At 44.1% G+C, this 72089-nt stretch overlaps 1 protein-coding gene across 2 annotated transcripts; it reads right to left on the minus strand.

Moving 5' to 3' along the window:
• Positions 1 to 16070: 16070 nt before the first annotated feature.
• Positions 16071 to 44059, minus strand: LOC146784352 (uncharacterized). 2 transcript variants are annotated; one of them, XM_085636171.1, is made up of 16 exons: positions 43704 to 44059; positions 43110 to 43187; positions 42516 to 42593; positions 41922 to 41999; positions 41328 to 41405; positions 40734 to 40811; positions 40140 to 40217; positions 39330 to 39407; positions 39059 to 39136; positions 38476 to 38553; positions 37646 to 37723; positions 36673 to 37423; positions 30780 to 30839; positions 19090 to 19527; positions 17005 to 17220; positions 16071 to 16429 (listed from the first exon to the last, which is right to left on the minus strand). In XM_085636171.1, exons 1-12 carry the CDS (start codon positions 43746 to 43748, stop codon positions 37355 to 37357), a joined length of 894 nt encoding a protein of 297 aa, XP_085492297.1. In that variant the 5' UTR covers positions 43749 to 44059; the 3' UTR covers positions 16071 to 16429; positions 17005 to 17220; positions 19090 to 19527; positions 30780 to 30839; positions 36673 to 37354. The 2 variants fall into 2 exon arrangements, with proteins under 2 accessions (XP_085492297.1, XP_085492296.1); XM_085636170.1 differs by lacking the exons at positions 37646 to 37723; positions 38476 to 38553; positions 39059 to 39136; ... (6 more) ...; positions 43110 to 43187; positions 43704 to 44059 and having other exon boundaries at positions 36673 to 37542.
• Between the last annotated feature and the right edge of the window lie 28030 nt (positions 44060 to 72089).

The following is a 72089-nucleotide window of genomic DNA, read 5'->3' on the forward strand; positions in this document are numbered from 1 at the left end:
CGCCAATAGTTCAAACTCTCGTAAATGTGAGACCTATTGCATTGCAAATGCTTGTTTTTTTATCTTAACTTGTCTGCTCTGAAATACTGCAGATGTCAAGATTCGAACCGGTTCCACATTTCCAAAGTCGGCAGCTCTGAATGTTATGCCACATCTTCTCTTCAAGCAGGGCAGGACTGGAAACCCAAAGCAGCCCTGGCACTTTATCACCATAAAAGTAGAAAAAACACCCACACACAAACTGACATACTCCCAAGCACCATGGAGGCAGCCAGAGCAGGCGCAGAGGACGAGCGCAACCCCACAAGCACCCCGGACGACCAGCCCAGGACATCAGGGACAGGGAAGGGCAAGGACAAGAAGACGAGGAAGACGAAGTTCAGTCCGCAGGCGAGCAGGATCATAGTCACGGAGGTGATGGAACACCATCAACAACTCTTCGTCACCTCTAACGTGTCATTGGGCACCAAAACTGGAATATGGCGGGACATCGTCGACAAGGTGAATGCCTTGGGAGAGCACAAGCGGACAATGGATGAGGTCAAGAGGCGATGGAATCACATCAAGCGGAAGACCAAGGAGAAACTCTCCGCCAACCAGAAGGAAGCAACGCAGACCGGAGGTGGGGACCCAGCGCCACAGCTCGTGCTGGATGACATGGAGGAGCTGGTGTCGACAGTCATCAGTGTGGATACTGTGGCTGGAATCGGGGGACCGGACACTGCTCGACAGGACACAACACAACCGCAACAGGGTGAGTGACCACCAGGTACTGGAGGGATGGGTGGAGATGGCCACAATGGCACACATGCACAATCAAGCAGAGCACAGTGCACACCCACAATGACTCTGGGTCATGACCCTGATCTACAGACTGTAACAATGTACAATGCCATGCTGTCTGAATGTCAACATGTACCATGTGGCTACATACATGTGGACACATAGTAATACACCATCTCCCTTTCACATTGCAGGGGCACCGTCAACACCTCCTGCAGAGCAGTCCCAGTCACTCATCACTGATGACGAGGAGGACACCCCCAGCATCGACACCCAAGCCCTCCAAGACATCATTGACCTCATGAGCCACTCACCTCCAGGATCAGGGCAGCCCACCTACATCGATGAGACCCCACCCACCACCCAATACACCCAGCAGGAGGCACCCACAGCCCCGGCACCCTCCCAAGTCCCCCAGGAACAACAAATGGCCTTCCAACGCCATGTGCTGGAGGGCCAGAGGGAGACAGCTGAGCAGGTGCGGATGGGGTTCAAACTCATGGCTGCCAAACTGGATGCCATCCTTGGGTGTCTCTGTCCACCCCATGGTCTCCAACGAGCCCTGACTGACATCGCTGGAGTCATGACGCGGAGAGAAGAACAGCTGTCCGCTCAGAGTGGCTCAAGTGATGCCAGCCGTTTTCTGGCACACATGCGAAAGCTCATGGAGGACATGGTGTGGATGGAGGCGGAAAGGATGGCAGCCACCGCTGCACATCATTGAAATGTAGCTGGGATCTATCATGCCCTGGAGACCTCCATCATGGCCTTGCCGCCACAAGGCGTGGCGCTGATGAATGCTGCTGCCCCCGCACAAGCCACATCCCCTGGTGTGTCAGTGCCTCCCAGTGCTGCAGGCGTATCCACTCAGGCACCAGATGAGTCAGTGGCACACAGTGCCACAGCCGGTACTGCAACACCCACAGGTGGGGCAGAGCACACATCCGGGGACGAGGACGTGAATGGGTTTGTGATCAGGAGGCACTAGCCTTTATTTCCGCCACTTGGCCTGTTTCTGCTTGGTGCCGCACATGACCTCATGACCTTCCACTGACTCCCGATACACTCCGATGCACTCACCTTGGACAGCGACATGGATTGCCACATCCTGTTCGATGACCAATGCCACGGCAGACTGCGGAGTGTACCCTTCCTCTTCTGCTGTACATGCCATTCCCGGATGGACTCTGGCTAGCCATCCACGGGCCCATATTGTGTAGTGTGCTCGGCATTGCCCTGTACTGCTCCAGCTGCATGACTGCACTGGATGTGCAAATAAACATCCAGTGACACACTGCTGTGTCATGTCTTACATCATACAGGTATGGATGTGTGGATGAATGTGGGGACAGTGCCTTTCCTTGCGTCAATGATGTTCATCCTGTGGGATGCGAACCAGAGGGTGCGACATTGCATTTTGTGTACCTTGTCCCGTGAACACTACAACAGGGACACGCACATCAGTCACTTCCTTGTCCGGACATGGACTGGACCACGCCCCGATCCCAGGAGTCATTGTGGCAAGCCCTGCGCTGGTCCGGCGTACGGCAGGCCAGACCACTCCGATGACTCCATGGCCATGTGACTCCACCAACATAAGGGGCTGATGACGTCACATTCCCCTCTTCTGGTGGTGACTGGATGACGGCCGCTCCACTCTTCTCATTCAGAAAGGGCCCATGAGTTGTTGCGCGCAGGGTTGGTGGCATCCAAGGCCTGGTGGCCGACACAGGCCTACCACCACATGGCGCAGTCTAGGGTTGCACAGGGTTAGTGGTATCCAAGGCCTGGTGGCCGACACGGGCCTACCGCCACGTGGCGCAGTCTGGGGTTGCACAGGGTTAGTGGTATCCAAGGCCTGGTGGATGGCACGGGCCTACCGCCACGTGGCGCAGACTGGGGTTGCACAGGGTTAGTGGCATCCGAGGCCTTGCGGACGGCACAGACACCCCGCCACGGGATGGTGACTTTGGGTGCACTGAGTCAGTGGCACCTTAAGCTGCTGAGTGGGTGTGCAGCCTGGGATGATGCCCCGTCCCAGCGGTCGGGACAGCTCAGGTTTAGTGTGCCCTGCTGGACCGCAGTGAAGGCCAGAACCAGTGGGCAGCGCGGGCCTGCAGCGCGGGCCTACCGTCATGTGGCATCGCTTTCGGGATCCCAGAGTTAGTGGCACCCATTGGGATGAGCGGGTGTGCAGCCTGCGATAGTGCCGGGTGCACTGGTATGTCCTCCGCCATGGAGTAATCAAGACCCAGCACCAAACGTGAGACCTGTTGGCCTGCGGAGCGTGGCTGTATGGTGTTGAGGGTGCCATGTCCGTGGACCCCGGGCTTGTGGCTTGCAGCGGCACGTAGTGGGACCTTCTGTCTACACATCGGTGGTGGAAGGTGAGCAGTGAGGCCTGGGTGTGCATGGGCAGGCATGCTCCGATGGGCGCTGGGAGGGGTTGGTGTGCCTCTGCCTGGGTGTGCATGGGCGGGCAGGTAATGTTGTCTTGTGCAGGTGTGTGTACTGTACCAGTCATGTATCTGGACTCTGTTTCAGCTGACAGCTCTGACTCAGATGTGTGACCTGGTGAACTGCGATACATACCGGCACGTAATTGGAGACACACCGGTGGCAGCAGGTGAGCAGTGTGGCCTGGGTGCGCAGGGGCGGCACTCTCTCTCTCCCTCTCTTCTTCTCTCTCTCTCTTGCTCTCCCTCTCTTCTCTCTCTCTCTCCCCTCTCTTCTCTCTCTCTTGCTCTCCCTCTCTTCTCTCTCTCTCTCTCTCTCTCTCTCTCTTCTTCTCTCTCCCTCTCTCTCTCCTCTCTCTCCCCCTCTTCTTCCCTCTCTCTCTCCCTCTCCTTCCCTCTCTCTCTCCCTCTCTTCTTCTCTCTCTCCTTCGCTCTCTCTGTCCTTTGATGTGCGCAGGACACACTTTCTCATCATCTTTTTTGTCTTGAAGGCTGGGACCTACGGATTGTCCCGAGGGGAGCGGCCATGTGTCTTCATTTCATTTCAGTGTTATTTTAAATAAAGTTTAATTTGTTGCATCAAAAGTGAATGTGTGCTGCTCATTTCTGTGTCGACACATGCATGTCACCAGTTGTGATTGTGCGATGTCAGGCGGATTACTTTGTACATGTTTAGGTGTAGCTGATGTGGCATGTCTTTGGTCGGGGGACTCCATGGCATCTGTTGCCCTTCCGATGTGGTCCTTTTGTAGTGCAGGCTGCCATCCGACTTTACACCACATCAGAGCAGGTGTAGATTTCCTGGTGCTAACGCGCCTTATCGCCTGTTTTGTGTTTTTGTCGCAGGTCTGGCTGGTCGTTGAGAGTGTTGAGGTGTGATGTTGTCGCGGCTTTTGGCGCGGGAACGCCCACTCTGCATCTCATTAGCGTTAGTTGCGGGGTGCCTCTGTGGCGATGTTTTCTGCGGCTGCTATCGCGGGTAAACTGGTGCTGGGGGCTGTTAGCACCAGCTTGTGAATGGGGAGGTAAATGTATCACGACTTTGGCTTCGATAAAGTGCTGTTAATTCGGCGATAGCTCCTTGTGAATATTCCCCAATGAGCGGGGTCAGAGCTTGTTATTTAAACCATTGTGGAGATGCAACATTACTTTTGATCAGTTTACCTTTAACTTTATTGTAGGAAGTGTGTGTTATTTGATTGCTTGTTGTAGTAGTGGCAGTTGTAGGGACCGGCTGGTCACGTTCTAGTGGTTATAAGTGATTTGTTTCCACCAGCCACTCCCAGAGGGCTGATTTCTACAGACACCCTACACCCATCCATCACAGGTGTCACAGGTCATGTGACCTGTCAATAAAAGGGACAGGGCACAAGTGCCCTGGGCCAGTTTCTAATAGTGTACCAGTGCTTTAAATGGGCCGGTACTCACCGGTACTAAGTACCGGCACTTCTAAATTTTCGGCACTTGAGTACCGGAACTTTTCCTTGTACAAAGAGAGTACCAGTAGTCATGGGGCATCCAGCCAAGCTCAGGGAAATTTAACATATACAAAAAAGAAGCGCGACACAGCTGACAAGTTGGTCCGTTTTCCTGAAGCACTCTGATGGAGTGCTAATCTCCCCTCCTGCTGGCATGGCAGAATACGGCAACGTTTGTTTGGAGTCCGATAAAGGAGGAAGGTGGTGATAGTGATGCTGTAGGGGGGGGCGGGATCAAGGCTTAGTAATGTCCGCAGACTCCCTTTATCGGACTCCAAACAAACGTTGCCGTATTCTGCCATGCCAGCAGGAGGGGAGATTAGCACTCCATCAGAGTGCTTCAGGAAAACGGACCAACTCGTCAGCTGTGTCACGTTTCTTTTTTGAATTAGGTTTTTTTAACACAACTTATAGACCCTGGCACAGAAAGAAACATGATTAAATTTCCCTTTGATTCATACCATTACCAACTGAAGACAAATTAATCTTTGCGTAGCTTTCAATCTGTATGATATGGATGTCCAAGAATGTCCACAGAATCTGTTTTTGATAATTGAGCGTGGAATGTGATTGGCTGGTAGGTTCTGCTCATTTCACTCCCTCTTCCATTTTCTGAAGACAACAGACAGCAAAACTTATGCAGACCTTATTGTGTAAAAAAAATAAAAGGGGCACCATTTGTTGGGCCAGAGTTTAAAGAACTGTCGAGGTGATGAATATACTAAAGGAAAATTCTCCCTCTTAGCCCCCAAAGAAAATAAATGGGTATATTTTTATAGTGAAATTGCATTAATGAGCCTGCATCCCATACATCTAATCCTAAATCCAACTCTGTGCAGTGGTCTGTGCACTGTTGCTGTTATCAGTTGGTACCATTATTTACTGGTACTGAATGCTGCTGTAGAAATAGCATGTATCTGTTGTCTGTAAATTGTGGCCTTTATATTGCAGCACAAAAAATTCAAAACATGCTTGCAGTTGTTTGCGTGTAGGTTGCTCAATTGGAAGTTAAGTGTTCCAAAAGTTGCATTTTTTATTGAAATTCCTGTAACAAAATCTCGATAAGCAATGATGCAAAAGCCCTGCCACTAGACCGACCCATTAGGTACTAATGCCAGAAGTAGTGGCCACAAGACACAGCTGAAAGCCACGCCTTCCGTCCGTTCCTCCTAGCTGGCCTGCAGGCCCTTCTATAAGATGCATAAGATAATTACTCCGATTTAATCTGCTTTCCTCATGTTTTGCTGGGTTTTGTGAGTAGACTTAGCTGCTGTGAAGATTGTTGGCCTATTTAGTGAAGCGTAATCAAATTGTTCTCAGGCTAGATTAGAAGCAAATTTGCATTGAGTGGCTCAGGTGAATGTATGTTTTGCATCTCAGTATCATTCTGCACATCTGCGCATCAATTGAATCTCAGTCAAATTAAATGTGTGTCTCTGGCCAGGTCCCTTAGCATTGTCAGTAGCCCCGCCCCCATAACACCGCCCCCTAGTCCACATTTCAATTTGGTGAGTACCTGCACTTATTTTTTCCCATTTAAAGCACTGTAAGTGTACCACTCTTTATGTGTGGTCATTTATGTGTGCATGGGGGCCTAGGGCCCCGACTCATTACAGCAGTGTAGGACACCCTTCTATGAGTGGAAGAGTCAGCAGCGCGACAGCAGCTTTCAAGCTTTTTAGGTCGAGGACTACCGGTCTGCCGAAAGGCAGAACCGGAAGTCGGAGATTTTATGACTTGGAGAAGAGGGGCTTTAACCCGCCCCTCTTCTCCCCTGTTCTCCATTGGCTGGCCTCGTAAATACTGGCCAGCCACTGGAGAAGAGGTCAGTCATTCCAAACAGGCCCCGTCCTTTTCGGATCGGGGGGCGTGTTTTTTGCGAGAAGTCTCAAGGAGGAGACAACAGCAAAACACGCCCCCGAATCCGAAAAGGACGCTGCCTTTCTCCGAGGTGTGGCACCGTGTGGCCTCGCGCAGCCTCCTCTCCTTCGCGGTGCTGTGAGCTCTGCCGCTCTTCTCTCCCTGTAGCCAGCCCAGCTGTGCGGACGACATCTGATCGGTGCAGTCGTGCCCACCCCAGCTGTGCTGACGAGCGTCATTGGTCCGTCTAAACTCCCTCCACCCCTTGCTGTTCTGTGCTGATGTGGTGCATTCACCCCCCCCTTATCCCCCCATTGAGCCCCTCTCCCCAGGTGTGCGGTGGGAGCCGCTGCTCTGCACAGCCCAGCCAGTCCCTCTCCTGCACTGAGACGATGAGGCCGGCGCGTCTCCTCCTTTCTCCCTAGCGCAGCCGATGAGTCCTGTTTGCTTTAAGCCCCCCTGCCTGCGCTCTCAGGCGATGCCAGCTCTGATGCTATCGAAGTCCGCGTTTCCTCTTCTCAGCAGACCTGAAGCCTTCAGCTGGTCTTTGTACCCCCCCCCCCCCCCCCCCCCCTTAGTTGAACTTGCTCGGTTTAAGTAATTTCCTTCTCTCAAGTGGAGCTGATGGGTTCTCTTCGGAGAATTCCTCCTTTCTTGTCTTGCGCTGATGAGTTCTGTTACGTCCCACCTGAGCTGCTTAGTGCTGTTGCTCTATAAGTCCTAAATTCCCTCTCTTCCCTCTCCTGCAGATGGCGCTGTTGACCACTCTATACGACTCATAGAAGCCGATGATTCTTGGTGGTCTGTAAATACTAATTTCCTCGGCTGATGAGTTCTATTTGTTTGTAAGACCTCCTTCCCTCTCCTAAGCAGACGAGGTCTGTAAGTCTGTAAGTTCTTCTTCACTGTCTACAGCTGATAAATTCTCTTGGTCTGTAAGCCCCCGCCCCTCACTTGCATTGATAAGTTATGTTGGTCTCTAAGTTCCCCGTCCATCTACTGACATGATGAGTTCTGTTGGTCTGTAAATCCTCCGTCCATCTCTGAGCTGATGAGTTCCTGTGATTTATCCTGCGCAGCGAAGTACAACCCCTCCAGGCACCCTTATCTGAGACCTCAAATGGTCCAGGAGCTCTAGAGATAGCTCAGCAGGTCAATGCAGCTGCTAAAGAGATGTTTGTGCAAACCTGAAATTCGAGTCAGTGAAGGCGCCTGCTCAGCCTTTCAGCCTCCCAGCACGGAAAAGGGTACCACCGAGTCCAGCAATTGGGAGAGTTCTTGTTTACACTATATGAGGCCAGATGCCCTGGAAGCACATTTAAACGCGAAAAAGTAATTAGTTACATTGCCCCCCCCCCCCCAATTAAATGTATTTGCTTTCCTTCACTGGGAGAGTTACTCCCTTTATGTGACATTGGTGCTCTTTACATAGAAGGCTTTTTTGGGTCTTTCGAAGACGACCGTATCTCTATGATGTTTACAAACCTTGCGTTAATGTAATAATAAAAACAGTCCACTGACTGTTTCAGCTGGATGTCCTCTGAATTGTGTTTGCATTGGATGTTCGCTGCTTGATGTATTGAGATATCTACAATGGATCCGACGCATAGTTTGGTAAATATAGCTGCTACTAAGCACTATAAACAACAGCTTTTATCTAAGGTAGAAAGGCTGAGTCATTCATGCCGGGATTCAAATAGTGATCCGCAGATCACCGCACGTGTGAGCGGCGAGCGTTTAAGTCACCCAGCCAGCTTGCCGCATGCAGTAGCTGCCCTGGCCCTTGTGCCATGCCAGAGTTTGTACTCTGCGTTCAAGCGTTGCACCGCATGTACAAGTGAGTGCTATTGGCTTTGACAGGACTCCCTTTCCAAGCCTGCCTGAAAGCCGCTGCAGCCCGGGACCCATGAAATCCCAGCCGGCCCTCACCTCTGCTGTAACTCGCTCTGGTTTGCGGGGAGCCACGCTGTCTGCACCTTTGCCATTTTTTTAGGTCGAGGACTACCGGTCTGCCGAAAGGCAGAACCGGAAGTCGGAGATTTTATGACTTGGAGAAGAGGGGCTTTAACCCGCCCCTCTTCTCCCCTGTTCTCCATTGGCTGGCCTCGTAAATACTGGCCAGCCACTGGAGAAGAGGTCAGTCATTCCAAACAGGCCCCGTCCTTTTCGGATCGGGGGGGCGTGTTTTTTGCGAGAAGTCTCAAGGAGGAGACAACAGCAAAACACGCCCCCGAATCCGAAAAGGACGCTGCCTTTCTCCGAGGCATTTTTGCTCTGCCTCGGAGAAAGGCAGTGGTGTGCCTTTTGCTCTGCCTTGTTATTGTTCACGTTGCGCTTCACGGAGAAGATAGAGATGTTGTAGGCCCTGCCCGATGCCAACGCCCGCTCTGATCAGTGTGTAAAGACTCTAGCCACCCTCTTCAAAGGCATTCCTTGTATGTGAAGAGAAATTCACAGGTCTGTCCTTCGACAAACGCTGTCCTCGAGTATAACACTTGCCATTTCATTTTACGAGACCTAACAAAACGAAAGTGATTTCAAATCAGATTTTAATTGATTAAACCTAGTCCCTGGTCAAGGTTTAGCAAGACACACGCGTGCCCCAGAGGAGCACTGCACACCTTAGCTGACGACAACATGTGAGCATTTCAAAGTACGGCAACGTCCAGGGCACGGTGGGCGTCACAGACCTCACCCTGAGTGGAGTCCGCCATCCGTGGCCCCTGCTCAAAGGGACAGCATCTGAGCAACGCCTGCATGTTTTGACGAAAGTGACATTATCAATCCCCGGGCCCAAGAAGACAAGACATTCATTTAACATAAGCCCCTCCCCCAAACACACACAACACCAACAAATGTTTACAGCTAAGCACAATAAAAAAAGCCAATGCCACTTGTTATTTTTTTTCTTTCTTTAAAGACGGATGTAAGGTTTAGTTGTTCAAAACCTGCAGTTCAAATAAATGCATGTTTAATCAATGTTATGTTGCTGTATATGCGTAACCACGCGCTGGGGGCGTGGCCATTAACCATCTATACAGAAACCGAGCATCTTGTAGTTATGGCCAGCATATATGACGTTGCAGCTCAGTGGCAAGTGAAGTTTAAGTTTAGCTCACTTATTCGGGGCCCTTCTGGGGAGGGGGGTAATCACGTGCCAGTGCGCATGGGCCACCAGCCGCCAATAAACAAACAGTGCTGTGCATTGTGAAGGAGATGCAGCAGCGCGGAGTGCAGCGGCCCTAGACAGCTGCACGCTGCAGTCCGAGGCTCGGTCACTCCCCCTGGCTCGGGTTTGGAAGGATGGGGACGGCAGCTCTGCCTCCAACTTTACACTCTGCGCTTCTGAAAACAATACCGGAGCCTGCGAGTTCCCTCCAGCTCCCCCTAGTCCCACCTACCACTTCCTGTCAGGACCTTGGGGAGGGGGCAGACGGCCAGCCTTCCTGCCTCACTCACCATCAATAAAAGTAATATCAGAGGGTTTGGGAAATGTACCAAAGCGGACGAAAACAAGCATTTACAATGCAATGGTCTCGGCATTGGTAAAGTTAGAGCTATTGGCATTGCTCATGACATTATTTTTGTTTATGTTTTTGTTTTTAAACATTTAAAGAAACGGCATTGTCATGAGCAATGCCAATAGCTCTAACTTTAACAATGCCGAGACCGTTGCATTGTAAATGCTTGTTCATGTAGGCGGACGTGGACTGGTTCTTTTACTTCATAGAAAATAACCAATATGTACCGCAAGAGGGCAGTGCGCTACCAGATATCGTGCCCATTGACACGAATGCTACTTAACAGAAAGATTTCCTTTCTGGGATTTATAAGTACCTTTTAGTAGCTGTGAATTTTCAATGTATTTGTAACGTTTGGCTCACTTAATTATTTTGTACCTTTGAATAGAGTGTTAATGGCCTCAGTGAATTGTTATATCAATTTAACAGTGGCATGCAGCCCCCTGCTCTCCCAGGGTATGTTCATACAAATATTTAACTGTATTCTCAATCTGCATATGTCCTGCGAGGTTGAAATGAAGATATGTGCATGCACAACCCTTAATATACTTGTGTTTTTTTTTATTGAAAGTTGTTAGCGAGGATGAATTGAACAATAACAAAAAACCTCAAATATGGTTTTCTTTTACACAGATGGGGCCTTTTTTCAGCTAATTCGCTGCGTATGGCCCAAAGAACGTTCGTTTTTGCCTTGTGATTAAAGGGGGTCATTAAGAATTGTGCGGAATCGGGACACCTGTCAAAAATAACAAATTCTCCTTTTCCAATCTTCCCTGATCTTCCCCTGTAGTTAGAATTGGGGGGAAATGTGGTTTTCCTGAGGGAAGCTGTGCCACCGGCTCCCTTGTGACTAACACGTTTCCCACTGGCCCCCCCACTGCTGTCTAGGAATGGCCCACACACAGTAGGGGACAGCACCACGGACATTAGTTATGCCATTTCCAGAGGCAGATCCGTGATCTGGTGACCAGTGTTCAGAAGGGCCATAAGTGACAGAATTGACAGCAGGTTTGCGGTGTCTTCTGTCGCAGGCTTGGGAGAGTGACAGTGAGCGGAAGCCACGTTAATCTCTAGCCTGTGTGCTTTGCTTCACATGTCATCATGTGTCTGCAATTTGGCAAACACTTACTATTTTGTGTGCATTTTTTTTTAATAAGTGGATACAATTTGGGTTTTTATAGCCTTACACATATTCAGGAATTAAGCTATAATTGAGCTACCCAGGATAATGTGCTGCATGGCTGAACACTTATACGGTCCCAAGGGTGAGAACTATTGGCTATACATTCTATTTATGTTTTAAAACCCAAAACATAAATGAAAGGCATCGTCATTTACTCTGCCCATAGCTCAAAGTTGCGTAAATGCGAAACCTATTGCATTGCAAATGCTTGTTTACTAATGGCACAGGGAATCTTTGAATATTTGCTTTCTAGCTTTAAATAGTAAGGCTGGAGTCAGATATCGTCACAGTTTCAAAAGAATGAAACTAACATTTTTCGCATTTTGATTTTAGACATTACTGGTGTGGTGTGGAACCCTCCCAGAATTTTGGAAATTGAATGTTCTTTTCACAAAAATAGTTTACGTGTTCTGAAAATATACAATTTTTCATCTCAAATACAGACTCTCAATGTTGGTAGGCATTACTTGAACCAATCAAGATCTCAAAACTTAGTAGGCTGGGTTGCACAAGAGAGCTACTTGCAAGTAGCTGGAGAGCTCCAAGTATCTCACAAGCTAATTGTTGGAGAAGCCTGGGATAGATTCAGGGTTTTTAAAACGTGTTACTTACTCCTTTCTTTACCAATTTGTAGGCAAACAGTGACACGTTCACTGACCGGATACCATATGATCTACCATCCTGATAAGATCCGCCCGCAAAAAAGTATAGCAATATGGACTGGCAGGATTGGGATCACAGTACACAATATGACTGAAAATCAAACTTCTGGAGTGTGGTCCCATCAGTTCACCAGACTGCAATTAGGGGGTGACCACCCGGGCAAGTGTGTGAGTTTACCGTACAGTCATGCTTTCGATGGAAGACACAACTCAAAAATACACACACAGCTCAGCACTATGGTTGATTAAAGTTGAGGTTTACGCTAAGGGAAGAGCACTGGATTTGCAGCATCACTCTGTGTACAACCTCCTGGTCACAAGTATGCATCCCAAGAATGACAACCTCTCAAGTCAATAGCACACAACATTGAGAAAGCTTGCAAAAACAACCTGTTCCGTAAACATCAACAGACAATTCAGTTTTGTGGTGTAAGCTACTAACACAGCCAAGCCAGTTCAGTTGACTAATGCATGCAAGCAGCGATCTGTGTTTGAACTCATGTCCCCAGGTTCAAATCCTGGCAGATTCACGCAGTCTTTCATGCATCCAAGGTTGATAAAAATGGGTACCACTTCACCGAGTAGTAATAATACATTATCTGTCAATGGCACCAAGAGACTACTCAGAGGCGAACATGAGCTCTAGAAATACACCTTATATAAAAATAATTGGATTTCCAAAGCATGCAAGCTGTAACAAAATACGTCAACTGAACCCACAAAAGCCTCCAAGCCATTTGCCAATTTCTCCCCTACAAGTAACACAAAGTTTTTGCAGAGTGGCCATACTACAAATATACAGAATACACTGCATGAGAGACCACCTTTGCTTAATTTAAGGCTGTTGTTTCCAGTCCGGAGCACCGGTACTCAATTGTCAGAAACATCACTCATGACCGTGCACTGCATGGTGATGCTGTCGGTCTAGTTTAGAGCTCAGCACAACAGTTGTTTATTGATTCAATACACATTAAAAAGGACTAATACCTCCCACCTGAGGGATTCTCCTAGCTTTGGAGGCGTGGAACGATCCGAATTGTTGCAATTGTAGGAGTGTGATGGTTAGTTGTCGTGTTGGTACGGTCACTGGAAATGCTAGCTGGGGCAGTCGGTGCTGCAAGCTGCAGTGGCCTCCTGACAAGAGCCCTAAAACTTATTTCACAAATTAAGCACTGGGGACAGCGCCTGACTCGGTAACTGTTCTGGATCACCTCTGGCTTGCTACCGATGACAAAAGTCACTAGCTTAAAATATCTTGACCCGCCAGTGCCATTTGACACTGTGAACCTTAACAAGCCAGCTAAAAAAAAAAAAGGCATAAGGGCTATGTGCTGTCTTACCAATTTGGTTTGGTTGTCCTATATCTTAAACTGCAAGGTGTTAAAGGGTCAGTAGAGCAGGAGGCGGGCAAGTGGTTATAGACACAACAATACAAGGGAAGTACGGCCCTGGCGTTGTTGTTCATTGCAGATGCCACAGTACAGGAAGGGCTTGGGGAAAAATAGTGCCAGAGAAGAGAATGAGTAGAGGAAGGTTGGAGAGTACTAGGGCACAAACCACTGGAACCCCAGCTTTGCGAGGCAGCGAGTTTACTCATTTTGCGCTGGCAGGTGGGAGTGGGCACAATGTAGGTCGGTCTATTGGTATAAATGGGCTCTTTAAGTTGAAAGGAAGAGTACATATTTCTGCTGCAATACATTTAACGGGAGAGTCCTAGCACTTAAAAGGAGCAAACAAGCATTTACAATGCAATGGTCTCGGCAATATTATAGGTAGAGCTATTGGTATTGCTCATTATTTTTTTAATCATTTTTGTATCCCTAAATAAATGGCATTGTCATTTCTATTGGCATTAGCTTTTTTTTTGCATATGTGATACCTATTGCATTAGCAGAGAGACAGTGAGGTATTGAAATAGAGAGTGAGGTAGTGAGAGAGAGTGAGGTAGATAGAGAGTGAGGTAGTGAGATAGAGAGTGAGGTAGTGAAAGAGTGAGGTAGTGAGGGAGAGGGATGTTGTGAGGTAGTGATATATAAGCATAGAGTGATGTTGTGATGTAGTGAGATAGAGAGAGAGGTAGTGAAAGAGAGAGTGAAAGTGAGTTAGTGAGATAGAAAGAGTGAGGTAGTGAGATAGAGTGATTGAGGTAGTGAGTGAGAGAGAGTGAAGTTGTGAGGTTGTGAGGTAGTGATGTTTTGAGAGAGAGAAGTTGTGAGAGAGAGAAGTTGTGAGATAGTGAGGTAGTGAGATAGAGTGGAGTAGTGAGGTAGAGAGAGTTATGTAGTGAGAGAGAGTGAGGTAGTGAAACAGTGATGTAGTGAGGGAGAGGGATGTTGTGAGGTAGTCAGATGTAAGCAGAGTGGTGTTGTGATGTAGTGAGATAGAGAGAGGTAGTGAAAGAGACAGTGAAAGTGAGTTAGAGAGATAGAAAGAGTGAGGTAGAGAGATAGAGAGAGAGTGATGTAGTGAGTTAGAGAGAGACTGAAGTTGTGATATAGAGAGTGAGGTAGCGAGAGAGTGAGGTAGTGATCTTTTTAGAGAGAGAAGTAGTGAGATAGTGAGGTAGTGATATAGATAGAGGGAAGTAGTGATGTATAGAGTTATGTAGTGAGAGAGAGTGAGGTAGATAGAGAGTGAGGTAGTGAAAGAGTGAGTTAGTGAGTGAGGTATTTTCTGACGGCAGAACTCTCACTCACTACCTCAATCACTCTCTATCTCACTACCTCACTCTTTATCTACCTCACTCTCTCACTACCTCACTCTCTATTTCAATACCTCACTCTATCTCACTATCTCACTCTCTCTCTGCTAATGCAATAGGTATCACATATGCAAAAAAAAGCCAATAGAAATGACAATGCCATTTATTTAGGGATACAAAAATGATTTTAAAAAAAATGAGCAATACCAATAGCTCTACCTATAATATTGCCGAGACTATTGCATTGTATATGTGATATATATTGCATTAGCAGAGAGAGATTGAGGTATTGAAAGTGATTGAGGTAGTGAGAGAGAGTGAGGTAGATAGAGTGAGGTAGTGATAGAGAGCGAGGTAGATAGACTGAGGGAGTGAAATACATAGTGAGGTAGTAGAGTGAGGTAGTGAGAGAGTGAGTTAGTGAAAGAGTGAGGTAGAGGGAGAGAGACATTGTGTGGTAGTGATATATAAGCATGCAGTGATGTTGTGATGTAGTGAGATAGTGATTGAGGTAGTGATATAAATAGGTAAAGTGACTTAGTGAGATCGAAAGAGTGATGTAGTGACTGAGAGAGATTGAACTTGTGATATAGAGATTGAGAGAGTGATGGTTTTTTTTTGGGAGAGCAAAGTACTAAGATAGTGATGTAGTTAAATCGAGGGGAGTAGTGAAGTATAGAGTTATGTAGTGTGAGAGAGTGAGGTTGTGATAGAGTGATTTAGTAATAGTGAGATTGAAACAGTGAGTGTTGTTGTGAGCTTGAGAAAGTTTGAGGTAGTGAAAGATTTAGAGGTAGTGATGAATGTTGTGACGTATTAATATAGAAAATGAGTGTGATGTAGTGAAGCAGTGAGATAGTGATGTATTAAAAGAGTCAGTGTAATGTAGTTGGTGTATTTGAGAGAGAGAGAGTGAGGTAGTGAGATAGAGTGTGAAATATGAAATTATAGAGAGAAGTATGTGAGGTAGTGAGAGAGTGATGTAATGAATTTGAGAGTGTGTTTTTATATAGTGAGGTAGTGAGATATAAATAGATAGTGATGTAGTGATAGAGTGATTTAGTGAGCTACAGAGAGTGATTTGTTTAAGTACTGTTTCCCAATTAAGCACTATACTTGTACACTAAGATGTATATACATTAACATAGCGCAATATAGTGACAAATCTATAGCTTAAATTGTACACACACACAGAGCTATCGACTCACATACTGATGTATTCATACATCCATAGCTTAGAAGTAGATACTTAGCAGTAGTGTGTGTAATATTTATTTGAGTGTTGCGAAGGTCAGTTTATTGCACGTAATACATACATATTTGGTAATATGTACGTCTACATCTTCAATGTATGCATATTTATGTATATACGCGTGTATAGTTTACCCCAAAATTATTTGTTTCTTGTAATCAATGAGTAACGAAGCCTGTTTATCTGCTTTTATTATAGAAATTTTTGTATATACATTGTTAACAAATTATTCAAATTTTACATTAGTGTTATGTTAAAAAGATTCGTTAGCAAGATTATTCGACAATTTCTAGAATGCATCCATTTCTAAATATAACATTTAAAGTTGTTGGTAAGTGATGCATGAGAGTTTCTGAAAAATCTTCTACATCTGTTGGAATATTGAGGTAGTCCATTAAAATAGTATTTTCGATGTCCATGGATTTGAAAAGTTCATTGTCTTGTATTTGTACCGTTATGGTACTTTTTTCTTGTGTAGTATTTTCAATTCCATATATAGTAATGGTAATTTTTTCCAAAGGTGGTTCTATTATCTGCAAAGTAAAACAGAATTATTAATAGAGGCATATAGTGTGCAGTAAGTTTATATTTATTTTTTGGAGTAGTATAGATGTTAAGTGATATAGAAAGCGATAGATATAAAGAGAGAGAGTGAGGTAGTGAGTTTGAGAGTGAGTGAGTTAATTTTTTGGATGGATATAGAGAATTTGTGATGAATTGAGATAGAGAGTGATTTAGTAATAGAGTGATTTGTGATGTTTGGAGAGAGAAAGCTTGTAAGATAGTGAGGTAGTGAGTTAGAGTGCAGTATTGAGATAGCACTAGATATTGAGTGAGAGAGTGAGTTATAGAGAGTGAGTAGTGTATATTTTGAGTGAGGCATTGAAAGTGAGAGTGTGAAGGAGTGAGATAGAAAGTAATGGAGCGATGTAGTGATATAGAGTGAGCGTGAAGTTATGATGTAGTGACCTGGAGGCATTGATATATACATAGATAGTTATCCATACATATAGACAGACACCTAAAAACATACACTGATGCACATACACTGAGCTACACACATAACGACCCACACAGGTATATAATGTAAAAAAGATTTTGCACTTACTTCTATATGTGTATTGTGAGTAGTATTTAACATTTTTTCATTATTAAATTCATGGACGGTCAAGTGTGTCATTTTCACATAATTTCCAAGTGTAATTGGGAATTCCGTTGCATTTCTCCACAATGTTATTTTAACAGAGTCTGTCGTGTCAATAAGTGTAATGGATTTTAATTTTGTTTCTTGTCCTGCGATAAAAATGTTTTTAGTTTCTTCTTCCTGTGAAATAAAGCAAATTTAATTATTACTTTTTGTATATGTAGTTTTAGTATAACAGAGTGCGGTGCAGACAGAGTGCGGTGCAGACAGAGTGCGGTGCAGACAGAGTGCGGTGCAGACAGAGTGCGGTGCAGACAGAGTGCGGTGCAGATAGAGTGCGGTGCAGATAGAGTGCGGTGCAGATAGAGTGCGGTGCAGATAGAGTGCGTGTAAAGAGAATGTGTTGAAGACAGTGTGGTGTATAGAGAGTGTGTGGAAGATAGATTTGTGCCGAAAGAGGGTGGTGCAGTTAGTGTATGAAGAGAGTGTGTTTACGAGAGTTTTGTGATGCGAGTGTGGTTAATAGAGTGTGTTTGTAAGATTGTTTTGGAGAGCGGGTGTGGGGAAGAGAGCGTGTGTGGGGAAGAGAGCGTGTGTGGGGAAGAGAGCGTGTGTGGGGAAGAGAGCGGGTGTGGGGAAGAGAGCGGGTGTGGGGAAGAGAGCGGGTGTGGGGAAGAGAGCGGGTGTGTGGAAGAGAGCGGGTGTGGGGAAGAGAGCGGGTGTGGGGAAGAGAGCGGGTGTGGGGAAGAGAGCGGGTGTGGGGAAGAGAGCGGGTGTGGGGAAGAGAGCGGGTGTGGGGAAGCGAGCGGGTGTGGTGAAGCGAGCGGGTGTGGGAAAGAGCGGGGAGCGGTTGTGGGGAAGAGAGCGGGTGTGGGGAAGAGAGCGGGTGTGGGGAAGAGAGCGGCTGTGGGGAATAGAGGGGGTGTGGGGAAGAGAGGGGGTGTGGGGAAGAGTGCAGGTGTGGGGAAGAGTGCAGGTGTGGGGAAGAGTGCTGGTGTGGGCAAGAGAGCGTTTGTGGAGAAGAGAGCGTGTGTGGTGAAGAGAGCAGGTATGGGGAAGAGAGCGGGTATGGGGAAGAGAGCGGGTATGGGGAAGAGAGCAGGTATGTGGAACTGCGCCTTTTTGGGGAAGAGTGGTTGTGGGGTATAGTTTTGGAAGAGAGTGTTGTGCATGAGAGATTTGTGATGCTAGTGTGGTTAACCGAGTCTGTTTGTAAGATTGTTTTGGAGAGCGGGTGTGGGGAAGAGAGGGGGTGTGTGGAAGAGAGCGGGTGTGGGGAAGAGAGTGGGTGTGGGGAATAGAGGAGGTGTGGGGAAGAGAGGGGGTGTGGGGAAGAGTGCAGGTGTGGGGAAGAGTGCAGGTGTGGGGAACAGTGCAGGTGTGGGGAAGAGAGCGTTTGTGGTGAAGAGAGCAGGTATGGGGAAGAGAGCGGGTATGGGGAAGAGAGCGGGTATGGGGAAGAGAGCGGGTATGGGGAAGAGAGCAGGTATGTGGAACAGCGCCTTTTTGGGGAAGAGTGGTTGTGGGGTATAGTTTTGGAAGAGAGTGTTGTGCATGAGAGATTTGTGATGCTAGTGTGGTTAACCGAGTCTGTTTGTAAGATTGTTTTGGAGAGCGGGTGTGGGGAAGAGAGTGGGTGTGTGGAAGAGATCGTATGTGGGGAAGAGAGCGTGTGTGGGGAAGAGAGCGTGTGTGGGCAAGAGAGCGTGTGTGGGGAAGAGAGCGTGTGTGGGGAAGAGAGCGTGTGTGGGGAAGAGAGCGTGTGTGAGGGAAGAGAGCGGGTGTGAGGGAAGAGAGCGGGTGTGGGGAAGAGAGCGGGTATGGGGAAGCGAGCGGGTACGTGGAAGAGAGCGGGTATGGGGAAGAGAGCAGGTGTGTGGAAGAGAGCAGAACTGGGGAAGCGAGCATTTTTGGTGAAGAGTGGGTGTTGTGCATAGAGAGGTTTTTTTTTTTTGGGCTGAGTGTGTGTTCTGTTGACTGTGCGAGACTAGAATATTGTAACAACAAGTTTACTGTTTTTCTAAATTTTTATTTTACTTATAAACTTACCTCTGATATAGTCCCCGATATGGTCATTAATGTCCGTAACTTTGCTTCTCGGATTGTTTTAATAGGTGATATTGGTGGAGCTGGTGGCTCTAGTATGTTTTGCGCTTCGTGTAGTATTTCACTTGGAAGCGTTAAAGGCAGCATCCTCGATATTTTGGTATGTTTCGTTAATAGAATAACATTGTTTTTGGCTAGGAAATTCCTTATAATAATTCCATTCCCTTTTTTTGTTTGATTGAAAAAATTGTCGTTATAGCATGTGGCTTTAATAGAACCACTTTCATCTGCTAGTGCTAGGTGGTACAAGATTTTGTTTTCTTGCTTTGCATTGCGGTAGTGTGTTTTCTGCGAACATGTGACAATATTTGCTCTTATAGCCTTTTGAAAAGGTTTGCTCTCTTGTTGTTTCCCCATCTTAATTTCTTGGATCGAAATCATCTGAAAGGAGAATAAATTGTGAGTATATATTTCCGAATTAACTGTTTAAATTGTTACGGTATTACAAACTAAGTAATTCAATTTTAAAGCCTGCTTACTAAATAGAGAGAGTTATTTAATAACAAAGAGTGAAGTAGATACGAGAGTGAGGTATTAATAGAAATCGAGATTGATGTATTGAAAGCCTGATGTCGTGAGGGTGAGTAATGTTGTGAGGTTGTGAAATAGAAACCGAGAGTGATGTTGTGAGGTAGTAAGAGAGTGAGTTATTGAAAGTGAGATTGTAATTTTTTCAATGCGCTAGAAATATTGAGATGGTGAGATACTGAGATATTGAGAGAGTGATGTAGTGTGTTAGAGAGAGTGAAGTTGTAAGGTAGCGAGATAGATAGTGTATTCGAGAGTAAGTGATGTAGTGTATGTTTGCGAGAGTGACTTTTGATATAGTGAGGTAGTGAGAGGGAAATTGTGAAATATAAATGGCTATAGTGATGTTGTGAGATAGTGACTTATTGAGTGAGAACGTTAAGTTGTGAGATATTATGTTAGAGAGTGTCGTAGTGAGAGAGTGATGTATTGTGATATATTGAGGTATTGAGTGATATAGTTAGTGTATGTAGAGTTATTGTGATGCTGTGCTATATAGAGAGTTGAGCAGTGAGGTAGAGAGTGGAGGTAGAGAGAGTGATTTAGCTCGTGAAAGAGAGTGAAGTAGTGTGAGAGAGAGAGTGAGGTGGTGAGGGAGTCAGGTACGGAGATTTTTTGGGCGAGAGAGTGAAGTAGTGATAGAGAGAGAGCCAATTACACATATATATATATAGACCCATAGAGACAGAGCCACACACAGACACAAAGTCTATCATTCAGACACACATACAGAGCAGGCCATAATGACACAGCTATATTCACAGAGAGCTACCAATACATATACAGATCTACAGACATACACATACAGAGCCACAGACTTACACACATACAAACTCACGTAACACACATAGTAAGCCAGCCACATAAAGATACTGAGCCGATAAAACACACATATATACACAACATGCTTTTTAAATTGCTACCCATAAGGCTTTGTGATCACTATAATATGATTCTAATATGCCATAGTTTCTTATGTGTACATTAGTATAGATATGATCTAATGTTGATTTGTAGTCAGTTGTATATTGTGTGATTATTTGCTGACATTGAAATTCGTCTAGCATATATTGTAATAGTAGTGCTGTGTTTTGTGTTTCTTGTGTTACATCTATGTTGAAGTCACCCATTATTATGTAGTTATATTCAGGGTAAAAGTTTAATATGCTACTTACAACTTTTAAAAGTGTTTGTATATGTACATGTGGAGGCTTGTATAGTATTACAAATAAGTAGTTGCAATTGTTAAGATGTTGAGTAAAATGTAGAATATCAATTTCGTGTTGTGTTTCATATATTGGCAGCAAGTTAATATTTTTTCGGTAGTAAATTGCTATTCCATGCTTAGTTTGGTGATGGTGGAATTTATCAAATATTAAAAGATGGTACTGTTCTATCAAGAAAGTATTGCTATCCGATGTCCTAGTTGTGTTTATTTCAGTAAAGCATAGAATATCAGCATTCATTATATTGGTGTCTGATTTTAGTGCTGTGTAATTTTTTTGCAGTGATCGTATATTATGTACAATGATATTACACATTCCGTTATAGGTAATTAATTGAGGAACAGACATTTGCAATTGCATATTTGTCCTTAATCTGCCCATTTCTTCATGCACTTTAGAATGGACAACAATTTTCTCCTGCTGAAAGTTTTTAATATAGATGTTACCTAAGGATCTGGCTCTGCTTAAAGCTACATAATGCATATGATGGATTTTGCTATTGTTAAAATGTATGTAAAGTGGTTCGATTGTTTCTCCTTGTGTTCTGTGTATAGTACGTGCAGAGGATTGGCGTAGGGGAAATTGTTTGCGTATAATTGTGATAAATTTGTGTGTGAATTGAAAGTGCCGTGTTATAGCATGTATTGGTGTCCAATGAGGCGCAATGTTAGTTGTATACATGTGTTTATTGTCTAGCCTTGTACTTTTACCAACATTTTGTTTATCAAAATTAATCCATACTACAGTAGGGCTGTTATTTAGTGCTTCTACAAATTCAACTATACCTGTCGCACCATTTGTCAAACCATCATTAACATTAATATTGGAAGTTATATCATATCGTAATTTTAAGGCAATGTGTACTATAAATGGCAGTCCCATGGTTTTAGTTGCATTTGTAGGTAACTGAGCTAATATTTTCTTTTTCACAATTTCACTTAAGTCTGCTGCTACTGTATCTATGGCTGTTGCCGTGTAGACAGGATAGTTTAATATGTGTTGTAATAAAACTTCACTATTAATGTTATCAACCTCTTTGTTTGTTGGCATAATATAAGGAATCGTTTTGCTAATGGTTATTGGTGGTTCTAATTCTCGTGTTTGTATCTGTATTATATCTGCCTCATTGTGTTTCCCTTCTCTTAATCTGTTTAGTAGTTCTGCAAATGGCAAGTCATTTAGCTGCCGCATAATTTTTGTTAATTCAAATAACTTAAAATGTTCTTGCCATAGATTAGTACTTACTGGTCTGTATGAATGCCTGGGGTTTTCAAAAATGTACGTGTCAAAAACTGGTTTCAATTGATAAAAATCTCCAATTGCTAATATAGATATCCCACCAAAAGGGAGATTGGACATTTTTATTTCTTGTAATCTATTATGTATGAAATTAAATAAATTAGCCCCTACCATTGATATCTCATCAATTATTAGCAATTTAAGATGCATTAACTCGTTTTGTAGTGTACTCCTGCTCTCATGAGTTAGTGGTTTATGAGTTAGCGTTTGTGAAACTGGTATTTTAAACGTACTATGTAGTGTTTTTCCATGAATATTATGTGCTGCTTTGCCTGTAGGAGCTGTAAGCAGTACATATATGTTGTCTGGATTTTCCCCTGCTCTAGTATTGTAGTAGCGTAGTAATGTTTGGTAAAGCGCTGTAATAAGGAAACTTTTACCTACTCCTGCACCACCGGTACAAAATGTGTAGCAGGGTTCTTCTTTTGTTTTTATCCAATTTAAGTGATGGTATATAAAGTTCAGTTGCTCATTTGTCAGATTTTGCATTATGTTGTTATACTGTTCATTTGGCATTAAATTATTGGTTATTGCTTCTTCAATACTTGTACTTCTAATGCCTAAATCGAATGATAAGTCATATAGTAATTGTTCATTAACTGGAATTTGAGGATATATGGTGTCATCTGTATTCATATTTGTTTGGGGTAGAATCAATGGTTCTACTGTAATGTTTTCAGTCTCAATGTTTTTTAGTGTTTTATTATATCTATTATGGTGAAAGTCAACAGTGCTTTTAATTTCTAAATAGCGTTCATAATATGTTTTTTTGTGGCCAATTATTAGATGTTCTACTCTCCATGGATAATAAAGCATTATCAATTCGCGATAGTAATTTTCAGAGTCATTTTTTTTGTTAAATCTACAATAGCGAATTATTTTAGGGTTTTTCCGTTTTATATATTCATTTTCTATTATTTCTTCTTGTATATTAATTGTAAGTTCTTCCTCATCTGAGCTATAAAAGTTATTTTCTGCTAGAAAATTGTCATGGTCTGTTTCTTGTTTCCCTTTTTTTTTTTTTTTCTTCTCATCATACCTAGATGCATAGTCAGCTAATGCACAGGTTTCTAAATTTTCTGGCCGTTTGCTGTACTTTACTATAATATTTTCAAATTGTATTTTATGAGAAGTATCTGGCAATAAATTAATAGTCTCCATATCTTTTAATAAGTATGTACGCTTTTCTGGTGGGCTTGTATTAATGAATACAAAAGAGCGCGAACTTTTCCGTAATGGAATTTGAAGTATAAGATAAGCTGCCTCTTGTGCACTTATTTCAGTACAGTTTAAGAATTTGTTACCTATATGCTTAAGCTGATCTTTTATGCTAGGATTGTGATATACTTCTTTTGCAGCTTGTGCAATTATTCTGCTCATCCCACGTTGAGATTTACTAATATATGAAACAATATATACAGCACATGCATATGCATCTAAGATGTATTGGATATCAATATTTGCTTTCCATGCTTGTAAAATGGTAGTATTGTAGTTATTTATAAAGCATTCAGATGGTGCTCTTTTTAGAAAAATTGTTTTTTTCCCTATTATTGACTGTATACACAATAGATACTGTTTTAAATTTAGTTGCATTTTACTTAAGAACTCATCAAAAGTATAACTTTGGAAGTCTTGTGTGTTCATAGTTAGATGTATTAGATCAATTTGTTGAAGGAGTTCTTGATTAGTTTTGTCTAGTTCTAATTGCTCTAATATATAAGTTTCAGGCATGGGATATTTTGGGTATTGATATTTGCATGTTCTTTTATGCTTGATCCTGCAATTTTTTGTATGCCCATGCCTTTGGAGGGGTATTAAAGGCTCTATGTTTGGATCTTGTGTCTTTGCACATGTTATATACTTATTTATAAAAGTAATAACTTCATTGAGCTCAGAATTTTCATATTGTGGTGCATTTTCTATCCATATTATAGCATGTATATGTGGTGATCCCCGCTGTTGGAATTCTACTCTATAAAAGAAATCTAAAATTTTGCCAATTGGGTTACTTTCATGTAATAAAATACAATTAAATAGCTTTCTAACCTGAAAATCAAAATGCCTTGCACATGTAATGGGATTTTGTTGGATTAATGTGCATTTTGTTTCCCATGACATACTTGCAAATTCTTCTTGTGTACATTCTTTTTTTTTCTCTGTGCGTAATAAGATATTGATTAAATGATACCATTTTGTTTCTGCAGCTGACAAAGTTAAAAAAAAAGTTGGTATTCCCAATTGTCTTATCATAGCAAATAGGTCTTTTTTGCATTGCTCCCAATATGGTGGTGAACTACGTATAGTCTTTAGTATTTTGTACCCCTCATTATATTGGAGAATGCAGTTTAATTTTTCTTTTATGTCTTTTGCAGTTATCACTTTACCATTATTAAAGTATTTCCTAAGTGAGATGTATATTTTGCTATGTATTTGTTTTATACGTAATTTAGCCAATTTAAAGAAAACATTTGTTATACACTTTGCTACTCTTTGATCATGACTTCTTAATTCCCATTGACATATAGTGCTATAATGTATTGGTACATGCCTTTCTTTATTAGTTGGTCTTCGCTTTCCGCAAAATATTGTAGGGAAAGCTAAATATTTGGAATCTATATCTTCATATAGACCTCTTGGTGTGTTATGTTCTGCAGGTGCTAAATTTAAAATATTTATGTTTTCTGTAGTTATTGTTTCATTAGTTAGCATAGTATCTAAATTTCCTGTGCCAATGTTGTCTTCAGAATCTGATGTATTATGTGTATCTGAAGTGTCATTACAAGGTGGTATATTTGGCGCAGTATATTCCCAATCAGGATTAAGGGTAACTCCATATTCTTTGAACATACTGCTATTAGTTGCTAGATATAGAGCTGCATGTTTTACTTTATTTGGGCGAACATTTTCAAAATGGGTAAAAGATTTATAACTTAATTTTCTTTTCAATTTAATGGGAATGGTCATGTTATCATTGATTTGCCTTGGTAAAACAGTAACAGTTCTCATAACATCTGCAGGTACATTAACTACTGCACCTGAGAGACATTTTTGGAATCCGCGTGGTAGTGTTCTAATTTGTACAAAAGGGATTCTGGGTGCTACTAATCTTTCTTCTAAATTATGCAAGTGTAAGGCTGCTGGGATATCCGGAAATGACATTTTATTATAAATAGAACAAGGCGGTATTTTTTTTTTAGTAATATAGCTATAACATGTTTTACATATCTCATCTGTTTGTAGTTCACTAATGTTACATGTTATGAATTTTTCGTTAGTTCTAATATTGTTTGTTTTTTGCAAGTTTTGCTTATGCCACAATTGATTGCAAATAGTGCAAGCATACTCTGGACCATAGGTTATTTGGGCATGAAAGTTATTAATTATGCTGTTTGTTCTTTGTAACCTTTGATTAATATCTGTGCTAGGTGTATTATCTGTTTGTGGCGTACGTTTTCTTTTTCTTGTATTTAGCTGAACTTCTATTGTACTACTTTGTACAGCATCACTATGTGTAAATGTGTCTGTTCCCACATTAGCATTGCGATTTTGCACATTAGAATGTACAATTTTTTGGTGGGGGGTGTTAACTGTGTTCAAATTCGCACCTTCTACTTGTATGTTTGTTGTTGGCATATGTGTTAATGCATTAGAAGCTATCTTTGTTTTATGAACATATAATTTTTTTTGAAACGTCATTTTACCTTTCCTGTGGTTTTTTTGCGTTGCCTTAAGTGAAGCTTGCATAATTGTGTTTATTTTCACTGGTGTTAGTTTTAAAGTAACAGATTGTGAATGGGTTAGTATTTCTTTATCAACTACCTTTCTAATGTAATCTATCAGTCCATCAATAGTTTCAATTCGTATAGCAAAACATGTTCCATTTGGATGTGGTATAGCATTTTTATCTTGGCTATGCGAATGAAATGTAAAATATGCATCAAGAGTTTTAAATACAGAAATTGCATAGTTTCCTATACCTATTAATCCACCAGTGTCATCATTAATAGTTGAAGCTATTGTAGTTAAAAATTTGTCATTCCTAAGTAGTTCTTTTTCAGGGATTTTGCTTTGAAATTCTTTTTTAAGCTTTATAGAATATATTATGCTATTGTGGCATATGTAATTTGGTAAATTATGTTGCTCACAATCTTCTGTATTTAGTGCGTGCATTTCTGTATTTAAAGCATCTGCAAGAGCAATAATGTTACGCAAATCTAAAGTATTCCAAGTAGATGCTGGTTTACAGTGGTTATAGATAATAGCAAATACTGTATTTGTTAGATTTTTCGAATTTGGTGATATCTTATTAATATTGATCTCTTCTGGCTTTTTTTCTGTTATATTGAAAGAATGTGTTTGTTGTGTTGCTTGTGTTAAAATAGTAGCATCGATGTTGATATTGCCAGTGTTTTGTACTGTTTTTGGCAATATGCTATTGGGTATACTTTCTGAGACTAATAATGTATTACTTTCAGTAATACAGATATCTGTACGATGGCTATTATCTTCATATGTGTTTCTATGTAAATTAGTATCTGATGTATGTTGTTTGGGATGTATGTTTATAGGTGTGAGTGTTTTCTTAACGATATCTGCATATGTGTTTGCAGTAGTACTCTTCTGTGGTATACTATTACATTGTGGTATACTTATGTTACTGCTATTAGTTGTAGACAGTGTTTTAGGTGTTTCAGTAAGAGTACTTGGATATGTTGTCGTACTAATCTTATTTAATGATGTGGATGGCTGTTCGATATTTTGCAAATGGCTATTAAGTATTTTAATGTTGTTTTTGGCTGCTTGTATACGTGTTTGAAATGCGTGTGTAAAAAAATTACTACATGCCTCAGTCGAATGCACATAAATATTTTTAACTGGGACTGTAGTCATATTTCTTTCATTCGTGAGTATGTGTTTTTGTAGCGATTCTTTTTTAATTGTACTTATATGTATAGGAGTTAATTCATATGCTACACAATTACAATTGGGGGACTTAAGACTTTGTGCAAGTTTTGTAATGTAGTCTATAAGTTCATAAAATGCCATTTGTATAGTAATACATGTGCCATTTGGGTGAGGCATCCCTGTGTTGTCACGGCTATGTGAGTCAAATACATAATATGTATTGTTATTATTTACAATGGATATAACATAAATATCCATGCAAAGTAAAACACCAGAATGCAAATCTAGTGCTGCTTTTAAAACTGTTTGCATATTTGGGGAAGATGGCTCAAAATGGGTCAATATGTCTCCATAAGAAAGTTCTTTAAGTTTAAGTGCATATATTAATGTATTGTGTTGTATAAAATTAGGTAAATCGTCAGGGTGCATAAGCTGTTGTTTATTAATGGAATGCATATCTTTATATAAAGCATCACCTAAGTCCATAATGTAATGTAAATCTTCTATGGTCCATGTATTTGCATTTTTGCAATAGTTGTGTATAATTGCAATTGTGCTATTTGGCAAACATTGTTTGCCTCTTGAATTACCAGAAAATCGAACATTACCCTGATGATAATCAGCCTGCAGTACCCTTTTCATATTTATTATTACACTAAGTTTCCTATAATATGGTTGGACAAAAACGATAGTGTGCAGGTTAGAATTGTACACTATGTATTCTCTCAGTGTGTAGAGAAACCAAATATTAAGTAACTGGTTTTAATATGGTACCTTGAATAGGAATTAACGATCTATGCTGTGATGCTAAAATATGAGCCTGTGTTACGCTACAGTTTTGGAAAGCGAATAAATGTATATTACATGTATGTATTTTGTCTTTGTTTATCTCTACTTCGATCTTAGATATCTCTATATATATATGTATATATATAGATATATCGACCTATCTGTATAAATATATATCTCTATACCTATATATATATATCTATATATATTAATATATAGATAGATAGATAGGGATAGATATAGATTGAGACCGACTAAGATATTGTAGATAAAGTTTTAACCAAATTCAATTCTTACGTAAATCAACTTTTTTTACACAGTCTACATAAAATTTACTTAGCTAGTCCAACACTTTTCCTATTGTGTTTAATTGTGTATGTTTTGAGCGTAATTATGAAAAAGTTTTCACTTTATAAGATTATTATATATATATATATATATATATATATATATATATATATATATATATACGCTATCTAGAATTATGTATGTGGTTTTTTTTCTGTGTCAGACTGATTAAGAAACTACTTCCTATATGTATACTAGACGGTGAAAACAAATGTTTAGTATTGTTAGTGATAAGCTATTGGTAAAATTGTCTTTTGGTTTTTAGTAACTGTTTTAGCAGACGGCTTGTTTATGAATTGTAAACAAATATGGTTTAGTGTTAAAAGATGTATTTTTCCTATTACCCCATATTTTTTGTTTGTTGCTATAGTTTTTGAGATATATAGCTATATGTTTCTTGATATAGATCTATCTATGTATATGTATATGTATATATATATATATATATATATATATATATATATATATATATATATATCAAAACAGTTCTCCAAGTGCACGGAGCCCCCAACTCTTCAGGGCGGCCTCTGTTAAACAATGGGCATGGAGCAGCCCATCAAGTGCCAGCAGCAAAACAAAACTCAGAGGCCCATTTCCAGAGTAAAGCGTTTAATCCACAGGTGACCGCACAGGTTTCCATTTCCTTACATGTTTCGGCGTGAGCCTTGTTCACAGGAGGAAACATTGTAACAGCAAAGTGCGTCGTGCGTGCAAATTTAAATTAAAAGTCACATGACCACAAGTAAAACTTCATTTCCCATAGTGCAAGATAATATCCAGTCAGTTATTATATCGGGATTTTCAATAAATTTTTGTACTCCGCTTAGTGCTCTATTTACAAGTTAGTCCAATTAACTGCACAGTTCGTAAAGGGTTTGATCATTCGGCCTGTGGCTTTGCTTACTTGCATAGTGCTTGTTGATTTAGCAGCCTCTGGAAAACGCTCGTCACCCAGAACGGTCAGAAAGAGAGGTCATCTCTCCCGACTCCCTTCCAAACAACGGACACCCTTTCACCACATTTGGCAATCCTTGGTAGGCGGGTGGCCGCGAGTGAGTCATGCTCCGAGAATTAAACATCAAAACAGTTCTCCAAGTGCACGGAGCCCCCAACTCTTCAGGGCGGCCTCTGTTAAACAATGGGCATGGAGCAGCCCATCAAGTGCCAGCAGCAAAACAAAACTCAGAGGCCCATTTCCAGAGTAAAGCGTTTAATCCACAGGTGACCGCACAGGTTTCCATTTCCTTACATGTTTCGGCGTGAGCCTTGTTCACAGGAGGAAACATTGTAACAGCAAAGTGCGTCGTGCGTGCAAATTTAAATTAAAAGTCACATGACCACAAGTAAAACTTCATTTCCCATAGTGCAAGATAATATCCAGTCAGTTATTATATCGGGATTTTCAATAAATTTTTGTACTCCGCTTAGTGCTCTATTTACAAGTTAGTCCAATTAACTGCACAGTTCGTAAAGGGTTTGATCATTCGGCCTGTGGCTTTGCTTACTTGCATAGTGCTTGTTGATTTAGCAGCCTCTGGAAAACGCTCGTCACCCAGAACGGTCAGAAAGAGAGGTCATCTCTCCCGACTCCCTTCCAAACAACGGACACCCTTTCACCACATTTGGCAATCCTTGGTAGGCGGGTGGCCGCGAGTGAGTCATGCTCCGAGAATTAAACATCAAAACAGTTCTCCAAGTGCACGGAGCCCCCAACTCTTCAGGGCGGCCTCTGTTAAACAATGGGCATGGAGCAGCCCATCAAGTGCCAGCAGCAAAACAAAACTCAGAGGCCCATTTCCAGAGTAAAGCGTTTAATCCACAGGTGACCGCACAGGTTTCCATTTCCTTACATGTTTCGGCGTGAGCCTTGTTCACAGGAGGAAACATTGTAACAGCAAAGTGCGTCGTGCGTGCAAATTTAAATTAAAAGTCACATGACCACAAGTAAAACTTCATTTCCCATAGTGCAAGATAATATCCAGTCAGTTATTATATCGGGATTTTCAATAAATTTTTGTACTCCGCTTAGTGCTCTATTTACAAGTTAGTCCAATTAACTGCACAGTTCGTAAAGGGTTTGATCATTCGGCCTGTGGCTTTGCTTACTTGCATAGTGCTTGTTGATTTAGCAGCCTCTGGAAAACGCTCGTCACCCAGAACGGTCAGAAAGAGAGGTCATCTCTCCCGACTCCCTTCCAAACAACGGACACCCTTTCACCACATTTGGCAATCCTTGGTAGGCGGGTGGCCGCGAGTGAGTCATGCTCCGAGAATTAAACATCAAAACAGTTCTCCAAGTGCACGGAGCCCCCAACTCTTCAGGGCGGCCTCTGTTAAACAATGGGCATGGAGCAGCCCATCTAGTGCCAGCAGCAAAACAAAACTCAATATATCTATATATATATAGATATATAAAACAATATCTAGAGAGTGGAAGTGAGTCCAAACGTGTATTTCCTATATATCCTATACAGATCTTTTGCAACAACTGTTATTACAAGTACTTAGCTAAACATAATAGTTATGTACTTTTACCTCGATGTTGTTAAGTCAAGGAGTTAGCAGCGTGCGAGTTTGAGGGCAAGAATAGAAAATCTAGGAAAAAAGAAAACAAACATTAATAATAGCGTTAAGTAATTGCACAATTTAAAATTTAGTCTTATTCAAAACATTAAAAGTATTGAATTCTAGTGTTTAATAGAGAAGGTGTATTGTTGAGCAAGTAGTAATACTGTACTACAGTATTAATATAGAATGTAGATAAGCTTCTATTAAAGATTGTGTATTACGGAGTATTAAAGTGTTGTGTGCATTAATTTATAAGGACAGTTTTTGTGAATACAGAGTGCACTATGCTCTCTGCACAATGCGCTCTGCACCACGCTCTCTGCACTATGCTCTGTGCACCATGCTCATAAGTGTGGTAGAGGGAGTGTGGTACAGAGCGTCATACAGAGAGCGTCATACAGAGAGCGTCATACAGAGAGCGTCATACAGAGAGCGTCATACAGAGAGCGTCATAAAGAGAGCATCCTAAAGAGAGCGTCATACAGAGAGCGTCATACAGAGAGCGTCATACAGAGAGCGTCATACAGAGAGCGCCATACAAAGAGCGCCATACAGAATAGAGAGTAATTGAGAGAGTAATAGAGAGCATAATCCAGCGAAGTTATTAGAGAAATACCGAGAGGGTAATACAGAGAGGGTAATACAGAGAGGGCAATACGGAGAGGGCAATACAGAGAGGGCAATACAGAGAGGGCAATACAGAGAGGGCAAAGCGGAGAGGGCTAGGCGTAAAGGGCTACGTGGAGAGGGCTACGTGGAGAGGGCTACGTGGAGAGGGCTACGTGGAGAGGGCTACGTGGAGAGGGCTACGTGGAGAGGGCTACGTGGAGAGGGCTACGTGGAGAGGGCTACGTGGAGAGGGCTACGTGGAGAGGGCTACGTGGAGAGGGCTACGTGGAGAAGGCTACGTGGAGAAGGCTACGTGGAGAGGGCTAGGTGGAGAAGGCTAGGTGTAGATGGCTATCAAACATAGTTAAGTCTGAACGTAGTGTGTTTTATTAACAACGTGTAAGATGTATAGTCCATGTTGTGGTTGTAGCACATGGTGGTAATTCTTGTCCCTGTGTGCAAGAAATTTGTACTGTTATTAAAAGAGTAACAAAAAGCAATGGCAATGTACTAAAATGTAAAAATGTCTTTCCCTTGCTATGTATTAGCGTTAATTTTGTTAAAATGCATTGTATATGTGTAAGCGAAATTATGAACTGCTCAGCTTGCTATAACCCTCTATTGTATCACAAATTTCCCCAGATTATTTTGAAAATCATTCTTACATTTAAAGTGAACGTGAACAAAGCATTTTTAAACGGATTTTATCTGATTGCACCATATACTGAGATATACTTTGCTTCGGCTGTGGATTTGGTAAAGCACTTTAAATTATTACGTTATTTCAATCCCAAAAAAACCCAGCATTGGCTGCCATTAAACTGCATTATGTGTCAGTTATGTGAAAATTTCTAGCGGACATTATTGCAGTGGATTGAGGGGGGAGGTGTGCTGTGCAATGAAATGGCACTAACATTAATGGCTGCTGCACAATTGATAATTGATTTAAATTCTTCGTACTGTTCATGTTTTTGTCTGTGCGAATGACATGGCACTAACATTATTGGCGGGAAGTAATTCCACAGTAATGTGTAAAGAGAGTTTGTGTGAAGACAGCGTGTAGTGTGTGTGTGTATATACTGTGTGTGTAGACGTTGTGTCTAAGCAGACTATGTATCTTAAACAGTATGGGAAAGTGTATGTAACCCAATATGTTTAGCAATGTGCACAAAATAGTTATTTGTTAAGACTATTATAGTATTACCAGTAGAGTTATGCTCACAAGTGTGGTACAGAGAGCGTCATCCAGAGAGCGTCATCCAGAGAGCGTCATCCAGAGAGCGTCATCCAGAGAGCGTCATCCAGAGAGCGTCATCCAGAGAGCGTCATCCAGAGAACGTTATCCAGAGAACGTTATCCAGAGAGCGTCATACAGAGAGTGTAATACAGAGAAAGTAATAAAAAGAGAGTTATAGAGATAGAGTAATATAGAGAGCCTAATCCAGAGAGCTTATTAGAGTAATACAGAAAGAGTAATACAGAGAGGGTAATATCAACAGCGCAATACAAAGAGGGCAATCCAGAGAGGGCAATACAAAGGAAACAAATGTGTGTGAAAAGTGTACGCAAATAACCAACATATTAGAAATACAGCCTAGCCTGCTATTACTTAGCATTATGGCAGTGGGTAGAGGGGGGAGCTGTGTTGTGCAATGATATGGTGCAAACCGAAATGGAGGTAAGTAATTTAAAAAGTCCGACTTTAATTTACTGTTGTGCATGATGTGCGTATACAGCAGGCGTATAATACCTTTTTCGATATTGTAAGTGTCCTATAATATCCAAAAAGTATTTGCACTGAATGAATACTTTGCAAGCCTGCTATTATCCACCAATAACTATACAGCGTGTACAAAAACTAATTACAAACTGCCAATAAGTTAATAGAAGCAATTCCCGAAGGCCTGATTATCATTTTGCGGATATAACGCCTAGGTACTGTCCGTTGTTAAAAATCTAAAATTTCCTGCGAGTAGTGCACGCCAATAAACCAAAGATGTACAAAATGATTTGTAAATTAAACTTCTAGAAAAAAATGTGTGCAATGACGCCTTGTGAACGCACCACAAATTGCAAAAGTACAGTGATATAGCTCGATTTACGCTGGTAACAATAGGCATACATCCTTCAAATTCAATTAGAGTGCTATTACTGCTTATCACGTTAGAATGTATTTTCGCGGTAATAGCAACGGATACAATACCACTAAAATCTTTAAGGCTGCATGCCTTGGAATCGATAATTGTAACATGCAGCACAATAAAAGTGATGCCAACGTAGTGTCCCTGTCTAATTGTAACGTTTAAATGCCTCGAAAGCCGTGAACATAAGAAGTGCTGTGGCCCAACCCCCCAAAACCTGATTTATCCGCGAAAGCTCCTATGCAGCCCAATTAAAATCTAAACTGTTTGTACTGCTAAATATGTGTGTAAAGCGTACGTAAACAACTAATTAAAACTACAGACTAGGCTGCCATGACTCCGCATTATGGCAGTGGGTGGAGGGGGGAGGTGTGCTCTCAAATGATTTGGTGCTAACATTCTTCCCGGCAGCATAATTAAAATATAAACGCAACGTAAGGTGCTCTAAATGTTAAGCAGCAAACAGTACACGTGAAAGTTTTCGTACTGTTTCTATCTGGTATGTGCGTATAGTAACCTATAAATCTGTGCTGGTTAAAAGAGGTTCTCAAATTATTTGTGACTGTATGGCAGCAATAGAACACTAATAAGGCATATTTTAACTGGCGAAAACGTACATGCGACACTATATCTAAAAATTGTTCATACTGTTCGATATGTGCATATCTAAAGATAATAAATGGGACCGTAAGAATTGCTACCAAAAAAAACTAATTCTGTGTTTCAAATGGGAATAAAGTTACAACCTATATACACAATGGACTGCAAAGTAGTACAGCATGCGACGAATACATTAGCTCCTTCTTCTAATTGGCATACAATATCTCCAAATTATTTCGACACAATTAAAAGTATGCAAGGCTGCTCGTAAATAGCAATAACAGTACAGCGTGTCATGGCGCAAACTTGAATGGCGGTAAGTAATTTGAAAAGTAAGACTCTAACTTAGCGTTGTGCATGATGTGGCATATGTAATAATACAGCCGGCGTATAATACATTTTCTACTACTTGTAAGTGTCCTATAATATCCCAAAAGTATTTCCCTGCAATGAAAAATTTTAAAGCATACTTATGATTCACTGTAAACTATACAGCGTGTCCCCAAACGAATTCCAAAGTGACAATAAGTTAAAAGAAGCAATTCCCCAAGGCCTGATTATTAATTACCGAATAGAAAAGATGACACATTTTCTGTGAGTAGTGCACGCCAACAAACCCAATGTGTACTGAATTATCTGCAAATTAAACTCCTATAAAAAAGGTGTGAAATAACGCGTTGTGAACGGACCAAAAAGTGCAAAAGTAGACTGCTATAGCTCTATTTGCGCAGGAAACAATAGGCATACATGCTTTTCATTCAATTAGAATGCTATTCCTGTGAATCATGGTAGAACGTATTTGCGCGGTAATAGCAACGGAGACAATAGCACTAAAAACTTGAAGGCGGCATGCCTTTGAATCGATAATTCTGACATGCAGCACAATAAAAGTTATGTCAACGTAGTGGTCCTGTTTATTAGTTACGTTTAAATGCCTCGAAAGCCGTGAACATAAGCAGGGCTGCGGCCCAACGTAAAAAAAAAATGATGTATCCGCTAAATTTCATATGCAGCCTAATTAAAATTTACACTGTTTGCAATGTTCAATGTGTGTGTGAAGCGTTCCGAAACAACGAATTAAAAATACAGGCTAGGCTGCCATTACTCCGCATTATGGCAGTGGGTGGAGGGGGGAGGTGTGCTCTCAAATGAATTGGTGCTAACATTTTTGGCGGCAGCACAATCAAAATATAAACGCCACGTAAGGTGCTCTAAATGTTAAGCAGCAAACAGTACACGTGAAAGTCTTCGTACTGTTTCTATCTGGTATGTGCGTATACTAACCTAGAAATCAGTGCACGTTAACAGAGCTTCTCAAATGAAATTAAACTCTGAGAATAGTACACACTAATCGATATATCACAAATCCCGCCTAGCCTGCCATTACTCTGCATTATGGAAGTGGGTAAAAGAAGGAAGTGTTCTTTACATAGACATGTCGCTAAGATCAATGGCGGCAAGTAAGTTGAAATTTAAGACTGTAAATTGTTGAGGTACTTTACAAAAACTATTCACTGTATGGAAGCGAAACACCACTAAGGCACATTGTAACTTGCGAAAACGTTCATGCAACTCGATATCTCAAATCTTTTATCATACTGTTCGATATGTGCTAATTCAAAATATGATAAATGGGCCCGTAAGAATTGCTACTAACAATAACCAATTCTCTGTTGTAAATAGAAAATTGCCACAGCATTTATACTCAATGGGCTGCAAAGTACTACAGTATGCGATTAATACATTAGCTCATTCTTGTAATTGACATACAATATCTCCCAAATATTTTTACCAATTAAAAGTATGCAAGGCTGCTAGTAATTAGCAATAACAGTACAGCGTGTCCCCAAAGTAATGGCAACCAATTTTCAGTAAGGTAAGAGAAGCAATTTCAGAAGGCATTATTATTATTTGCAAAATATAACGTCTACGTACTGTTTGTGTGTCCCCCCCAAAAAATCCCCTGTGAAAAGTGCATGGCAATAAACCAAATATGTACTGAATGATCTGTATTTTAAACTTAATAAACCAAGTGCTGAAATGAAGCTTTGTAAATGTTTCAACTCACTATGTTGCGTTGTAGCAAGGTACTAAACGTCAAAGAATCACCGTACAAAAGGCATAAAAGCACTATGAAATCATATTTTTACGCGTGAAAATTGGCATGTAACACTTATAAAAAAGTTTTCACCATACTGTTAGACCTATGCATATAAAATAGATGAAAAAAGGGCCCGTTAAAAAGCGCTACAAAAAAAAAAGAATTTAGCGTTGCAAATGGAAAGTACAACATATATACACAATGGGCTGGAAGTTAAGCATGATCGATAAATGTGTAGAAGGAATGAAAGTAAATGTGCAAACTTCCCCACTACAGTCTTTTACTTCGAAATAATTACCCAAGTTTACAAAAACAATGTAAGTACAGAAAGCACATAAAATTCTCAAAATCGAGGAAAGCCTGATAATGCAAGTGGCTCTTTAATTCCACTCGGGATTAAGTGACTTACTTGTTTTCCAACGATCGTATCGGTCCGCTCTCTCGAAGTGTACCTGCTGGTTTGTCTTCAAGAAATGTTTCTAACTGTTGCTTGACTCCTTTAAATACTGTAAATGAAAAAAAACGCTGGTTACTTAATTAAATCACAAAAGAGAGACCGCTTTGTAGTTTAAAAGAGCATGTAGGTGAGATGTTGTTAAGGATGTTGATGTCTGGCAGTATGTAAATTGTAGATAGGAGTCTGTCCCTACGAATGAAAGGATAGTGGAGGTTGTGACGTGTTATAATCGTTAGTGCTGATGTGCGAGTTGGGCCTATTTAGAATAACAAAGCATGGTGTTCGTCGTCTGCGAGCGAGATGGCTCCAAGTGGTCTGGCTGTAAAGAAAAAAAAAAGAATCTTAGGGTTAGTTAAACAGAATCTTAGAAACGTCAAAATAATACCCAATTTTACTTACCTTGAAACTTTCGCCTATTTGTACAAATAAAAAAAAAATTGTATTTACAGCATGAATATACACAAGATGTTTAACTGACTTTAGCAAACAGCAGCCGTTGAACACAGGAAACACGAGATGGGCACGAGGCTGTAAGAGGTGACTAACGCAACACTATCTGATCACGAGCATGCGAAGTGCGGCCAAAGTTAGACAATGTTCACAATAAGACTAAGACACGACCCCGAGTCAAATGTCAAACAACCAAATATAATAAATTGGGTTTACCTGTAATCACAAACCCGTCCCTCGTCGACGGCCAAAGCTGATCATTGAGGAACGAAGACGCCAAAGCACGGGGCACACATTGAAAGTAAAGAAAAAGACAGATTAGTCCAAAAATTGCAAATAAGTTAACTCCAAAGGCAAAGCTGTCGATTCACGGCTGGCAAAGCACTCCATGCAAGAAAGAAGACGCCAAGACACGGAGCACAGGACGGGACCAGCAAAGAAATAGGCAACAGAAATCAAAGCCAAAATGGGTTACCTTGAAACGCATAGTTGACCATTGGCGCCTTGCAAAGGTGTGCATGCCGGAACAGAAACGTGAAAATACGGGCAACAGCTAAAAATATAAAAAACAGACAATGTAGTAAAACCCTCCAAAAACCCATACCAATTAAAATAAAGAAATGCAGCACTTACTTCTATACCTTCCGTGAAGATAACCCCCTAACGCCCGCATACTTTAATTTAAATACGTGCCACACCCTGAGGTATCAAAGGCAGCGAAAAGCACATGCGACAAAATTATTAAAAAATTTGCCAACTTTAACGGATATTTGTCTTGCAACCTCTAAATCAATTGTATGAGCCTCAAAAAAGTAAGAAACGCAATGACACCACAAACATGGTTTAGAAAAAAGAATGTAAAATCGTTTTCGCATAAGAGCCAGACAATCCTTACAATAATATGTCACTGCTCTGTTTTCGGTAACTGCATAATATTCCCAACGAGCATAAAAAACATAGAAAAATGTAACCAACCCCAAACTATATTTAGTAATATATTTCGAAAAATCGAACTTACCTGAATGTCGCAGTAAACATTGTAAATGGCACTCAAAAATGGGACATCCCAACGATAGTAATAGATTTTTACGCACGCACAACAGCAAGAGAATGCTGACCATCAAAGGCGACCCCAAAACAAATGGCGGTCACCAATAAAATTACAAATGGGCAAACTGTAATCGCAAAGTGATCCATCCAAGACGGGGAAAGCTGGCCATGCAGAAAGGAAGACGCTAAGACACGGGCCACAAGAGGGGAACACCAATTAAATGGCGGACACAAATGAAAGGCAAAATGGCTTACCTTGAAACGCACAGCTGTCCATTGCCGCCTGGCCAAGGTGTCCATGCCGTAACGAAATCCGAAAAATACGGGCCGCAGCTACAAAGATAACAAGCACAAGTTACTAAAACACTCCAAAACGCATGTAAAATAAAATAAGGAAATGCAGCACTTACGTTTATACCTTCCGTGAAGATCTCCCCAACAGCCGTATACTTTAATTTAAGTACGTGCCACACCCTGCTTGAAAAAAAAAGCAGCGAAAAGCACATCCTACAATTCTCAAAAGAAATAGTCTATTTTCAAATGTTAATTGTCTTGCAACCTCCAAGTTAATTGTATCAGCCTCAAAAACCTATAAAACGCAATCAAACCAAAAACACGAAAAGAATAATCCTAGCAAATCGCTTACACCTAAGATCCATACCATCCTCTCAATAATATATGTAACAGCTATGTTTTCGGTATCTGCTAAAGATTGCCTCGTAGCATAAAAAACATAGAAAAAGATAACAAACCGCAAACTTTATTTGGTCTTTTTTTTCGTTAAAAAATGTACTTACCTGAATGTCGCAGGACACAAATACAAGGCAAAATGGCTTACGTGGAAACGCACAGCTGTCCATTGACGCCTGGCAAAGGTGTCCATGCCGGAACTAAATCCCAAAAATCTGGGCCACAGCTACAAAGATAAACAAAATACAATTTAGTAAAACAAAACAAAACTCATTGCAAAACTGCAAAACTGTAATCGCAAAGCGATCCATCCAAGACGGGGAAAGCTGGCCATGCAGAAAGGAAGACGCTAAGACACGGCCCACTAGAGGGGAACACCCAAAAAATGGCGGACACAAATGAAAGGCAAAATGGCTTACCTGGAAACACACAGCTGTCCATTGCCGCCTGGCCAAGGTGTCCATGCCGTAAAGAAATCCTAAAGATACGGCCCACAGCTACAAAAATACCAAACACAAGTTAGTAAAACACTCCAAAACGCATTGAGAATAAAATACGGAAATGCATCACGTACTCCTATAGCTTTTGTAAAGATCTCCCCAACGGCCGTGTACTTAAATTCCCTGACGTTTAAAAGGCAGCGAAATGCACATTTGACAAAATGTTAAAGGAATTAGCCGACTTTTACGTATATTTGTCTTGCAACCTTAAAATCGATTGTATGAGCCTCAGAAAAGTAATAAACGCAAGTACACCACAAACATGGAAAAAAAAGAATTTAAAAACGCTTTCGCATAAGAGCCAGACAATCCTTACAATAATATGTGTCACTGCTCTGTTATCGGTAACTGCATAATATTTCCAACCAGCATCAAAAACATAGAAAAATCTAACCAACCCCAAACTATATTTAGTAGTATTTTTCGAAACAAACGAACTTACCTGAATGTCGCAGGAAACATTGTAAATGGCACTCAAAAATGGAACATCCCAACGAGAGCAATAGAATTTTACGCACGCACAACAGCAAGAGAAAGCTGACCATCAAAGGCGACCCCAAAACAAATGGCGGTCACCAATAAAATGACAAATGGGCAAACTGTAAGCGCAAAGCGATCCATCCAAGACGGGGAAAGCTGGCCATGCAGAAAGGAAGACGTTAAGACACGGGCCACTACAGGGGAACACCAAATAAATGGCGGACAAAAATGAAAGGCAAAATGGCTTACCTGAAAACGCACAGCTGTCGATTGCCGACTGGCCAAGGTGTCCATGCCGTAAAGAAATCCTAAAGATACGGGCCACAGCTTCAAAAATAACAAACACAAATTAGTAAAACACTCCAAAACGCATTGAAAATAAAATAAGGAAATGCAGCACTTACGTTTATACCTTCCGTGAAGATCTCCCCAACGGCCGTATACTTTGATTCCCTGACGTTTAAAAGGCAGCGAAAAGCACAATCGACCAAATTATAAAGGATTTTGCCAACTTTTACGTATATTTGTCTTGCAAGCTCTAAAACAATTCGTCAACACACGGGGCAACGCAACACCATTCTCAATGACAAGTCAGAGCAACATCCCAACGAGAGTAAGCGAATTTTACGCACGCACAACAGCAAGAGAAAGCTGACCATCAAAGGCGACCCCAAAACAAATGGCGGTCACCAATAAAATGACAAATGGGCAAACTGTAAGCGCAAAGCGATCCATCCAAGACGGGGAAAGCTGGCCATGCAGAAAGGAAGACGTTAAGACACGGGTCACTACAGGGGAACACCAAATAAATGGCGGACAAAAATGAAAGGCAAAATGGCTTACCTGAAAACGCACAGCTGTCGATTGCCGACTGGCCAAGGTGTCCATGCCGTAAAGAAATCCTAAAGATACGGGCCACAGCTTCAAAAATAACAAACACAAATTAGTAAAACACTCCAAAACGCATTGAAAATAAAATAAGGAAATGCAGCACTTACGTTTATACCTTCCGTGAAGATCTCCCCAACGGCCGTATACTTTGATTCCCTGACGTTTAAAAGGCAGCGAAAAGCACAATCGACCAAATTATAAAGGATTTTGCCAACTTTTACGTATATTTGTCTTGCAAGCTCTAAAACAATTCGTCAACACACGGGGCAACGCAACACCATTCTCAATGACAAGTCAGAGCAACATCCCAACGAGAGTAAGCGAATTTTACGCACGCACAACAGCAAGAGAAAGCTGACCATCAAAGGCGACCCCAAAACAAATGGCGGTCACCAATAAAATGACAAATGGGCAAACTGTAAGCGCAAAGCGATCCATCCAAGACGGGGAAAGCTGGCCATGCAGAAAGGAAGACGTTAAGACACGGGCCACTACAGGGGAACACCAAATAAATGGCGGACAAAAATGAAAGGCAAAATGGCTTACCTGAAAACGCACAGCTGTCGATTGCCGACTGGCCAAGGTGTCCATGCCGTAAAGAAATCCTAAAGATACGGGCCACAGCTTCAAAAATAACAAACACAAATTAGTAAAACACTCCAAAACGCATTGAAAATAAAATAAGGAAATGCAGCACTTACGTTTATACCTTCCGTGAAGATCTCCCCAACGGCCGTATACTTTGATTCCCTGACGTTTAAAAGGCAGCGAAAAGCACAATCGACCAAATTATAAAGGATTTTGCCAACTTTTACGTATATTTGTCTTGCAAGCTCTAAAACAATTCGTCAACACACGGGGCAACGCAACACCATTCTCAATGACAAGTCAGAGCAACATCCCAACGAGAGTAAGCGAATTTTACGCACACACAACAGCAAGAGAAAGCTGACCATCAAAGGCGACCCCAAAACAAATGGCGGTCACCAATAAAATGACAAATGGGCAAACTGTAAGCGCAAAGCGATCCATCCAAGACGGGGAAAGCTGGCCATGCAGAAAGGAAGACGTTAAGACACGGGCCACTACAGGGGAACACCAAATAAATGGCGGACAAAAATGAAAGGCAAAATGGCTTACCTGAAAACGCACAGCTGTCGATTGCCGACTGGCCAAGGTGTCCATGCCGTAAAGAAATCCTAAAGATACGGGCCACAGCTTCAAAAATAACAAACACAAATTAGTAAAACACTCCAAAACGCATTGAAAATAAAATAAGGAAATGCAGCACTTACGTTTATACCTTCCGTGAAGATCTCCCCAACGGCCGTATACTTTGATTCCCTGACGTTTAAAAGGCAGCGAAAAGCACAATCGACCAAATTATAAAGGATTTTGCCAACTTTTACGTATATTTGTCTTGCAAGCTCTAAAACAATTCGTCAACACACGGGGCAACGCAACACCATTCTCAATGACAAGTCAGAGCAACATCCCAACGAGAGTAAGCGAATTTTACGCACGCACAACAGCAAGAGAAAGCTGACCATCAAAGGCGACCCCAAAACAAATGGCGGTCACCAATAAAATGACAAATGGGCAAACTGTAAGCGCAAAGCGATCCATCCAAGACGGGGAAAGCTGGCCATGCAGAAAGGAAGACGTTAAGACACGGGCCACTACAGGGGAACACCAAATAAATGGCGGACAAAAATGAAAGGCAATATGGCTTACCTGAAAACGCACAGCTGTCGATTGCCGACTGGCCAAGGTGTCCATGCCGTAAAGAAATCCTAAAGATACGGGCCACAGCTTCAAAAATAACAAACACAAATTAGTAAAACACTCCAAAACGCATTGAAAATAAAATAAGGAAATGCAGCACTTACGTTTATACCTTCCGTGAAGATCTCCCCAACGGCCGTATACTTTGATTCCCTGACGTTTAAAAGGCAGCGAAAAGCACAATAGACCAAATTATAAAGGATTTTGCCAACTTTTACGTATATTTGTCTTGCAAGCTCTAAAACAATTCGTCAACACACGGGGCAACGCAACACCATTCTCAATGACAAGTCAGAGCAACATCCCAACGAGAGTAAGCGAATTTTACGCACGCACAACAGCAAGAGAAAGCTGACCATCAAAGGCGACCCCAAAACAAATGGCGGTCACCAATAAAATGACAAATGGGCAAACTGTAAGCGCAAAGCGATCCATCCAAGACGGGGAAAGCTGGCCATGCAGAAAGGAAGACGTTAAGACACGGGCCACTACAGGGGAACACCAAATAAATGGCGGACAAAAATGAAAGGCAAAATGGCTTACCTGAAAACGCACAGCTGTCGATTGCCGACTGGCCAAGGTGTCCATGCCGTAAAGAAATCCTAAAGATACGGGCCACAGCTTCAAAAATAACAAACACAAATTAGTAAAACACTCCAAAACGCATTGAAAATAAAATAAGGAAATGCAGCACTTACGTTTATACCTTCCGTGAAGATCTCCCCAACGGCCGTATACTTTGATTCCCTGACGTTTAAAAGGCAGCGAAAAGCACAATCGACCAAATTATAAAGGATTTTGCCAACTTTTACGTATATTTGTCTTGCAAGCTCTAAAACAATTCGTCAACACACGGGGCAACGCAACACCATTCTCAATGACAAGTCAGAGCAACATCCCAACGAGAGTAAGCGAATTTTACGCACGCACAACAGCAAGAGAAAGCTGACCATCAAAGGCGACCCCAAAACAAATGGCGGTCACCAATAAAATGACAAATGGGCAAACTGTAAGCGCAAAGCGATCCATCCAAGACGGGGAAAGCTGGCCATGCAGAAAGGAAGACGTTAAGACACGGGCCACTACAGGGGAACACCAAATAAATGGCGGACAAAAATGAAAGGCAAAATGGCTTACCTGAAAACGCACAGCTGTCGATTGCCGACTGGCCAAGGTGTCCATGCCGTAAAGAAATCCTAAAGATACGGGCCACAGCTTCAAAAATAACAAACACAAATTAGTAAAACACTCCAAAACGCATTGAAAATAAAATAAGGAAATGCAGCACTTACGTTTATACCTTCCGTGAAGATCTCCCCAACGGCCGTATATTTTGATTCCCTGACGTTTAAAAGGCAGCGAAAAGCACAATCGACCAAATTATAAAGGATTTTGCCAACTTTTACGTATATTTGTCTTGCAAGCTCTAAAACAATTCGTCAACACACGGGGCAACGCAACACCATTCTCAATGACAAGTCAGAGCAACACGCATCGCGCAAAAGTGAAAGCGAAATGCAAAAGTATACAGACGGCTCACTTTGCTAAAGCCGAATGGAAAGAGAAAAGGAAATCAATGACCGGTGGCAGACGAGACAAACAAACAAGGAAAATACCTTAGAAATAACGCACAAATGCAAAACAAGATCCTCACAGCCAGAGATCAATCGTCACAGCTAGAGAACAGCAAAACAATGGCGGATGGAAGCTCCGAAACTTTTTCGGATTCGGGGGCGTGTTCCTGCTGTTCTAAAAGGGCGTGGCTAAAAAGTGGAAAGAACAGCAAGGAACACGCCCCCGAATCTGAAAAAGACGGAGCCTATTTGGAGGGACGGCTCTCTCCTCCAATGGCGGGCCTCCGTTTAGGAAGCCAGCCAATGGAAGAGAGGCAAAAAAAGAGGCGGGCTAAGGAGCCACTCTAGGAAACATTAAATCTCGACTTCCGGTTCTGCCTTCGGCAGACCGGTAGTCCTCGACCTAAAAAGCACTCTAAATAGCAAGAACCTGCACTTCTATAATTCTATTTAAAGCACTGAGTAGGTCATCTCAGGACTCATGCTTCCAGGATCCCCTCCTCCATGTACTATGATGAAGAGATTTCCCCCTTACATCTCTACTGTGTAGTAATAACACACAGTACTGCGGGAACTTTAAAGATGAACTACAGACACGGCCAGCTTCGGGACTTGACGCTGACGCTTGCAAGTTACACAAACAGGTCCCTGCAGAGGCGCTCGACCCGCGGAGCTATCTACGAAGGCAAACCAAGCGGAGTGTAGCCTTAATGGTGCTTAGTTTCTCAACCCCTATGGGTGAAAGCCTGACTCACCCAGCGTGGGCACACTCTTAAAGAGGGGACAAGAACCCCTTGGCCAGGAAGAGGCGCCTCTCCTGTGCCTCGATGTCGGATGACAGATGTGCATTACCAGTTGCCTCCTGTTCCTGCCAAGCACATGGGGGGCAGTGACTGTAATCCGATCTGCAGTGCCCCCCCTGTTTCCACAGCTGTCAAACCACGGCACTGAATCCAATAAAGACGGCAATGCGCGCAGCGCATGCTCCCCTGGCGGGTCATTTACAGATACCTGGTTGTACCCTTTTAATGAGTGAGACACAGCGCGCCAGGCCCCCTCCAACCCATGGGGGGCTGGAGCAGCAAGGGGCACGCCTGTCCGGGCAGGTAATGCAGCCTGGCACCTACCGGCAGCTGTTAATAGAGCAAGAGGGACTTGGTAAAGACAGGGACGGAGCGAGCGCCCAGGAGTTGGGCTAACAATGCAAGCAGAAAACGTGCATATCTCTTGACCTGCGTGCGTGCAGACAGGGAGGGAGAGAAGGAGCGACCGAGCAGAGCTGTACGCGTGCACATCTCCTGTCCCCCGTACGCGCACATCTGCTGTCTCTTCTGCTAAGCCGTCAGACGTACGCGTGCACATGTCCTGTCTTCCACACGCGTGCACATGTCCTGTCCCCCTTCAGCCAAGAAACAGACTACAATGGATCTCGCCTAGGCGAGACCTAAAAATGAAGGCCCTGATTCACAGAATTAACTTAAGACAAAATCCTAAACTTACTACCATTTTGGTATTCACAGAATGCACTTACTACTTCTGGTATTCACAGAATGCACTTACTACTTTTGTCATTCACAGAATGCACTTACTACTTTTGGTATTCACAGAATGGACTTACGACTACTAACTTTACGTCCGCACTTGGGCCTGAATTTCCGCACCCAGAGCGGGAGTTCCGCACCCGGAGCGAGTCGGCCCGGAATCGGAGATTCCGGGCCGGAATATACGAACTGTGGCCGTTGATCATTTTAGCCAAGGGTAAACACCTGTCCAAGTGCCTACCATCCCCCGCCATGCATCAGCTGACACACTGCAGCCAATCCTAGCCCTGCAGCATGTATAAATGCAGAGCAGACACACACAAACCCTTTCAACATGTCACTGAATGTGTTGCACTGCCCCTTGCCATGTGGCAAAACTACTTGAGGAGGAGGAGGAGAGCAGAGAGGATCTTCAGACAGAGGATCAACCTATTTGGAATGTCCAGCCAAGATGTAAGGGCCAGGTACCGTTTCCCTCCAGAAGTCATCTTGGATATGGTATGTGAGTGGGAGCAGGAACTTGACTCTGTGACCTGCTGCTCACATGCAATACCAGCATATCTCAAGATCCTTTCTGCTCTCTATTTCTTTGCCACTGGGTCTTTCCAAAGGGTCTCCAGTGACCATGTGGGCATATCCTAGGCAAGCCAGTCGTGGTGCCTGCATCAGGCACTGAGATGAATCACTGCTAGAGCCCACAACCACATACAAATGCCACATACACTGGCCATGAGACAAAGGGCAGCACGAGATTTCTATCTCATTGCACAATTCCCACGTGTGCTGGGTGCAATTGATTGTACTCATGTGGCCCTTCAGCCACCCCGCCGCATTGCACACATCATCTGCAACAGATACCGATGGTATTCCATCAACGTGCAAGCTGTCTGTGATGCCAGTGGGAGGTTCATTAATGTGCATGCGGTGTTCCCAGGCAGTACCCATGACAGCTTCATATTCCGCATGTCACCTCTTGCCCGGCAGATGGCTGCGGGAGAATTTGACAACATGTTGCTACTGGGTAAGTACCAAGCATTAAAAATGAGGGAAATGTGTTACTGAAATGTCTGAATGCCCCCCAACATTAAGCATTGTACAATAAGAATCATAAAACTACATACATGGCCCAACAGATACTGCATGTACTAAAGTATAGATCATGTCCTGTGCAAATCAAAGAGGGAAATGTAACCCACTGCCCTTTCTTCACTCCTCAGGCGAGCTGGGTATGCACTCTCCCCACATCTCCTCACCCCTTAAAGGCGTGCAAACACTGTACCACAGCGTAGGTACAATAGGGCACACATACGGACTTGAGCCATCATAGAGTGCACATTTGGTCTGTTGAAGTCACGATTCAGATGTCTCGACCCTACAGGGGGTGTGCTGCTGTACTCCCCAGAAGTCGTGTGCAAGATCATATTAGCCTGTTGTGTTTTGCACATCATTGCTTTAACGCATGGCTTACACATACCGCTGGAACCTCGGCTAGCTCTGAATCTGTGAAACCGGGCCATTGCACATAACCGAGGTCAGGGCATGCAAGTCCGTGATCAGCTCGTTGCCACGTTTTTCACATGAGCAACCTGTAGTGTCATGGACAAAATGTGGTTTGCTGTCTGTTGTCAATGATGAAACTTGAATATACACGACTGTATCAATAAATTCCTTCCTGAGTCGACTTTGCAAGCCACACTAACTGCATGTAAATCACAGCTGTTGACAGTAGTCAAAGGGTTGAGCGTGCTTCAGCTCATGTGCCCATGTCAGCGATCAGTGTAGTGGATGTCCCTAAAGAATCTATTGACGCAGATGAAAAACGATACATGTTCTGAGAGACCTACCCGGACCTTATGAGGATGGGTCACTTCATCACAAAAGGCCATAACCATTGCATTCTCAGGCCTGTGCCCTCAACAGATTTGACTCCCCCACAAATGATGGGCCCACAACGTGAGTGATGATGTCATGGGTGAATCAGGCACCATGTGTCTGTGATATATCCACACTGCTCTACCCCAATGTTACGTAACACATCACACAACTCTGGTAATGAGCACTCAATACGGACTACATGTACCATAATGCAAAGTAGGAAAAAATGAAACTCGGGTTTGATGTTGTGTCAGCACCCCCCCCCGTCCGTGCAGAAATGTCATTAAATGGTCTGTTCCCCCTCTTGTTACATAATCATAATTCTCACCTGCACTGACTGTCATTTCATTTTTTTCCACAACAGAACAGCAGGATGGCAGTGGAGGGGGTGCTGTCCAAATATCCTCAGCTATATGGGAACCCAGAACACCAGCTGGGCAATGCAGCCCGGGCCAGGCTATGGGCCAACATCGGGGAGCGCTGCAGTGCAGTGGGAGTCCACACCAGGAGTGCTAGGGCATGCCGCAAGCACTGGGAGGACCTAAAACGCTGGTCCCGGCACAAGGCTGAGGAGCTGGTGGGCCTGTCTTCCCAGCACCATGTGCATCGTCCTCGCCTCTCCCCACTGTACAGGAGGGTTTTGCGAGCAGCTTGGCCGACCCTCCATGCTCAGCTGGAGGAGCATGAGCAGCAGGGACCTGGTAAGTGCATCATATGCAATATGTGTCTAGGAGTATGATGTGAGTGAAACAGTGCTGTTCCATTGTGTGTCCCATGCCTCCATTCACTGATTTTGTGTCCATGCAGCAGTCACCAAGATTAAAAAGGCACACTGTGGCATATGGACTGTACAGGGCAGAGTGCATTTTGGGAGTTGTAGTTTCTTCATGACAACTGGGTGAATGAGCCACACTTGTGCATTCATATTGAAATCTTCTCTGCCAGTACCACTACAATTGAAACAAGGAAATCATAACTGATGTGTGCATTGGATGAGCAATGATACAGACACTGTCCAGTGTGCGCATGGCATGCCAAAGGGTATTGGATGCTGTGACTTGCATTGCATTTGTAGAGTTTGGGTTCCAATTGAGACAGATCATCATGTGCCATGGAGTCAAGACAGACTTTGAGATCCTTGCATCACTTTTAAGTGCTTCTAAATTTGCAAGGTGTGTCCACTGACAGACATCTCAGCTTCAGTGGCCTGTATGACATTTCACATGTACAGGTAGCTGTCACAATGAACCCCCACTGTTCACCGGTGTACTGCACTACCTTATCAGTCACCAAAGCCAATATGTGGCACTGGATTGTCAGATTATGTGTGGGGACAGCAAAAGGCTAGACTCACAATGTAGCTAAAGAAATAGCCCAGACCCTATGTGGATGTGTGACCCACATTCGGCACTTGTCTTGTCCCATACAATGCTACAAAGCAGATGACACTTGTCCAGATGTTAAATAGCTGCGACTCCATATCAATGGCCAAATTCAAATTAATCTGGACTCTTCATGTTCTCCTTTGGTGGACTGGTTTTGGAACCTACACATGTAGCAGTGACAGGACACACAGATAACAAGAATACCAAGGTTGAGGGTTGGCCAATACAGTTGTGTAAGCCACAAACATTCACGTGAGATGTCCATGTCAGACTCAATTCAGTAAATGACAGTGAACATATACGTAATGTAAGTTCATAAACACTGACAACTGTAGAGTGTGATCAGAGGAAAACAAAGTCTGACCTTGGCTCATCTATGTATGTGTCTCATCCTGCATGAAACAACCACCACATTAGGATTTTGCTTACATTTCAGCAGGCACATCTGGCAAAATGTAAGGACAGCAGGACCAGGTCCGGAGCGCGAGGCCATAGGTGCGCCAGCGGCTTCACCCTCTTTCTACCAGCGAGGAAGAAAAGGATGAGGAGGGACCCTCAACATCAGGAGGCAAGGGGATTGCACTCACCCGGACACCCTGATACTGGTGCTACCTCCCGGGTGGAGGCTGTGGACATTGAAGGTGGGGGAAGAACCCGACACCTCTGCCCATGATGTGGTGGAGAGCTACTCTCCCCCAGACTCTTCACCTGTGGGTCCTGAAGAGGTGTCCCCGGGGCAGGCCAATACCCAATCTGGGCCTGCCATCAGCCCCTCCCTACCTCTAGAATCCCCCATTCCATCGGGGGCTCCAGCTGCATCCCCTGCAACCAGTCCCCCTCCTCGTAGCTGCCAGCTCGACCACAACATTGGCTCCGGACCTGAGGCACCACATCCCTCCTGTCCCCCAGGCCCCTCCCGGTGTTGCTCCTCCTGTGGCTGTGCCAGGGGACTTGAGGTGGATGTGTGAGGGTCAGTCAGGCATGTCCGCTCGCATCATGCTACACGTGTGTCTGGAGATACACATGATGCGAGAGGACATTGTCCGATCTCTGGCCACCCTCACCACCAGCATCAATTCCATGGTCACAGCCATGTCGTCTGTTGTCTCCCAAATCCCTTCCCATACCACCGTCAATGTCTCCCCCTGTCCGTTGCCCCACACTGTTTCCCCCCGTACTCCTCGTGTGTCACGAACCCATGTGGTGCCTGTTCCTGCACCCGCCAGCCGTGTGCCTGCATCAGACTCTGAGGGTCTGGACATTGTGGTAGTAGAGGATGACCAGAAGGACACTTGACTTTTGACTGAGACGTCGTCCTGAACAATTATTTCATTTTCCCCTTGTAAATAGACTGGTTTCCCTGACGTTCCCTGACGTGTTATATTTTTGTTGCCCCACCCCAATCCAAGTTCCCTTCTCCATCTGCATTAAGATCATCATTTGTTTTCCTTTCTCCCTTCCAAACGGACGGTTGTTCTTCTGTTCATACATAAATATCTTTGAGGAATTCTACTTACTTTAACTTGTTTGACTTCATTTTGAATGTCTGGTTCAGAATATGGACACATATTTGGTGAGTCATCTGCTATGCACATTATGGCTTGTTGCAATGATGGGTTACACTTGTAACTGTGTCACACACACACACCTATCTCCTCACATCTCTAGGCCACCTACATCGTTATACAGGACATGATACACAACAGAATCTTAGTCTTGTAGATCTTTATTTTTTGTATACACATATTCACGTGGTCAATTTTCTTGGGGTTCTTGTCACTGGTGATCGTGCTTGCGACATCGCAATTTTGGAGGTGATGATCGCTGTGAGGGGTCAGGTCGGGCTCATCGCCTACGTGTAGGTGGGTATTGTCCATGTGCCTGTACAGGGTGATCTACATGTGCAGGGGCAGATGGTGTATGCACATTTAGTGTTTGTGCCTGGGCAAGGTCTGGTTGTGCATGTGGTGGGAGTGCCTGTCCAGGGATTGGTGGTGGTTGGTGGCAGTGCCTGTACAGGGGTTGGTGGTGGTTGTGCAGGTGGTGGCAGTACCTGTACAGGGGTTGGTGGTGGTTGTGTCGGTGGCGGCAGTGCCTGTACAGGGGTTGGTGGTGGTTGTGCAGGTGGCAGGAGTGCCTGTACAGGGGTTGGTGGTGGTTGTGCAGGTGGTGGTAGTGCCTGTGCAGGTGTTGGTGGTGGTTGTGCTGGTGGTGGGAGTGCCTGTTCAGGCTGCCGGTGTGGATGTGTACCTTTGCTGTGGTGCTGTGCAGTTGGTGGTACAGGTATGTGGATGTGCTGTCCTGCAGGCAGATATGATGGCTCCCCTCCCTGCGTTGACCGTGAAGGGAGACTTTGGATCACTTTCAGCATGTCCTCCATCATCTTCATGGCCAAGGCATGGTGTCTTGCACTCTCTTCCCTTTGGATGGATATCATGTCTCTCATATTCCTGGACATGTCCTGCCAAGTTCTATCCATCCTATCCAAAACATGGCTCAGCCTGTCCACCATCTGAGGGAATTGGACCATGTCCTGCAGGAAATGTCTGACAGGGTAGCCCCTATGGCATGAATGTCCTGCCTCACATCTGTCTGCTGTTGGAAGAAGTCCTGCTCCCACTGGCCATCATAGCCAGGTGCAGGCCCTCTCTGCAGGTGTCTGCCATGGATGGGACGAGCAGGTCCAACAGCAGGGGAGGGGGTGGCAGGTGGGAGCCTGTGGGCAGGAGAATGGTGCCCAGGGGATACCTGCACCACAACAGGGCTGGTACTTCCCCCAGATGGTGGAGAGGATGGCAGGGATACACTGTATAGGGAAGAGCAGGTAGGGGAACCACCATGTCGGTCCTGGACGTGAGGGCTGTGAGGGAGTGATGTCTGTGTTGGGATGCGTGGGAGCGGTGGCTGGTTTGCTCTATGCTGGGGACAGGCAATTGTTTGCTTGGGAGGAGGCTGATGAACGTTGCTTGGCGTAGGATGTGATGCCCTGACTGATTTTGGCACTCTGGCACGATAGCTCTCAATGGCATCAGAATCATCATCCCCGGAGTGGATGGACATGTAGTCATCATCATCCACCAAGTTGACGTCCTCAGGAACTTCCTCCTCCTCTTGAGCAGTACTTGCTGCCGACATAACTGCTTGGAGGATCAGGGGATTCTCCCGTCTGATTCCCCGTCGGCCCGCACTGGTCATAGGTCTGTCATCCTCAGCATCCCCTGGAACACAGAGGTTGCAACCGTATTAGTGATTGACCTGGTATTACATGTGGTGCAACACAAGGGTTGTATTAACTGCACTTTGCATCAACAGCTGAGGATCATGTGACCTGGTTAGGGTACCACCACAAATGACAGCTCACACCATAGCACTGAGGTGTTACACGGAGATGTACATGATGCAAGCAAACTCACCAGCTCCAGCCACAACTTTCTGTCCCTTCGCGTTCCCCCCTTGTGGCACCTGCTGAACCTGTCTCCTCATAGCTGTTGTAGACATAGCTGTCCCTGATCCAGCAGCTGTAGAGGGAAGTGACAACATTCTCAATGATCTGCATCACTAATTGACAGACAGGCACATGACACTCCTGATTTATATTTCACTTCGTAAACAACAACTGCTGATTCCATGCATTAGGGGATCTTGATCTGTCATGGTTTAGTAATCTAAGCTAGTGACACAGCTCATGCCAGAATTACCTGAAGGACAGGTGTGCGAGAGTTTCACTGCTGCAGCCAAGATGTCATGCATTCCCGGGGATGGTGTCCGCTGCAGTGGTGTCATCCTGGCAGCAGCTGTGATGAGACATACATGTCCATATTTTAGTACAACAGATGGTAGCTATGAGCCAACATGTCATTCTCAATAACCATTTGCAGATAATCCAGGACAATGTGCAGCATGTTTACCTCATGGACTTTACATGTGGGCACCTGCTCACATGCAGCCTTTGCCAGCTGTTACCTCCACGCAGCACTGACATCAATAAGATGACACATCAACAGACACACCTCATGCCAGAATTACCTGAAGGACAGGTGCGCAAGGGTTTCACCTCTGCAGCCAGGATGTCATGCATTACCCGGGATGGTGTCCGCTGTAGTGGTGTCATCCTGTCAGCAGCTGTGATGACACATACATGTCCATATTTTAGTACAGCAGATGGTAGCTATGAGCCAACATGTCATTCTCAATAATCCAGGACAATGTGAAGCATGTTTACCTCATGGACTTTACATGTGGGCACCTGCTCACATGCAGCATTTGCCAGCTGTTACCTCCACGCAGCACTGACATCAATGAGATGACACATAAACAGACAAACTTGTATGAGAAGGTCACTGATATTTCAAGGAAAGGGATAAATGACCCGGACTCCGCATTACACTGATTTAACCTTTGCCATTAAGACTTACATTTTTCATGAGTTTAATGTTGTCTGTTGACAAATCAGAAAGGAGTTCATGTGTGAGATGTGCAGTAGTCAGAGACATGATGTTGCTCATTTGTGCTTCCCTACCCATGAAGTCACATAGCTAATTTTTGAATGAGAGAACACAGATTTCTTATGTCCATCCTTTGAGTGTCCTCTCTTTGCATACTCTATTTCCAACATCATGGTACTACTTAGCTGACAATGGATGGCGTCTTGTACAGCAGACATCCAAACCTCATATGTCAAACACTCACCTATACATGTGAATACGGTAGGAGAGGAGGCAAGCAGAATGCAACATTTGGTTATGATCACACATTGCGGATAGGCTGAGAAGCTTTGATGCTTTCCGCCTGCACTGGATTAGCGTGTTGCTCTTCAGCCAAGTTATTTTGCAGGTGTAACTGCATGAAGATTCACCTTAGCAACCCCTACACCCATCTCAAAGGTACACAACTGGCATCAGTGTGGGCCTCAGCCATACCAATTTCATTATGATTTAACCATATATATTTTGCTAGGGATTTTTCCTATCATTGAATTGCAAGCCTGTTGTGTTTTGGTCACTTCATATGACACATTGTACTATTGTATGTCCATTCTGCACTCACTTGGCATACATTTTGTGTGTTCATTAGCCACCAGGGTCTGATTTTGCATGTGTACAGATGCCATATGTGAGCATATTGTGATGCAGGACAACAGTGTTGTACAACACATACAACATACGGTGGAGGTGGAAGGCACATTTAATGAGCATTCAGCCTGATTTATTCTTGGGTTTACTTACCTTGGCCCAGCACCGGAACAGTGTGTGGTCCCTGAACAGATGTCACAACCAACCTTGTAGCAGAAGTCAGTGTGTGTCTTTGATTCTAGGAGGACCTCATTGTACCTACAATGATAAGTGTGTTTTGCAACTTTACATTTCTGCAGCCACATGTGATGCACTCAATTTCTGGCAGAAAGGATGAGCACAAGCAGTTGTGGGCTCCACCGTTGCAGAAGTGTGTTATACTTAATATCATGAGTGATCCCACATATAACTTAGAATGGGCCCACTACCTAGATGCAACCTATATCACAATGACATGACTACGAATCCTGAGCTAAGGTCCACTATCATTGTTTTGTTGATGGCCAACAAAAAAGCCAGCCAATGTAAGAAGTACATGACCAGCTGTGTGGACTGAGCAATGTAATGTATATTGGAAACATTTGAAGTTGGACAGTGGAGGCATTGTCAATACTACTGACATTGGTATCTCACTTCTTGTTCATCATTACCATATTTGTGCAAATTGGATTTCTTGATTAGGTCTACAGACACTATTACAATATAGTGGGGACACCCTTTTGACTAGTTGTGGCACTCGATTACAGGATTGGATTCCCAGGTCTGGGACTGTTGGTGAAATACATGTTATGTTCCACAATTACAAAGGTATGATGAGCCAAGACATGTTATATTTTGCCTTTCGCTGTTCACAAATATCATTTGCTAAAGGTGAATGTCCATTGACAACTCCAATAGTAATGCAGCTATTTTTTCATCTCTGGTTGACTATCATATGTGGACACTATATGTCCCTCTGTCGTCTCCTGACAATGTATGCATTTTGACCATCTCCTGGCCAGTTTGACTTACCAGTTGGTGAGGGTGGTATGCCTTTCTCTGTATGATGTCGATTCCTCCCAGTAGATGCAGGGACCTCTGCTACTGCAGTTGTCTGTGCTCTGGCTGTATGTGTCAATGGGTGAGAAGAGAGAAAAGTAACTTAATGGGAAATGTGCTTGTGGAACTTTTCAGGGATTTCCCCATTTTTTCTGCATGCTAACAGTGTTGTGAAGTACTGCCGCAGACTGGGCAGGTAGGAGCAGTGGTGCGTTGGGGATGTAATGGCGTGGCAGGGTGGGAAATGAACAACAGAATATGTGTATGACTATTTTGATCTGATGATTCTCTCACCTTCTGCTTTGTGATTTAGGCTGGCACAGGGTGATTTACTTCTTGGATAATTTGTGGCAGGTTTACAAGCCCCTTGAAAAACATTTACACCGCTGTTGCATCACTTCTGTGACACAGCGGTGGTGTAATACAGGTGACACATTTCGACTTATTCACAACGTGATGCATCTATGGGGATGCGTCACGTTGTGAAGCCCTACGCAACATTAAAACTGCGTCAGCTTTGATGTAGGCAGGGTGGGCGTTCCTTTGGGATATGCCTCGTAAAAGTGATGCAGTGTAATCGACGAGATTTCACAGAGTCACTTTTCATAGGCTGCTGCTACGCAACCTTACGCCTACTTTAAGCACACGTAAGAAGTGGCACAGAACGTTAGGTATGGGCGGTCCATGGACATTGTTGGAGTTGCGTCATACTTGCGATACTACTCCAGCAAAGCACCCCCCTAATGCCATCAGATGCAACACACATCTGTCTATCCCTGCGCCACAGTGCACCACATTGTAAATGCGACGCATCCGTGGTGGCGCAAGAGTTGAATTGCGTGTCGCATTGTTACTGGTGCATCCCTGCTAATATTTGTCAATTGCTACTTAGCAGGGTTGTGTATATACGGCAGCAGTACTGTGCCCATGTTTTCAAAAGTGGGGAAGGGATTTGCCATTGCTAATGCAAAGGATTCTGGGACTTGTGGTGCTACATACAGAGGGTGACACATGAGTCTCTGACTGACTATATTTTTAAATACACACTTTGGACAACTTCCTTACTCACAATGACAGTGCAACACAGACAATCATTTCATGCACTTTTTCTTTTCATCCCATTTACCTGGTACCACGTAGCGGACGTCACTAACAGGCAGCCCATGGACCAAGTGGGGGTGTATTGTGGTAAGGATATCCTCCTCCAGTGGGGTGAGACGGATGCGGGATCCAGAGTATGCAGCAGGGAGAATCCTGTTTAATTAGATCCTGGAGTACTTCTCCTTCACCCTCTGCCTTTCATCCTGCCACTTCTTCTTGATGTCCTGGACTGTGCGCCTCTCCTCCCCCAATGCTGTCACAGCAGTGGCTAATTGCTGCCATAGGGCTGCCTTCTGTGTGCCACTGGTGCAGTAGGCTGGGAGTCTCCTCTGCAGTGAAGTTCTTCTTCCTCCTTATTAGTTACATTTTTCTCTGGTGATGTCAGTGTTGTGCAAAAACAACAATGGATGGACAGAATGCAGAACAATGTCATACATTCACCCCAGTACAGAGATCTGGGCCTAAATCCATCGTTTTTTTACTCACCATGCCATTCCAGTTTGAACTCAGCCATATGCAAATCAGTCTTGACCCTGTGCCTCATGGGAACAGTCCAGCCCGAACTGCCAAGCCAGGTCCTCCCTGGACTGGAAACAAGCATCCTAGGACCGGTTTCGGGGTATCACCCCTCTTCAGCCAGGATAGCTTCATTCCAGTGGCATGAGAGCACAGGACTCACGTCTGAGCATACCCGTCCCACTCGGGGTGACAAATGCAAAAACAACAATTGATGGACAGAATGCAGAACAATGTCATACATTCACCCCACTACAGAGATCTGGGCCTAAATCCATCGTTTTTTTGCTCACCATGCCATTCCAGTTTGAACCCAGCCATGTGCAAATCTGTCTTGACCCTGTGCCTCATGGGAACAGTCCAGCCTGAACTGCAAAGCCAGGTCCTCCCTGGACTGGAAACAAGCATCCTAGGACCGGTATAGGGGTTTCACCCCTCTTCAGCCAGGATAGCTTTATTCCAGTGGCATGGAGAGCACGGGACTCACGTCTGAGCATACCCGTCCCACTCGGGGTGACAAATGCAAAAACAACAATTGATGGACAGAATGCAGAACAATGTCATACATTCACCCCATTACAGAGATCTGGGCCTAAATCCATCGTTTTTTTGCTCATCATGCCATTCCAGTTTGAACCCAGCCATATGCAAATCAGTCTTGACCCTGTGCCTCATGGGAACAGTCCAGCCCGAACTGACACGCCAGGTCCTTCCTGGACTGGAACCAAGCATCCTAGGACCGGTTTCGGGGTTTCACCCCTCTTCAGCCAGGATAGCTTGATTCCAGTGGCATGGAGAGCATGGTCAGCGTTGTGAACACAAACTCTCTGTGGCCAAACCTGTTCCTTCAATGTGTGCTGCTTTTATATGCTTTTTGGTGCTGGTCAATTAGTGTTAATTGGCTTCAGCTGGAGCGTGGTGGGGGATGGTAGGCACTTGCAACATCATGGCAAAATGGAGCTATTGGCTGGGATTGGCTGCAGTGTGTCAGCTGATGCATGGTGGGGGATGGTAGGCACTTGGACAGGTGTTTACCCTTGGCTAAAATGATCAACGGCCACAGTTCGTGTATTCCGGACAGGAATCGGAGATTCCGGGCTGTAGGCGGAGATTCCGGCCCGGAAGCGGAATTCCCGCTCCGGGTGCGGAATTCCCGCTCCGGGAGCGGAAATTCCGGCCCGAGTGCGGACGTAAAGTTAGTAGTCGTAAATCCATTCTCTGAATGCCAAAAGTAGTAAGTGCATTCTGTGAATACCAGAAGTAGTAAGTGCATTCTGTGAATACCAAAATGGTAGTAAGTTTAGGATTTTGTCTTAAGTAAGTTCTGTGAATCGGGCCGAAGTAACAGAGCTCATGGGTGTGTGTGTATGGGAAAAAATGAGCATTGGCAAAGCCAATAGGTCTCGCCTATGCAAGAGCTATCAGCTTTGGCAATGTGTTTTAGCCATGTTGTACACCACCATGGCTGCTGTTCCCCGTGGCTAAAAGTTAGTGGCATGGAGTGTTGTATAGTGGAGTAGAGTGCTGTAGAGTGGAGCAGTGTGTTGTAGAGTGGTGTAGGGGGAGTCGAGTGGAGTAGGAGAAGTGGATAAGGGGTTTGGTGGTGGAGGGTATCATAGAGTGCAGTGGTGTAGAGTTAAGTGGATTGGATTGAGGGATTGATTGAATTGGATTGGATTGGAGTGGGGTGAATTGGATTTGTTTGGAATTGATTGGATTGGGGTGGATTGGATGGGATTGGTGTGGGGTGGATGGGAGAGGTGTGGATTGGTCTGGTGTGGGGTGGGGCATCAGACTGTGATGGATTGCACTGGAGTGGGGTTGACTGGATTGCGGTGGATTAGATTGGAGTGGGGTAGGTTGGATTGGATTGGGGTGGATTAGGTGGATTGGAGTGTTCTGCATGATTATGTGCTGAGGCATAATTTCAGAAATTACACATAAGAAAGAAAATTTTGCTTTACGATATTTAGATCAAGATCATTGTTGTCATCTTGCCCATGAGCAAAAATAAAACAACGAGTCTGCAAAATGAGAATAGAAGATTTAGCAAAATGAAAGAAAGTTAACTATAGAAATAAAACTTTGCTATTTTGTTTGTCCTTCTGGGCATTTTTTTGCCAATCACACTGATCTTCAAAAATAATTTGAGGGCCAACCTCTAAAATGTCGATTCAGCTTTGTGCCTTACCAATAATCCTTGCATGCAGCTAAAAGCGAGCTCAGATTTTCTGAAGCCTGAGTTAAGTACACCCCTGTTCCCATTATGCTGGGCTGTGATGGGAGCAACCGTCTGCGTATATAGACACAAATGGTATGCAAAATTTCTGAAATCACACCATTTTGCCATACATTCCTGAAATTGCACAATAATGTTGCGTAATTATAGCTCAGGAGTGCGCGAATGACACAAACAACCAGAACGTGAGCGACTGTTGTTCATGGCAATTTTTTTTTTGCAATATTTTCTTTTAAAGTGAAATATGTCTTTGCATTGAAAATTGACAAGAGGACGCATTTTGTGCTAAAATATAGAACTAAATGATGGATTTGAATTTCACATTTCACATAATTTACCCAATGGTTCACACAATTACGTGAATTTCGCATAACCATAGACAAAAGCTAAAACTCATCCTTGTTTATATCACCATGTCAAACTGATTCCTCAGGCTTGCCATGTTGCCTCTTTAGCGGTTCATATTTCTTCTCAGTGTGTACCCTGCCAAGAAGCAAGCTCATCATGTTCTGATGTGCAATTGCCATAAAAACTCCTCTCTAACTCCCCTTCACCCTGCACACATGCACAATAGGCCTACAACTGCCTCTTACCCCAACTTAGAGTGCACCTGTTGCTCAGCATTATGAAACAATTTAACAAGCAATATTCACCACTAGAAGAAGCAATCATGCCTAAGGGGGTAGGACTGGCAGCTCAATATGCCCCCTGCCCTGGTACAGCTCATGTAAAAGACTCACCCAAGAGAATGGAGGTGTTAATTTTTCATGATTCAATCTCAAGTTTCACCACTTAGACTTGATACATCAACACTATTTGGAATGAAATAGAAACTAATTAAATTCAGCAATTATTAGCTCATTTATCAACAGTTGTTCATCTGTTCCAGCAGCCAACAACAGCGTACATCCTGACGAGGAGTCCCTTGTAGTAGTTAGGTCTCTTCTTTTCTTTCTTCATCTGCCATTCAGTTCAGTCTAACGGCCTCATCTACAAGAAAATGATGCAGCGTGGTGGCGCAAACCATTTAGCTGCGTCATTTTGAAAGCACAGGGATGAGTCGTATTAACAACACTACGACACATCCCTGTGCTTTCCCCTGCGCTGGCACTCAATTGTCTGCTATGCGCCAGTACAGGCACCCTTGCGTCATTTTGCAAGGGTGCCTGCGCTGCGGGGATGATTTTTTGTGCAGGGAGGTATGCCTTCCCGCACAAAAGCAATCCTTAATGGCATTTTCCTCATTCTTTGCATGCTGCAGAATGCAGCATTCATAGAAAGATGAAAAAACTAGGATAAATATAAGTGTTCTCCTCGTTGTGCCATTCCTGAGGTGTGGGATTCTGATGCAGTTTTACAAAATGTTGTAAATCTGGGAATGTGTCAAGTTCCATGGATGTTGCATGGGAACACCCACAGCAACACCCATGAAATGCCCCTTTCACGCAGATCAATGCATGAGAGCGGCCCATACTTACAAGGCCATGACGCCCCTTTAGCAAGGATCTTAGCTTGGTTAGGAACATCATCATGTATTTTAAGTTTATTTTTTCTTCATTCCATTTTTACTGCATCAGAGGTCTTAAACTGGGACTGCAGCACAGTCAGGAAAATGCAAATCATTAGCGTTTGCAATGGTTGTGCAGTGCAGCTTGTAAAACTCCATGTCTCTCTATGTAGTTTCAATGAGAGCCATTACTGTCACTATTATTAATATTATTATAACTATTGCCCTATGCACTCTCTGGACAGAGGATAACTTAGGGTAATCAGAAGGAATGATTTAATAAAAAGTTAATCTGATGAACCTTCAGCTTTCTCTGGTACTTTGAGAAGGTGAATATTGTTTCAACAAGAGCAATCCTCTGCATCCTCAGCCTTCACCAAGAGCCATTGAACATTTTCTCAGATCTGCTTGGCCTCCTCCTTCATATCGCTTAATACGAATTCTGGACATTTCTTCCAGAACTGCACACTGAGTTAGAGAGGTCCTGTGGACTGCAGCACTAACACGAACCCACCGAGCTATTCTTTGTGCAGTCAATGTTTTTAGGTTACTTATTAGCAGTCCTGTTAAACAGGTTTAGGTACACAGTGCTAATCAAAACAATTTGATCGAAAACACAATCAAACTTTGCACTCAAACATCCAGACTTGTATTTTAAAAAGTTAATTTTAAAGTCTTAATCTTGTGCAGATAAAATGTAGAGCAACAACACAGAATGAGAATAGATTTGCAGTTAAAATGTTTATTATAATGAGACCAAGAAGAACATTTCAAAAATTTGTAATGCTAAATGGCATCCTAGACCCTAATGCTATTTGTAAGCCCTGCACTAATTTAGTAGGCCAAAACATTGCCTGTGAGTATTTGGATTGGATTGCACAGCATACTGTTACATGGAGACTTCGGGAGCCAAGTGGAGATAAGTACAGCATTTATTTCTTGAAGTACAAGGTAATAAATAAGGAGCCCACACGCAGCCTGTCCTCATGCATCAGATGCTCCATGAAGAATGAGTAACCAATGTGGGACAGCAGCGCGGGCCTAAAAGCAGTAACTTAAAAGGAAACAGCAACAGAAATGCATTTACTTTTGACAAATGAGCTCGCTCTGCAAAGCAGAAACATGTTCATAACAAGTTTTTAAAGGTACAGCGCACTCCATACATTACGGCAATGTCTTATGGTACAACACATACCTTTTGAAACAGCATTTCTGGCTGTTTGTTATCAAAATTCTGTAATAGAAAAACCTTTTGCAGGTATCTCTCCCCCTATATCTCTCTGATTGAGAGCAAGGTGTGGATCAAGAATCTGCAAAGCTGGCAATAATCCCTCGGGCTAAGATCGCTCCTAATCAAAGGTCAAAAACCCCGGCTTTTATAGGATTTAGGTCATTCATGTTTTCAAACCAATCAGGGTTTGCTACGGCCTAATGTATTTAAGCTTAGCTTAACTCCAAATGTTTACATTAAACAACAGTGCCATGTTGGCCTTATACATCCATAGGTGGCAGGCATGATGGCAGGTGCGGAATCATGCGTTTCATCAAGAATAATGTCAGCCTTTAGTGGAGAACTCAATTGTGAAGATCAGATCAGTAACACAATATGTCTGCCTTTCTTGGAGGGGGTCAATGTTTTATCAATGGTTTATACGGAAAAGGAATCTTACACTTCTAATACCGATACTGCTTGAATTAAAAACAAATCAAATTGTAGAAAATAAATTACTCGACATGGCAATTATTGTAGTATTCATAACCCAATCAAATCAAAAGAGTGATCCATCATTGTCTTTTCAACAGTCTCCTCTGTCTTCAAGACCTCTCTGAGACCTGCCTTAAGGAAATTAATGTGCGGTGTCTACCTTGGGTTCTAACACAATAATGCTCTCAGGGACCAGTACTAAAACCTCATCCAGCAAAGGTCCATTTCCATCCTGCATCTGTGTGGCCATTTGTTCCTTTGCAGGAGTTTCATGTGAAGCTTCTTGGATGAGGCCCTTCAGGAATAAATACTTTGAGCCTGTTTTGTTGTGTGGATCATAAGTACTTGTGAGGCCCCAGATCCTGAGAAAGAAAGAGTCGTCTGAGGAGTGGTAGCTCATGTGGTTCAATAAAGGATTTTGTTGGAATATCAGCTGCACACAGTCAGTATCCACTGTGTTGAGGATTCTGACTTATAGAACAGGACTTATATAAGTATTTAGCACCATATGACTAGTTTTCTACTAACAATGATTTGGACAGGGCTGCCTCACAGCCCTGACTATGACATCTTGGGTTGCTTTATATGTAAGATCAATGAGCACAGTAGTGCCTACCTAGGGACCTTGTTGTAGGGGTATATAACCCCCTCTCATGATTGTCTTCCCGAAGTGTGCAGTGCAACCTGTCACCGACTCTCATAGATAAGCCTAATGGTCTTCCCTCCATTCTCTCTGTATGTAACAAGTTCGAGGGACCCCACACCCCCAGCAGCGTGTCATGTGTAGGCCTCACTGCATCCAAGATGACCCGACAAGTCTCTCAGCCTTTTTCACTCTCATGCCGTTTGTTTCATGTGAGCTAGGAGAACCCTTCCACCCAACTCACCCAATTACTGTTTTCCTAACCAGTAGAAGACTCCTCTGACTTTCCAATACTTTCAGCAAACTTTCAGACTCCTCTGACATGGATCTGCTGCTCTGCGGTTCAGATTCCAGGTCAAGTCCTGCACCATACAACATAGCTTAGCAGGGCAAGAAACAACAGAAGTGATCGCTCTACCGTCTGGTGCCCCTTCAATGTAACTGCCGCGTAGAGGGCGTTTCCGTAGTCGAGTCTGCTGCTGACGAGGGCCTGGGTGACTGTTCTTCTTGTGTCTGTCAGGATCCACCTGTAGATGTTGCAGAGCATGTTGAAGCAGGAGGAGGAGACAGCGTTGATTTGCTTGGTCATGGAGAGCGTTGAGTCGAGGATGATTCCCAGGTTGCGTGCTTGGTCGGTGGGTGTCGGGGCTGCCCTCAATGCCGTCGGCCACCAGGAGTCGTCCCAGGCTGAAGGGTTGGAGCCGAGGATGAGGACCTCCGTCTTGTCCGTGTTCAGCTTCAGTCGGCTGATCTTCATCCAGTCGGCAACGGCCTTCATTCCTTCGTGAAGGTTGGATTTGGTGGTGATGGGGTCCTTGGTGAGGGAGGGGATCAGTTGGGTGTCGTCGGCGTAGGAGATTATGTTGAGGTCGTGCTGTTGGGCGACGTGTGCGAGCGGGGCCATGTAGATGTTGAACAGTGTCGGGCTGAGGGAAGAGCCCTGGGGTACGCCACAGATGATCTCGGAGGCTTCAGATCGGAAAGGGGGAGGCGGACGCTCTGGGTTCTGCCGGAGAGGAAGGAGGTGGCCCATTCCAGAGCCTTGTATCAGATCCCTATGGTGTGGAGGCGTGTGCGTAGTGTGCGGTGGCAGACGGTGTCGAAGGCGGCGGGGAGGTCCAGGAGGATGAGGTCTGCGGTCTCACCGTTGTCCAGCATGGTCCTGATGTCGTCGGTGGCGGTGATGAGGGCAGTCTCAGTGCTGTAGTAGCTGCTGAACCCTGACTGGGAAGGGTCCAGGATTCTGTTTTCTTCAAGGTATCGGGTTAGCTGTCTGTTGACGATCTTCTCGATGACCTTGGCCGGTAACGGAAGCAGGGAGATGGGTCGGAAGTTCTTGAGGTCTCTTGGGTCCGCCTTGGGTTTTTTGAGTAGGGCGTTGATCTCGGCATGTTTCCAGCTCTCTGTGAAGGTCGCGGTCTCAAGGGAGAGATTGATGACGTTACGCAGATGGGGTGCGATGGAGCTGCTGGATTTGTTGAAGACGTGGTGCGGGAAAGGGTCTGACAGGGAGCCGGAGTGGATTGTGCTCATGGTCTTGATGGTGTCATCGATGCTCAAGTTGGGCCAGGCTAGCAGGGGGTCGTGGTCGATGGTGTGCGGAGAGTCTGTTGTGTTGATGCCTGTTGGGGCTGTCTGGGTGTTGAAGCTGTCGTGGATGTCTGCTATATTGCGGTGGAAAAAAGCGGTGAGGGAGTCACACAGGGCTTGCGACGGCGGGATGTCGTTGGTGTTAGAGCTGGGGTTGGAAAGTTCCTTCAAGATGTTGAAGAGCTCATTGCTATTGTGTGCGTTGTTGTCTAGGCGGTCTTTGAAGGAGGTCCTCTTGGCAGTCCTGATGAGGTGATGGTGGTTGCGGGTGGCGTCCTTGTGGGCTGCGTGGCTGTCCGGAGTCTGCTCACTGTGCCATTTCTTCTTTAGTTTCCGGCAGGCTCGCTTGGAGGTTAGGAGTTCTGGGGTGAACCAGCTGGCCCTCTTGATGGTGTCTCTGTAGGAGGGTTTCTTCAGCGGGGCGAGGGTGTTGGTGCAGTCGTCGATACAGCTTCTGAGGTTGTGGGCAGCGTCGTCGGTGTTGTAGAGTTCGGTGGGTGGGCTGAGAGCGAGGTTTGCATGTAGTTGGTCTTCAGTGATTTTGCTCCAGCAGCGGCGGGGGATCTGTTGGGTGCGGTGGTGTGTGGTGGGTTTCTGGAAGGTGAAGTGGATGCAGCGGTGGTCGGTCCCGGGGAGTTCGGTGGTGTGGCTGAAGGAGATGTGCGAGCTTGAGGAGAACACGGGGTCGAGCGTGTGGCTGGCAGAGTGGGTAGGCATTGTGACGAGTTGCTTCAGTCCGAGGTTGGCGAGGTTATCGATCAGGGTGGTGGAGTTGCTGTCATTGTTGTTCTCTAGGTGAAAGTTCAGGTCTCTGGGGAGGATGTAGCCGGTGGAGGTCAGGGCATGCGTGCTGATGAAGTCGGCAATGGAGTCGCTGAACTGGAGTCAGGGTCCGGGAGGTCTGTAGACGAGGGTGCCTCTGAGGGTGGAGTTGGGGTCTGTGTGGATCTGGAAATGCATGTGTTCGGCGGTGCTGAGAGTGTCGTCGGTGCTGGTCGAGAACCTGATGCTGTTCTTTTGGACGATGGCGATTCCTCCTCCGACTCCGTTGGACCGGTCTCTGCGGGAGATCTTGTAGCCATCTGGGATGGCAATGGCGATGTCGGGTGCGGAGGAGTTGTTCATCCAGGTCTCCGTCAGGAAGGCGACGTCCGGGGATGAAGTGTCGAGCAGGTCCCAGAGCTCGACGGCATGTTTGCGTGCGGAGCAGGTGTTCAGTAGGATGCATCGGAGGTGATTGTGGCCTTTCTTGGCGGGTGGTTCGGCGGCTCTGAGGGTGGTGAAGCTGCAGTTCCGGCAGGTGAAGGGACCCTGTGTGCGTTTCGGGCGACTTTGAAGCAGGTGTGGGTCCGTCCGGAGTTGAGAGCGTGGAGTGTGCTGGCATCGTAGCGGCGGCGGTCGTCATGGCGGGCACGGGTCCAGGAGTTCTTGAGCTGGGCGCGGTCCAGGTGCGGATGGGCGCAGACGGGCTTGCATTAGGCGCGCCAGCGGCGTGGCCGCACAGTGGCCGCCATATATGGGGAGGTCATGATGCACTCTTGATGCATGTCTAGGGTCAATTATTAGCCTATTGATGATTGCATGATGCACTCTTGATGCATATCTAGGGTCAATTATTAGCCTATTGATGATTTTAGACAGAGAAAACAAGCTGGTAGTATGTTTAATTGGCCCTCCTTCAAAAGGACAATTAATGCTCAGAGAATTTTCAGGTAAAATATTTGATAGACGAATTGGTAATATTAGGAAGCTTCCACTTTATTATGTGAAACCTCAATTAAGTCAGATATTGTGCTTGATGTATTGACCATCATTATTTCAGCTGAATTATCAGATTTCATTACGACAGTAGACCTCATTAAGACCGTGGGCCTTAAGAGACTATCGTCAATGGAGTGGTCATTTTATTGACTATTGCCAATGTTATCAGTGGAGCTAGCACTGTGAAAGCTTGGAATACCTTCGGCAGAACCCACATTTGTTTGGGTATTGCGATTCTCCATAGGTGTAACTATACTGGAGAACTCACTTGCATTTGTGTTCATCAACTGGTAAGAATTTTTCCTCAGCTCAAGAGAAATTAGCCACTTTACACTTATACATAAATTATAGAAGAACCTAGGCTTTCAGAGCTGATTTTGTTTAGGACAGCATACTTGTTATTTAATTCAATAACTATCAAATTCTTCCCTTTGACTAACTGTAGGCTATAGTGTGGCCCGAGGAATTTAACATCTTAACCTTTTTATCACATTTCTTCCATTTAATGGGGAGATGGGACTTTATGACATGTTCTCCAGCTGCAAAATGACAATTTTAATTTGAGAGGCAGCCATAGAACTGTGATCGTTTTTGTTCCCTAAATCAGAACCCAAGGAAGCAAGGATGAGATAAAACAGAAGAATTGACATTTATAACATCATCATAGCTTATGCAGGTGGATGACAGGGCAGGGGAGGGGTGATTATTCAAACGGATCATCAAATCCAGTTTTACCAAAAGTTGCCTTGACCAGTAAGAGAAATCATAATTAACAACCGAGGATTAGGTTTATCCAAGCCAATTGATTGTGGCACTAGTATCAAGATGCCAGGAGGCAAAAAGCTTACCAGGCTCTTTTAACTCTTCAGTCTCAATGTTATCTGGTGTCTGTAGTTTCACCAAGCACACACAAGAGCCCTAGCATTATTTTTCTCAATTAAGTCAGATGAGCCCGCATATCCAGTCTCAGAACACTGAGCATGTTTTGGGAGAAGGGGGAAGAGTAAATATTTTTTACTGTTGGAAACTGTCTAATATTCCCAGCGGCGGTTATTAGGTGTTAACCCCCTACTGCTGTGAGCCACTACTTCCCAAGCTCATTTTGACAACTAAAATTAGCCCGGTAGAGCCGTACCTCCATCAATTTCGTTCCCTTAAGGGGCAGGGGTCCGGAGCTCTCAGTGAGTGGGACGAACAGCTGAGGCTGTTAACTGAGCTGCGCTTGTCAGATTGGGCAGTATTTGTACTGTGGCCAACCTGACATGCTCAGTTCAGGCTTCCATATTGAAGGCTGCCATGGAGCTGCGTCAGCAAAGACACAGCCCCATCAGTGTTCAATGGAGCTTGTGCTTGCATGACCCAGCCAAGCCTAGCACTGCTCTTATGCTGCTTAGTTACATGCAGCATAATAGCAGTGCCTGGAATGGCTGGGGAGCTCCGGCTTGTTTTTTCCACTCCCGACTGGGGAAAAATAACTTTACAAGCAGGCAGCACGAGGCGGAAGGATTACGCTCGAGACTCATAACAGCTTGCAGCATTAGAAGATCGTCAATATAAGTCTCTTTAACAGTAATGATAATATATAGTTTTAATATGAAGAAAAAGTATTCACCTTTATGCCTCACCACTTTTAAAGTCAGCCGCCGCCACTGAATCTGAAAAAATCCGAAAATCCAGTATTTGTAAAGAGCAAACTACTCACCCCTAAGGGTCTCAAGGCGCTGGGGGCTTTCGGGGAGATTAAGTGAGTTATTTCCCAGAGTCACATGATACTGAGCAAAGCTGTCTCCAGCGGTGCCACGGATCGAACCCTGAGCCCCACGCAATGGAGTCAGCCGCCCTGGCTGCTGCGACGCACCTGAATAAATCCCAGTTTTACAGACACCAACCATGGAAGCCCCTTCCAGAACCACAGTGCTCCCTTTGGTGGGCTTCTCTTTTTATTTTCTAACTGGTACCCAAGAGCTTCTCATGGCATGCCTTTTGTGAAAAAATAGTGAGGGAAGAAGCCAACAACAAATCACGAAGGAGGAAAAAATCCACAGGGTATTTATCCCACAGCTTTTTGCCTGCCGGCCAGATGAAGGCCCACTCTGCTTGGACCCTTTTAAATTTTTGCGAACTATCGTCCACCCCTGCCCCTCCCTCACCTTCCAGAGCGTCACCATTCACAGCCCACTAAGGAATGAGATGGAGTAACAAAGGGAAGTGTGCAGTGCGGGAAGGGAAGCACAAAAGTTGATGAAAGGCAGTCAAGTGTGCAGTACCTTCAGGTAAGTCAGAATGTCACTGGTGTGGCCAAAAGAGAAATTTACTGCCCTGGTGCTTGGACCCCTTTGAACTTCAGTTACCCAATAGTGCAAACCTGGAATAGAAGACAAAGATGCCCAAAATGCAAACAAAACTCCGCCCTTGTACATTTTATAAGACCCAAGCGTCCCTGGTCAAAAGTCTGCCAGCTCTGGAGGAACCACTGAACCTTGCCCCCCAGGTTATACATTGACATGAGAATTAGTCTCATCTGGAAATACTAATGCGAAGTTGCTGAGGGGCCTCTAGGATCTCTCCTTTTAAAGCAAACTCTGAACTCTCCAGAGTGAAAGAATGGACCAATTACATTTTTTTGCTGATCTGGCCAGACATTTTAATTGCGAGAACTTTGGTATTTACAGAGGCAATGTTTTATAACAAGCATTGGCATGGCCAATAGGTCTCACCTGTGGGACCTTATAAGTATTTATCTACTGTTTATTAGCGTGGAAACTTTGACACTAATAGGCACAATATAGTACTGAATTGAGAAGTACGGGGCAGATTTACAAGCCCCTTGCGCTGCCAGTACGTCACTTTTTGTGACGCACTGGCGGCTCATTTCACTGCCCCATATTTACAAGGACAGGAAAAGCCACCCTGCGTGGCTCTCCTGTCCTTGTACATACGGTCCCTTTACACGCAGCATTGTGCGTGAAAGGGGAGTTCCATGGGTGTTGCTGTGGGTCAACCCACGCAACCCCCATGGAACCAGACACATATCCAGATTTACGAGGATTCTCAAACCTAGAAATGCATCAGTATGTTACGCCACCCTGAGGCACAATGAGGAGAAATGTTTTAATTTCTCCTCGTTTTTTCCTCTTTCAATGCGTGCTGCATTCTACAGCACACATTGAAAGAGAAAAATGCCCGTAGTGATTGTTTTTGTGCAGGGAGGTGCCCCTTTCTGCACAAAAACAATCTCCCTATGACGCAGGCATTCTTGAACCATGGTGCAAGGGCACCTGCGCCGGCGCATGGCAGCTATTTGTGCGCCAGCACAGGGGAGATCACAGGAATGCAACATATCATTGTAAATATATTACATTCCACTGCTCTGAAAGTGCCAAATGGCTGGCGGTGCCGTGCTGCAGCACCTTCTTGTAAATCTGCCCCTTCATATTTAAAGTGCTATTTTTGTACAACTGCTAGTCTGAACTCACAAATCTGGGAGTGCTTACATATGTGATAATGCAGGAAAAACAGAGAGACCAATTCCCTTTACGCACTCTGCTTTGAGGTGTAACAACCAATCACAAAAGTGTCAACTAAGGCCCAAAAATGCACGCCAGCAACAACATCATCAACAATAAGTGTCACTGTAGTCTTCACTAACTTAGACCGCAATCAGTGTCAATTTAAGATTCACGTAAACAGCCCTGGTCCTTACCCACCACACTTATGTGTCGATGAAGGTGGTCCCCTAGTTAGGCTGGAGCAATCTAAAATGAAATCTGAATTTTCTGTGAACGAGCGGCTGCTCCTATAAAAGTTTCCTTGCGCGTTAATTATGCGAATTGAAACCTGTGTGTCCTTTGTAACCAGCCACCCATGAGCCTCCCTCACTGTCCTGCTGGCCTGGCCCGTTTACCTTCCACCCTCGGTATATGAGGCATCAAGGACTGAGGCATCTGATGAGGCTCTGTACCACCCTCAGAAGCTCCGAGCCTACCTTGCCACAGTATTACAAAATATATACATTTTAAAAAAAGATCTGTCAGGTTACGGCCTACCAACGGTCCCTGTCTGCGCCTGCCCTCAGAGTCTGCAAAAATGGGCCCTTATGGGAAAGGTTCAATTAAGAATAAAACCCCCACCCCCGTCTTACAGAGGCAGCCAGCAGTTGGATGTCTCTTAGATGTTTGAGATGGTGCATCCTTTGTTCTAATGCCGTTGAATGAGTTTCAGAGAACATGTTTCATTGCAGCAGGAACAGCATCACTTAGACGTGTACGTGAGGCACCTAATGTCTGTGGAGACCAGATTACAGACAGCAAATCGGATGTGATGAGGGAAGGTGGTGTAACTGGGAAAGAGAGAGTAGGAGAGAGATAGAGAGTGAGTGAGTGAGTGTGAGTGAGTGAGTGAGTGAGTGAGTGAGTGAGTGAGTGTGTGTGTGTGTGTGTGTGTGTGTGTGTGTGTGTGTGTGTGTGTGTGTGTGTGTGTGAGTGTGCATGTGCGCCCGCACGCACGCGAATTAAATGACAGCAAAAATCTGAGATAAAAAAGAACTGTTCATACTGGAGCAACTTCGACACCATAAAGAGTACACAAATAGGAGCCACTGGAGACAACTTTAAGTAAACGTAGCCTTAAACTGCCAACAAAACACTTCATTATCACCAACTGTAACATTTCCATTTAGATGAAAACAAAATTGGTGTCAGTTGTTCAGGGGCAGCTCGTCCATTAGGGCGGAGAAGCGTCGCCCCACTTCTTTCTCGCAGTGCAAGAAGCAGAAACATAAAATGGTAAAACTACAATTTTTTGTTTCTGCTTCTCGCACTGCGAGAAAGCAGAAGGGTATGCCTGGTTAGGGGCGGGCGGATCTGCAGGACTCCAGGGGAGGAGTGGCTTGCCCACTCTGAGTGCACTGATTGTTTGGTCGGCCCCAGGGCCGACCAAGTCAGTCATACACACTCTGCATTTTCTCCATGTAGAGAAAATGGCCTACCCATAGACGCATATGTGGTCGGCGTCTCAGCCAATCACAATGCTGCCATTTCAGTGTTGTGATTGGCTTGGGGAGGGGAGGGAGGCTGCCTGCTTCCTGTTCAGCAAAATGCGGGACCCGGCCGAAGCTGAGGCGGCCCAGGAGAGTAAGTTTTTTTATTTATTTTTTTATTACCCCCCCGAACACCTGCGCAACTCCCCTTGCCCTCCCACCCGCCAGTCATGCCAGCCGCGACTGCAGTTGTTAACATTTCTGAACTGCAGCAATTCCAGTCAGGGGCACAACTAGACCCGAACTTCGGGGGGGGGGGGGCGGGGGCTAACACTCCCAGCCAGGGCTGGCCTTAGCACTGAACGCACACAGTGCAACAGTCTTTTTTGGCGCCTCCTCCCCATTTCCTCCTTCTCCATGAATTCCTTCACCACCACTCACCAACATTGCACCTCATCTCTCTATAGCACCTTTCTGACAAACATTTCATTTATTTTTATAGTGCTACTCATAGTTTACTCACACTCAGTTCTGTGATCTGCATGGTAGACGTTCTTCGTAGCAGTCACATTAACCCACTGCGCTATGTGGGTGGCAGGAGTTACAATGTGAGTGCATTGTGAGCGATGCAACAGTGTGAGAGTAGGGTAAGAGGAGTGACTGCAGGCTGAGTGAGGTGACCATATGAATTTGGTTGCGGATGTAAGTGCAGAGTGGGACGAATAATTGCATGGTTAGTGATGGGCTTGTTTGAGTGAGATTGCAGATTGAGCAGCGAGGGGGACAGGTGAGTGAAGTGTCACATGAGTGCAGGGTGAGCAGTGTGCTCGTGTGACTGCAGGGTGAGGTAGAGGGTGAACAGCGCAAGCTCATTGTGAGAGCTGAGTGATCCCTCTGAGTGCAGGGTGATGCGGGTAAATGGTGTGAGTGCTTAGTGATCAGTGTGAGTGCATTGTGATCGCTGTGAGTACAGGGTGAGCGTGAAAGTAAAGGGTGAG

The sequence above is a fragment of the Triturus cristatus genome, chromosome 11 (genome assembly GCF_964204655.1).
Source record: "Triturus cristatus chromosome 11, aTriCri1.1, whole genome shotgun sequence".
Classification (NCBI taxonomy): Eukaryota; Metazoa; Chordata; class Amphibia; order Caudata; family Salamandridae; genus Triturus; species Triturus cristatus.

What these genes read in the sequence shown, in the direction of transcription:
- LOC146784352 (XM_085636170.1), bottom strand. Translation starts at nt 19,527, where the DNA reads ATGATTTCGATCCAAGAAATTAAGATGGGGAAACAACAAGAGAGCAAA. An exon ending in TATCGGGGACTATATCAGAG is followed by an intron (nt 17,221 to 19,089) that starts GTAAGTTTATAA and finishes TTTATTTCACAG; the next exon opens with GAAGAAGAAACTAAAAACAT. An exon ending in CTCACAATACACATATAGAA is followed by an intron (nt 16,430 to 17,004) that starts GTAAGTGCAAAA and finishes TTTACTTTGCAG; the next exon opens with ATAATAGAACCACCTTTGGA.